At 41.2% G+C, this 71,793-nt stretch overlaps 1 protein-coding gene and 1 non-coding gene across 4 annotated transcripts; both read left to right on the top strand.

The window, feature by feature from the left end:
* Window positions 1-21,126: 21,126 nt before the first annotated feature.
* On the top strand, window positions 21,127-60,180 carry LOC105086860 (kinesin-1 heavy chain). 3 transcript variants are annotated; one of them, XM_064479494.1, is made up of 26 exons: window positions 21,127-21,656; window positions 28,113-28,200; window positions 35,224-35,297; window positions 36,288-36,392; window positions 36,866-36,914; window positions 37,424-37,479; window positions 37,564-37,651; window positions 37,818-37,942; window positions 38,894-38,998; window positions 39,285-39,430; window positions 40,108-40,256; window positions 40,698-40,891; window positions 41,701-41,769; window positions 42,835-43,041; window positions 44,893-45,036; window positions 48,574-48,759; window positions 49,403-49,520; window positions 50,037-50,098; window positions 50,192-50,301; window positions 51,181-51,282; window positions 52,286-52,346; window positions 52,455-52,526; window positions 52,699-52,803; window positions 53,668-53,884; window positions 54,403-54,553; window positions 57,709-60,180. In XM_064479494.1, exons 1-25 carry the CDS (start codon window positions 21,531-21,533, stop codon window positions 54,531-54,533), a joined length of 2,889 nt encoding a protein of 962 aa, XP_064335564.1. In that variant the 5' UTR covers window positions 21,127-21,530; the 3' UTR covers window positions 54,534-54,553; window positions 57,709-60,180. The 3 variants fall into 3 exon arrangements, with proteins under 3 accessions (XP_064335564.1, XP_064335561.1, XP_064335563.1); XM_064479491.1 differs by having other exon boundaries at window positions 48,571-48,759; XM_064479493.1 differs by having other exon boundaries at window positions 48,571-48,759; window positions 54,949-57,790.
* A 7,045-nt stretch (window positions 60,181-67,225) lies between these two features.
* On the top strand, window positions 67,226-67,333 carry LOC116150600 (U6 spliceosomal RNA). The gene has a single exon (XR_004134333.1). It is a non-coding gene; the product is annotated as a U6 spliceosomal RNA (small nuclear RNA).
* The last annotated feature ends 4,460 nt before the right edge of the window (window positions 67,334-71,793 follow it).

Here is a 71,793-nt window from a genome sequence, read left to right as displayed (position 1 = left end):
CTTGCAGGCTGTCACCTTCAGCTATCATTTCACCCCCTGCAGTTTTCTCAGTGAAAATGGATTAACCACACCTTTCCTCTTAGGAACATTGTATTCAGGGCCAGGCTTCAGGTGAGGTGAGTGAGACACCTCAGTTGCCGTAGCCCACAGTCAGATTCTTCTTTTTTTTTTTTATTGAAGCAGTCTTCTTTTTTTATTACTGTTTTGTATATCCTTTTCCTTCATCTTTTAAAAAAACCAGCATGTAATTGACATTCAGTGTTATATTAGTTTCAGGTGTACAGCACAGCGATTTGCTATTCATATACGTTATGAGATGATCACCGCAAATAAATAACCATCTGAAGCTGCTGCAGTGGTGCTGAGCGTGTTCCCGCTGATGTATGTTACACTCCCATGACTCATTTATTCTGTGACTGGGAGTTTGTGCCTCTTAATCCCCTTTACTTATTCCACCCATCCCCTACCCTCTTTCCTCTCTGGCAACCACTGATTTGTCCTCTGTATCTGTGAGCCTCTGTTTTGTTTGTTTATTTTGTTTTGTTTTGTTTATATTCCATGTATAAGTGAAATCATATGATAGTTGTTTTTCTCTGTCTGATATTTCACTTAGCAGAATACCCTCTAGGTCCATCCATATTGTCACAAATGGCAAGATTTTGTTCCCTTTCATGACTGAGAAATGTCCCAGTGTGTGTGTGTGTGTGTGTCTGTGTGTGTGTGTGTGTGTGTGTGTGTGTGTGTACAAACCACATCTTTATCCATTCATCTGTTGATGGGCACCTAGGTTGCTTCTATATCTTGGCTCTTGTAAATAATGCTGCAATGAACACAGGGGTGCTAATATTTTTTCAGATTACTGTTTTCATTTTCTTTGGCTAAATACCCAGAAGTGGATTTGCTGGATCGTATGAGAGTTCTATTCTTAATTTTTTGAGGCACCTCCACACTGTTCTGCACAGTGGCTGCACCGATTTACATTCCCACCAACAGTGCACGAGGGCTCCGTTTTCTCCACATCCTCGCCAACACCTGTTTGTTTTCTTTTTGACGGCAGCCATTCTGACAGGTGTGAAGTGATATCTCATTGTGGTTTTGATTTCTATTTTCCTGATAATTGGTGATCAGTATCTTTTCACATGCCTGTTGGCCATCTGAATGTCTTCTTTGGAAGAATGTCTGTTGAGTTCCCTTGCCCATTTTTAAATCATATATTTTTTTTTGTATTAAGTTGTATGAGTTCTTTATATATTCCGGACGTTAACCTCATCAGATAAATGACTTGCAAATATCTTCTCCCATTCGGTAGGCTGCCTTTTTATTTTATCACTGGTTTCTTTTCCTGTGCTTTTTCATTTGATGTACTCCTACTTGTTTATTTTTGCTTTTGTTGCCTTTGCCTGAGGAGACAGATACAAAAAAAAAGTCACTAAGACTGATGTCCCAGAGCTAACTGCCTGTGCTTTCTTCTAAGAGTTTAATGGTTTCAGGGCTACAGAGTCTTTCTTATAATTTTGATTTTTGGTTCATCTGTGGATTTTATGCACTAATGTTGACTTTTAAAATAGTGCACTTTTAAAATTTGACTTTTAAAATAAATTATTATGTTATTTGTAGATTTCCCCCTTTATGCCTGAGACAAGCACCTCAGTTCCTCACTCGTCCCAGCACCGGCCGCTTTCACTGTCTCCCGTCGCGTTCACTGTCTCCGTGGTCTGCACCGTTATCCAAGGCAGATCCTTGGGAAAAATCCTCAGTTTCTCATTTTTAACCCCTCCCACATCCAAGCAATCTCTGAGCTTTGTAGAATCTACTCTCCCCCTCTCTCTCATTGCTCCTCTGCTCTTGTTTCCACAGACATGTTCTGACTGGTCTCATCACATCCTCTCAGGATGACCGCAAGAGCATCTTAACTAGTCCACCCTCACTAGTCTACCTGTCTTCCCTCCAATGCATCCTCCAAATCACTGCCAGTGGGAGCTTCCTAAAAGGCAAATCCTATTACATCACTCTCCTGCTTCAATGACGTCAAAGATCTCCTGTAGCTTCCAGAATAACCGAAACTCATTCCCAAGGCCTTTCATATCTTGGCCCCTGCCCAGTTCTGTGGCCTCCTTTCCTGCCACAGACTCCATGTGACCCCCTTTCCTGCCACAGCCTCCATGTGGCCCTCAATCCCACATGCATTGTGCCTTTGCGCCTGCCACCGTGCCTTTGCACGTACCGTTTCCTCTGTCTGGAATGCCCTTCCCCACTTGTTTATCCAGCTGACTTCTTAACGTTTCAAAGCTCACTTCATGGATACCTCCTACTGGGAAGAATTGGCTGCCCTGGTCATTGAATTTATCTACCTGGTATCTCTATTTCCAGAGCACTTCAGATGTCTATCTGTCATCACTTCCATCGAACTGTACTGAATTCATTGATATACTTGCTGTAATTAAACTATTGGCTCCTTAAAAGCAAGAAGCATGACTTTTTATCTTTGTATTCCAATCTCCTACCTCAGTGCTTTTTCTCAAATGACTGACTGAAAGAATTATATAAAAGGACATAATAATGGATGGCACACAAAGTGAACTCCAAAGTATTAGTCTTCCTTTTTTAGAAAGTTTAATTTTATTTATTTTAATGAATGTGCTAGGGATTGAACCTAGGACTTCATGCATGCTAAACACACACTCTACCACTGAGCTTTTTTCCTCTCCTCTAGGCTTTCTTTTCTGGCTTTGCACCCAGCTACCCTGAAGATAGATTCATGGTTGTCACCCACAATGCGTACTTTTCTTAAATAAAAAGAGCAGGGTATTTGTTGATTCTATCACAACTGTTTGGAGGTTTTGTTTGAAGTTATTTAATTTGACTAAATAAACTTGGGGGGTGAACTATGCTGGTCCGAGCACCTGAAAGAATGGATTAAAAAAGTGATTCCTCCTCTCAGAAAAATTCCAATCTTGTATCACTGCACATGACAAATAGTAATCCGTCTATGCCAATAAAAGGCATATTGCAATAAGATCCCTTAGGGTTCCTACAGAAAGCTCTGGGCTGACACACCTTGTACTGGAAGAATCAGTGGAGTGAGATGTCGGGAGGGACACTCCCACAGGGAGGACAGAGGGGCACAGAGGTGGTCAGCCACGGAGCACTTGGAAACAGAAAGTGGGTCCCATGGGGCACGTGTTGGGAAGCTGAGGAAGTGAAACTTGTAAATGTGGCTGTGAGTGTGTGGCAGAGGGTCTGAAATACCACACTGAGGGCTTTGTGCTCCACCTAAGGCAACGAGAAACTGGAGATGGTGGTTGAGCAGAAGAGGGTCATCACCAGAGACTGGCTTAGGATGGTAATACTATCGTGGATGTTTACCAGCTAAAAGGACCAAGCCGTTGAGAGTTACTTAAAAACAACAACAAAAACAAAAAAATAAAAATGAAATGAAACCTAACACACACACCAGGAACTGTACTTATTGAAGGAACAAGTTATTGTGAGAGTTCACGCTTTATAAAACAGGAACCATGAAGTAGATTTGAGTAACCTAAAAGCTTTTGAACTCGGGCATATTTGTTCGGCAGAATATAGGTTTTCTCAAGGGAGAAGGAAAGGTTGGTGGAAAATTGTCACTTCATGTTTACTGAGTTGGTGATTTTTCCACTCCTCCCACTCCGGGATGACCCTTGGCCTTGCCTTCTGTCCACCAGGAGCTCACCTGGCTAGAACCCATCCCCTCTGCTCCAGACCCTCCGTGTGGTGATCTCCTTGGAGGAGTGATGCAAGGTGGGCCAGTTTCTAGAACCCAGAGTAACTGTTCCTCTAGAAAGTGACATGTTCCAAGTAAACACCAATGGTGTCCATACACTATTTGAAAACACAAGCGCGAAGGCCTCACCTCAGGAAAATCTGATGTGGAATCTATAAACCTGAAGGTATATTTGAACGAGGATGTGACTCTTTATCTCCACTTATCTTTGCATGTAAGACAATTAGATGTACACGTAACTTCTCGGGAGCAAATAAGTCATGAGAAAACCAAGTTTTTCTGTCCTTCAACCGTCTTCAAAGCGTCACGTTTGCCAATCCCCAACTCCTCACTTATCCCTCCCCACCCTTTCCCCTTTGGTAACCAGAGTCTGTTTTCTATGTCTGTGAGTCTGTATAAAATAAACAAGGATCTCCTGCAGAGCCCAGGGAACTATATGCAATATCTTATAATAGCCAATAACGGAAAAGAATCTGAAAAGAAAAAATATATATATGTGTACATGTATAACTGAATCACTCTGTTATACACCTGAAACTAACATTGTAAACCAACTACACTTCAATTAAAAAAGAAAAAAACCCCTCAGGTCACAAAGAATCAGGTGACACAAATATAAGGAAGGCACAGCTGTAAGAGGAAAGGGGAAAATGAGTCAGAAGCTTTTGAATTATTATTCCTCCCAGGAAAGCAACTCCTGGAGCAGCAGGGCAGTGGTGTGGTGTTCAAGGCTCCTCAAACTTCAGTATAAATCAGAATCATGAAGAAATGTGGAAAAAGTGCATACACCTGGGCCTCACCTCTGGAGATTGTTTCAGAAGGTCTTGGGAGAGTTGGGGAGAGGAACCAGAATTCTGCTTTTTAAAAAAAATACAGGTAATTTTGATAGCAACAAAATTCGGGAACCATTCAAAAAAGGAGTACCCAATCCTAGGTCTCCCACATCCTCAAGCACCCAATTGTCATCTTTTTACATTTGCATTGTATTCTCTAATGGAAATACTTGCTTTGAATCCTTCAGGATCACAGTAGAAGTCTTCCAGATGGCTGACTTCCCCTATCTTCACACTCCTCCCATCTATTCTAATGGCATAACGTAAGCCCATGGGAAACTAAGAGAAAAGTTATGAGACTAGAAGTAGAAAATGGAAGTCCTTGGAAAACGTGTCAACTCAGATGCACCAAGAAGCAGGCGCCAAGATGGGGTTACATGTGAAAGGCTTTTATTAAGGAAAAGGACCCCGCGCGGGAAATTGGGGAGGGGGCCAATGCTATGTGGGAGATCACTCAAATGACATGCACATTTGACCCCAAGTGAAGGAGAAGGAGAGAGAATGTTCGGTGGAGGTATCCTGGGCCACTGCTCAGTGTAAGGAAGGTTCAGCAAAGTTGGCAAGGAGTCTGCAAGCCAAAACACATCTTATTTTTTAAGAGAATTTAGATTTTATTTAGAGGTTCTTCCTACCTGTATGATAATTAGAATCTCCATAGAAAATGACCTTGAGAAGTTACTGGTTTTGAAGTTAATTGTGTCTTCTAAAGAGAGCCTCCCGACTATCACTGGGACCTTGGAGTATTTTTTCCGTAGTTAATAAGGAAAGCCTCACCCCTGGAGAAGAGAGAATGAACATCCTTCCAACAGCGATGCTGTATCCTTCACTCATTACATTAACAAAAGCGAAAAAGTTTCCAGAAATGGTTCCTAAGTGCCAAGTGTTCTGATAGTGAGCATTTCTCACTATTCTGGCTATTTTTAATATCTTGAATATTTCTTTCTTTGCTACATATAGTCATTCATTCTCAGGCAGATCCCGGAAGGACGGGCAGTACCAGTGACCACAGTTACTGGTAACAGTTCCATAGAAGAGGTCATTTTTTGGTCCCAGTTTTATTCTGAGCACCCACAACACATCAGGCTCTGTCTAATCCCTGCCATTTGAGAGCTTCCTTCCCATACGGAGTCTGTTCACCCTCCAATGACTTGGCATTTAAGTTCCAACCTGAAGTTTCCAAAGTGCTCTGTAAAGCAGCTAAACGTAGCTCATCTGAGAGGAAGGCTTTCCAAGCTGTCCCTTTGCACATCTCCTGTGTGCATGAATTACTATGGTTTAGGTCAACACCAGTCCCCTAACTACAGGGTTCCAATTCCAGCTGCCATACCTGACAACACTGAGTGATCGTGTACAGTAACTGCTGCTGGGTTTTCAGTCCGCAAATCGCCCCTGTTATTACAGGTGTGCTCTGTGGTCACGTCTTTCCAAGCCTGGTGGTTATTGGTCTCCGCACATCTGTTTTTCAGCGTGTGCACAGGCAGCGAAATGTAGAGGCATGTGGCCTCTTTGTCTCCCAGTAATAAACTCAAATGACATTTTACAACGAGTAAGAGAAAGGGGGGATGGGCCAAGAAAGATGAAAGTGCCACAAAGAAACAAAAAGTGGTAACGCTGGAAGTGAGATTTAGTATTTATTTATTTTTATTGAAGTACAGTTGATTTACAATGTTGTGTTAGTTTCTGGTGTACAGCAAAGTGATTCAGTTATGTACATATATTCTTTTTCATATTCCTTTTCATTACAGGTTATTACAAGGTATTGAATGAGTTCCCTGTGCTGTACAGTAGGGCCGTGTTGTTTATATATTTTATATACAGTGGTTTGTATCTGCAAATCCCAGACTCCCGATTTATCCCTTCTCACCCTCTTCCCCCACTGGTAACCATAAGTTTGTTTTCTATGTCTGTGAGTCTCTTTCTGTTTTGTAAATAAGTTCATTTGTCTCATTTTTTTAGATTCCACATATAAGTGATAGCATATGGTATTTTTGTTTCTCTGTCTGATTTACTTCACTTAGTATGATGATCTCCAAGTCCATTCATGTTGCTGCAAATGGCATTAGTTTATTCTTTTTTATGGCTGAGCAGTAGTCCATGGTAAAAGTATACCACGGCTTCTTTATCCAGGCATCTGTCGATGGACATTTAGGTTGCTTCCACGTCTTGGCTATTGCAAATAGTGCTGCTGTGAACATTGGGATGCATGTGTCTTTTAGAATTATGGTTTTCTCTGGACATATGCCCAGGAGTGGGGTTACTGGATCATATAGCAACTCTATCTTTAGTTTTTTAAGGAACCTCCATACTGTCCTCCATAGTGTCTGCATCAATTTGCATTCCCACCAACAGTGTAGGAGGGTTCCGGTTTCTCCACACCCTCTCCAGAATTAAATTCTAAAGTTTATTTTTTTAAAGGTAGTGGGGAGCATTTATATAAAATTCTAAGAAACTATAGTGACAGAAAGGCCATCAGTTGCCTAGAGGATGGGGGAGGGAGAAGCACCCAACCACAGGGGCACTTGGTGGGTGTCGGGGGGACTACTGTGGTGAGGGCTCCACGATTGTACACAATTACCAACATTCAACAAACACGTTAAAATGTGTGAATTTTACTGTGTGTAAGAAACACTGTCATAAAAGAAGATGTTGAAAGTCTCTTAGGTTGTTGTGTAATAGGTTGTGGAAAATTATCTCAGCAGCAGTACAGAGAATGGCTTGAGGATGAGATCAGTAAGGAGGTGACCGCAGAGATCCAGGCAAGAATGGGCCAGAATCTGAACAAAGAGCTGTTGGGTTGAAATGGCTACACTGGGGAAAGGGGGTGGCAATTTAAATAGCTATTGCTCACTGAGTGCACACATCCCTATCTCTTTTACACCTCCCAGTCCCTGAGAAGGAGGGATAGCCCTGCTTTATGGAAACACTGGCTCAGAGATGTTAGGAAAATCCTATGAGCCTGGAGAGATGTCCCAAACGTGCTGCTGTCAGGTCTCAGGGACCTTCTTTTCCTGTTAGAACCCATTCCATTGATTTTCAGGTCTCAAGATCTTCCTGGGTCATAGTATTCATTTATATTGTAGAATGAGTTAGTTACACAAAATATGACAGGATTAGCTATCTGGTAGTTCTTCCATTTTAAAGTTCGTAGATCATGAATCTCATAGATTAACAGCAAATTGTTCTGCAGTCGCCAGACCTATACCACACATCTCACATCCATGTTAAGGGAAATGAAACCCCAAACATGCCCAAGCCAGACGTCCATAATGGGCAATTTATAAAAACACCTGATAACTGAAGGTCATAGATTTCATGCTTCTCCGCATCCCCCACAGTGACCCACACTGGCCATTATCCTTATTTGAACTATAATTATTTCTTGGTTGGTTGACCTCGACCACTATCTTTATTTTTTGATTTGGGAAAACATGAAGGCATTTCTCAAATTGGAGCAGACTTTAACAATAACCACAGAGCTGTTTTTTAATAGATGCCACTGTAAGAATGAAACACCTCATGGGAAATGAAACTTCTCATTCTCATTCACGTGTGCTGAGAAATAAAATGTATCAGTGTGCACATATGATTGAGGGGACGCCATCTTCCATGAATGTGGAATGGCTCCAACATTTACTGGATGCCTGTTTATCCAAGTCGTTGTTTTATTTATTTGTTTTAACATACTTTGCATTTATTTTATTTCTATAATAGGGATTTGCCTTTGTATTTGTTCTTTTTTAATTGAAATATAGTTGATTTACAATGTTGTGTTAGTTTCTGGTGTACACCAAAGTGACTCAGTTATACATGTGTATATATATATATATATACACATATATATATATATTCTTTTTCATTATAGGTTATTACAAGCTATTGAGTATAGTTCCCTGTGCTATAAGGTTTTGTTGTTTATCTATTTTACATACAGTAGTTTATATCTGCTAATCCTAAACTCCTAATCTATCCATCCTCCAATTCCTTTCTCCTTTGGTAAGTTTGTTTTCTATGACTGTCAGTCTCTTGTTTTGTAAATAAGTTCATTTGTATCATTTTTATAGATTCCACATACAAGTGATATCATATGATATTTGTCTTTGTCTGACTTACTTCACTTATTATGATGATCTCCAGGTCCATCCATTTTGCTGCAAATGGCATTTTTCATTCTTTTTTATGGCTGAGTAGTATTCCATTGTATATATACTAAGTGTTTTAAAGCATGCACTCCTGACTTGATGGAAAAGTCTCATTTACCATCATTCCTGGCACGTTTAAAAACCAATAACCAGCTGTTGATTGAGTGTGCTTGGTGCTACCTAACAAGGCCAACGTTTTGTGTGTGATCTCACTGAACTCTCTAAATAGCCCAAAGGGTACGAATCATTCTCATTAGACAGATGAGTAAACTAGAGAGTTTCAGTGACTTGAGTAAACTAGAGAGCTTCGCTGACTTACTCAAGATCCTACAGCAAGTAATAAGCTTCATTCAATAGGCTTTTGAAACCAGCGCTAGGAAGACCTGGAGACCCAGGCTCTTTCCTTTGAATAAGAGCAGAAGCCCCCCAGGAAGCACATGTGGACCTGGAGACACCACTAAATGCTCTGCTCTTCCTACTCTCCCCTCTACCCCCCTAAAAAGAAAGACCCACATCCATACCATTTGCAAACACCAACTGGATACTAATTGTAATTTCACATTTAGATTTTCTTTGATGTGTGACTTACAAACCAGTAGGCTAGAAACTGAAACTGGATCAGCGACTTATTTTGTTTAGCATGGTGATTTTTTTTATATGGAGTTTGAGATTTTACCCAGCTTCCACCAGACCCTTTGGTCTTGGACTGGGCTGTTTTTCTCATGTATGTTCCCTGTTAGATAACTAATCTAAATTAAAACTGAATACCAATTAAAATGATAATATCCCTGGAAGAGGCTAACAGCTCAAACTGTTAATAGTATTGTGACCAAGTTTAAAATCCTCTACTGAGCAGAGGTTTTGAAGGAGGAGAGGACAGCTGGGTGAGGAGAGGAGACAGAGGAGCTGGGACGGGGCAATCTCAGTCTTTCCATACCTTTATTCCAGTTTTTCCTGACTCCCTCATTCTCTCCATCTCTCAAAGCTTCTCAAGCAGGAATCTGTAGCCAGTAGTTTCCCACTAGTTAGCATTCATTTCTTTGGAAAATTAACAACAATAACTAGATGATAAGGAAATAATGTTCCACAAGAATCTATAACTCAGATATGCTGAATGCCTCAGCCTCGTAAGAGTTCATTCCTGTTATGCTGAGACACGTGGGGTCTGAGCCTCCATTCTGTGTAATCAGTGGAAGTGCAGCACTCTTATTATTAATAATAATTAACTTTCATTGTGTACCTACTATGAGCTGGATACTTTGATCTTAGTTTAAACTGGAACAAACAGATGCACCAGTACGTCTGCATCAATGATCATTTTCAAGGACAGAAAAGAGTAAAACCACATGCAAGAAAGAAACTGAAATGAATCCAGGCAACCTTATTTTAAATGCAGCAGCACTATGCACAATAGGCAAGACATGGAAGCACCTAAATGTCTATCCAGATGACTGGATAAAGAAGCTGTGGTATATAAATACAAAACAGAAACACACATAGACATAGAATACAAACTTGTGGTTGCCAAGGGGGAGGGGGTGGGAAGGGATAGACTGGGAGTTCAAAAGTTGTAGATACTGACAGGCATATATAGAATAGATAAACAAGATTATACTATATAGCACAGAGAAATAAATACAAGATATATATTGTGGTAGCTCACAGCAAAAAAAAATGTGACAATGAATATACGTATGTTCATGTATAACTGAAAAATTGTGCCCTACACTGGAATTTGACACAACATTGTAAAATGACTATAACTCCATTTAAAAAATGTAAAAAAAAAAAGTTGTGGTATATTTCTACAATGGAATACTACTCAGTCATGAAAAAGAATAAAATAATGCCATTTGCAGCAACGTGGATGGACCTCGAGATTGTCACACTAAGTGAATTAAGCCAGAAAGAGAAAGAAAAATACCATATGATATCACTTTTATGTGGAATCTAAAAAAAAAGAAAAAAAGAGTACACTAATGAACTCACCTACAGAGCAGAAACAGACTCACAGACAGTAAACAATCTTATGGTTACTGGGGAAAGAGGGTGGGAAGGGACAAATTTGGGAGTTTGAGATTTACAAATGTTAGCTACTATATATAAAAACAGATTTTTAAAAAAGTTTCTTCTGTATAGCACAGGGAACTATGTTCAATATCTTGTAATAACCGTTAATGAAAAAGAATATGAAAATGAATATATGTATGTATATGCATGACCGGGACATTTTGCTGTACACCAGAAATTGATGCATTCTAACTGACTGTACTTCAATTTAAAAAGTAAAAATAAAAATAAATGCAGTCAGGAAGCCCTGAAGGGGAGATCTCACTCACTGCAGCTTACAGACCCCAGCCTTCTGACCCAATCACAAGCTGCCCACTGCCCACAGCCAAGGAAGACCCAGCACACCTGCCCCCATCTCCTCCTTTCCTCTCTAAGAACAAGCCCCTCCTGTGTTCTCCCTACTTCACCACTAGTTTACTTGTCCCAAATTGCAATTCTCGGCTGTGCCTGAATAAACTCGTTTTGCTGATTATTTTACCGGCATGGCTCTTCTGGTCAACATTACATTATCCTAGAGAAATCATATTTCTTTATAGAAAAAAATTGAAGGACTCAGATTTACAGGGACATAGCTCCCACAGTGAAGACAAATGTTGGAAATACTACTCAGAACAGTGTATCTCCTCCTTTTCTTGGATATTTCTATTACAAAATAGGCCCTTTCTTTACCAAAAAACCCATTGACATGTTTTTCCAAGAACAGGGAACAAGAGAACAGTCTGCCCTCAGAGATAAGTTCAAGCCACCTCCTCCTCCTACAGCAACAAGAAACTGAATCACTGAAATTATAAGTATCTCACAGTTTAAAAGATCCCAGTGACCCAGATAATCAGGGTAAAGTTATCTGAGCTCCTTGCCCTCTATTTGGTCTGAAGTCTAGAGCCCAGGCTTGAGAGGAGCCCAAGCTCCATTTACCCAGACCAAGCATTCAACTATCCTGTTTGTCATGGTCTTAAGAGATCACTTTAAATACCAACATTTCTGAGACATAGAATTGAAAAATTCAGTTGTGATAACAGAGAAACTAGAAACTTACTATAAAATTATACTAATTATAAAAGCATAGCATTGTATTTACAGAAAAGCTTGTGGATGTCTGAAATTTTGGGGGAAGTGTACCAAAAAGAAGAGGGATCAATGGATGGATGGAGTAATGGACAGCTGGATGGATACGTGACAAAGAAAGGAAAGTGTGAGTGCACGTAGAATCTGCCCAGCAGCTGCTCAGCTGTTTGCGATGAAATTCTTTTGACTTTGCTACAGCAAAGTAAATAAATTTAATTTTTATTTTTTTAAAATGTGCTTTAAATTTGAAAATTAAAAGTGAAGGGTGGGGAAGAGAAATCACTGAGTGGTAGGGCATGTGCTTAGCGTGCACGAGGTTCTGGGTTCAATCCTCGGTACCTCCATTAACCGCAAATTTAAAGGTGAAGAATTGTGCTAATATATTAATAGTATCTTTAATCATAGAGAGCCCAGATACACCAGAAATTCACACAACACTGTAAACTGGCTATACTTCAATAAAAAAATAAATAATTTTTTAAAAGATAGAGAGCCCAGAAAACAAACCTATGCGTATGTCGGATCTCAGTGTACGACAGTGGCGATGTAAATTAGTGGAGAATGATTACTTAACAATTTCACAGAGTCAAATTTGGCAAAAGATACTTCGAACTACTTTCGCGTATTGATTCAAAGATTCTGTAGTCAGGACACACACTGTACTCTGATGCTGATAAGTCATGTGCTTTTTCTCAGCACACCAATGATAAAGCGGAAGTAAATTATAGATACTCTATTACGGTTCCCATTTTGACCTGCTAAATCAATCAAAGTGTGTTTTGTTCCGTTTTACCGTAAACATTAGTAGTTTTATTTTGGTATAGTCTAACATTGTTGTAAGTCTTCTAAATCTTAAAAATCAAAGGAATAACCCGAATAAAAGTGCTTTATAGATCTTTTGGTCTTCCTCAGGTATAACATAAGGGAAGATGGAAACTTGGCAAATATTCTATGTATTACTGTGTGTGACATAGACGGTGTGTGACATAGATAACTAACATGAAAAATGTGTGCTTCCATCAAAAGAATGGAGGCACTTTGTCTTTGCTACATCAATCAAATATGTTAGCATAGTAACTCTTCCCTTTATTTTAATGCCTAAATCCAAATAACCTTTAGAGTAAATCGAAGAAGATGAAGTTTTAAAAAATGTTAAATACCAGAGATTCCTCCTATCAAAAATCTTTGTTTTTATTGTTGATTTCAATGAAATGACACACTTTCCTTCTAGTGGTTTCCTCATTCATCAATAGTAAAGTCAGCTCTTTAGTCCCATGAGCATGAGAACTACCAGCTGCAAACGAGCTGAGTCCAATCACCTTTAAAAACTTCGAAGAATCACATCCATTTCAATGCTGTGAACATAAGATTTGGTGCCCTAAAATAAAAAAAAGATGTTTGGTACCTGATAGGTTCATCTAGCCAACAAGCCATTATGACACTATTTCACAGTCGGCATTATTTAATTACTACCCATACATGATCTATTTACAGTCCCAGGATCTTGAAAAAGACCACATCCCTTATAAAGACTGTTTATACAGCTTTGCTATTTGTAAGTCACTTGATTACTCTGTGTATTTGTACAACTGAAACCCACAGGTGAGGCTGCAATTGTCCTGAATAAGGGAGGGGACTCCTGCAAAAGGCTTAACTAGAATAGACATGTTATAGCATGATTAGGATTAGGGGAAGGGAACCTTCACCTTCTTGACTTAAAGATTCTCCACCTTTAATCCTGCCTCCAACTAAGATGCCTATGAGAAAATATCAGGCTTTTTATTTTTAATTCTTTTTTTTAATAGACTTTATTCTTACAGAGCAGTTTCAGGTTCACAAAGGAATTGAGCAGAAAATACAAAGTTTGCACATAGCCCTCCCCGCCCACACATATATACTCCCCTACCCTCATCATCCCTCATCAGCGTGGCATATTTGGTACAATCAATGAACCAACATGGGCACATTATTATCAACCAAATCCATAGTTTACATGAGGATTCACTCTTGATGTGGTACATTCTATGGGTTTTGACAAATGCATAATGACATGTAGCCACTACTATGGTATCATACAGAATAATTTCATTGCCCTAAAAATCCCTTGTGCTCCATCTGTTCATTCTTCCCTCCCTCCCTCTCCCCAAACCCCTGGAAACCATGATCTTTTTTTGTTTCTGTAGCTGTGTATCAGGCTTTATTCTTGACCGTGATCATAGTTCAGGGCCTCCAGATTAAGAGCGAAAATTTCTATAACTTTCTGAATAGACTTTGTCCTGATTTCTAATCTCGTGGAGTGACAGTAATGAATAGAACTGAAAAGCAGGCAGTAGTGACATATCAAGGTTCCAGTTTCCAAAGCTTCTTCAACACTAAGAAACACACTTGGATGGAGCTCATTGTGCTGAGCAATTAGAAAAGCTGGAGGTACCGGAACTCTGCGAAGGTGTTCACTGAGAATGGATTGCCAGTTGCCTGCCTTGTAATTCAGCTACTTGGACACTTGGTGTTTGTTGTGTTTTTGATAAAGAGCAGTTGATGGAAGGGCATAGACTGATTGTTCTTACTATATTAAAATCAGGTCTTTGCAGAAATAGACACTATAAAGACAATGCCCCGGGGGAGGGTGTAGCTCCGTGGTAGAGCATGGGCTTAGCAGGCGTGAGGTCCTGGGTTCAATCCCCAGTACTGCCATTAAATAAATAAATAAATAAGACAGTGCCCTGTAACACTGGTGTGGTGGACACTGTGGTGTGCCACCAAGCTCCCAAATTCCCCGTTTATGCTGAGGCTGATGGTGCCTCACACATCCCTGGGATTGCCTCCACAGAAGGTAGCTGCCTCACCTAAGACTAGGCCCCTTCCCCAGGGGCAGCCAGCATCCAGTGATTAGTCCCTTGTCTCAATCAGAACAACTCTGCCGGGCCATCTGAGCCCCAGAGCTTTCCCATAAAAGGCCTTGGTTGCAACTGCATCACAGGCCAGCTGTGCTTCAGCCCGCTCCCCTCATTCCCGTGCAGGCAGTGCTGTTGAGAACACTCCCCAGTTAACCTCCTGCAAGCAAACTTCTGCCTCACAGACTTTCCCCCATCAAACCCACCCTAAGACTTACGGCAAATTCTCTGGTAGGATTAAAGATAACCATTTTTATGTCATTGTAGTTTATTGCTTAATTAACTTGGTTTGAGTGAATGGACTGGGTGCAATTAAATTCCTGCTGGTTTTCCTGTGGGTCAGTCTGCCTAAGGCTAGGGGTACAGCGTTGGTTGTTTATATGTTCATTTGAAAAGGCATCTCAGTGGGGAGGGTTTAGCTCAGTGGTAGGGTGTGTGCCTAGCATGCTCAGGGTCTTGGGTTCAACCCCCAGTTCCTCCATTAAAGATAAATAAATAAAAACCCAATTACCTTCCCCACCCAAAAAGCACCAGGAAAAATTTAAAAACTGTAGAATATATACAAGTCTGGTTTTTTTGAAAATAGAATTAACAAGCTTGGCAAATCACAGTAAGTGTATGAATAAATAGGAAGGACTCTTCAGTTTCTACTTTCTCAATTAGGTGCATTTTCCTTATAAGGCAATTAATTGCGAATACTGAGTGACTTGCTGAATAAGAATGAAACCTTGGGCACTGCAGAAAGGATCAAGATGTACCAGGTCAAATCATTTGGCCCAACGTTCTGGTGAATTTTGTGAAAGATCTTGAGTGTCATCACTGATATCAACTTCCAAATACCCCAAAATATGCACTCTTTTGTGGCCTCATGGTGCTGCTTTTACAAAACCTATCCCTGTGACTTATGCTAACCACCCCCACCCCCACCGCTGGACTAGGACTTCGTCTGGGGGAAGGTATTCACATTTGTACCCTCCACCTCCTAGCAGAGCACAATAATTAATAGGCACCTATTGAATTCCAGTTTCAATCAGTACAGGATTTATTAGCACTTATGAGATCCTGGGCACCAAGCTAAACACTGTTTGAGAAAATGAGTCACAGTTACCACCCTCAAGGAATTTATTATATTTCTGGGGTTATAAACACTAACAGCCAGAGACAATTTAATAGTGGCCGATTAAATATTTATATTTATCTTTGATTTCCTCTGATGCTCCACTAAAGTAACAGTACAGAAATACAAAACCCCTGAAGCCACACGTGTAAAGAAAACTTGAAGGAGGATCATCAGCAAAAAGGATATGAACAAAATGCTGTAAGTGTCTACCTGCCTGAAAAAGCCCAGAGAAGGCTAAAACCTCAGCTTGCAGGGCAGAAAGCCAGGAAGTCAATTTTCCACACAGAATACCAGAAAGCCTGAAGGACGGTAGACGCTAGGAGGCAGGGGTGCAGGGTAGAGGTGACAGTAGGGAGATTTAGGTGAGAGTTTATACACAGAGCTGCTGAAGTGCAGTTCCCCCAAGCAAAGTCCCAGAGGTGGCCACTTCCCCAGCACAACAGAGGGAAGGCAGTCACCGGGGAGAAGTCGAACCAGAGAGGCTGTGGATTCAGGGACACCAGACTCAGCTGAAGAGAGGGGTGAGTTGCCTTACTGAAAACAGGGAGATAAAATGAAAGTCTATGAACTGAATGTTGGTATCACCCAAACCTACTCACTTCAAAGAAAACTGGCCACCAGACTTATGTTCGCCTCACAAGAAACTGGGGGATTCCTCTCTTGGGAAACTAACCAGTCCAAAAGAAATGTCCATGTAAAATGACGTTTAGAATTTTTCTGATGAAGTTGCAAGGTCCTGCCCAATCGCACGGTGGTGAAACCCATCAATCTACAAGCCCTATGCATATGTGCACAGTTTCTATGTGTTTAAGTTTCTCACACAATATATTAGAGTGACAAGGGCCACCACATATTTGAGAAAATCATCTAACATGAGCGACAGAGACCAAAACAAACCACAGAGAAAATCAGGAAACTGAAAAACAGAACAGATCCTTAGAATGATAAGATACGCTCTATGAAGCAAGAACCAATTTCACTAAAAACATCCGTCTAGAGAATAAAAATTCAGGAAAGTATATATCTATAATAACCAACAGAAGGGTTGAAAATAAAGTTAGGAGACTCTCCCAAAAACGGCAACAAAAGCCAAGGAAACGGAAAATAGGAAAGAAAAGTATAGATAAAAAGATACTGAAAGCTGCCTGGAAGAAAAGTGCAGATCACATACAAATGATCAGGACTCAGGAGGAATTAGACTTCCCATATGCCTTCAAAATATGAAGAGTAGCTTTATACTGCTGGTGGAGATTTGGACTATGTCAGCAGTAAACAACTGGGGGGAAGTGAGGCAATTATTAACTCCAGAAAAAAACAAAAAGTTGTACAAATGTAATCATAGTACACTATGTGGCTAAGCTGTGAATAACAATTACTTAGAATGTATACTAATTTTATTCAAGTTCTTTTTTTTAATTGAAGTATAGTCAGTTTACAGTATGTATCAATTTCTGGAGTACAGCATAATAGTTCATTCACATGTATACATATGTATATTCATTTTCATATTCTTTTTCATTCTAGGTTATTACAAGATATTGAATATACTTCCCTGTGCTATTCAGTAAGAACTTGTTTATTTTATTGTACACTAATTTTAAAATGGTGATAGAAACACATTGGGAAGATAAAGGGAAGAAAATGTATGTGTTGATTCAGATGAAGGGCAACGTAAGGGAGTTAAAACTTCACTTAATAATAATTAATAATAAGTCAAGAAGCAGCAGTAAAAGAATGTTATTTAGAAATATGGAGGGAAATACCAGAAGAGATTGTTCAAAGAGTTAAAGTGATTGCACTGAGAAATGGGGATTGGACTGAGTGGAGGAAGAACTTCTGGTTTTCATTGTTGTAGGATAATTTTACTTCTAAACTATGAACATGTGCTATTTTGATTAAAATGTTTTTTAAAATATGCCCTAAAGAATTAAACTATGATATTAAATAGAGCGTGGGGGTTTTCTGTCTGATTAACAAAAGAATTCTATGCTGAAAAACCATCTGCAGAAGGTGGGACTTGAAGATAGATGGGTAGGATTTAGATGGGCCTAAGGGATAGACATTCAGGGTTGGATCAACATGAACTTGAAATTAGCAAGTTATAAGGGGGGACAGTGAAAAAGCCAGTTGCCAGGAGCCAAGGAGCTAAGTTTTGAAACAGTGGGAAAATCCTACTTAAGAAGAGGTCAGATGATAGAAGGCCTTGGGATTTAAGCAGAGGAGTTTGAACTTATTTGAGAAAAAAGGGAGTTGTAGATTCTTGAGCAATGAAATGATGTAATAGAAGCAATCTTTTAGGAAATTTAATCTGAACCTTGTATGAGAACGAGTGGATATGGGAGGGAATTGTTTAGTTTCTTTTCATCATTCCAGCCCCTGCACCTCTTGCAGTGCCTGGCTCATAGCCGGAGCTCAACCCATATCTCCTGAATGATCAAACGTGAAAGAAGCTGGGAGCTGGTTGAGGAATCTAGGCATGAAGAAGCAGAGCCACAGACTAGGAATGAGTAGTGGAAATGGAAAGGGACAGGTGTCCCCTGTACACAGTCCAAAGAGAGAAAGACTATAGTTTCCATTTCTAAATGCCCTTTTTTTTAAAAAAAAAAAGTCACTTCACATCAAATATGAAACAAATTTTCTATACTAATAATGATATACACAGTAGCTATATTCTTAGACTCTCTCCAACTATTTATAGTTACTCTCAAATACAGTCCAATCTAAATACATTTATTATACATAAGTAGTATTTTATAGGATGATTACCAGGAGACAAATTTTAAGTTCCAAGTTTTAGGTTATTATTTCAATTATCTACTGCCATGCAACAAATTTTCAAAATGGGATAGCTTAAACCAGTCACCATTTTATTACACCTCATGATTTCACTGGTCAGGAATTTGGGCAGGCCTCAGCTGGGTGATTCTTCTGCTCTAAGGGTGCCAGTTGGGATTACTCACTGGTACTCAACTGGTGGATGTGCTGGTCTGGACAGTTCAAGGTGGCTTCCCTCACAAGTCTGGCCCCTGGGTGGGGACGGCTGGAAGGCGGGGATCAGCTGGGTCTGTAGACGCCAGCACTGTGTTCTCTGGGTAATTGGTTTTCCTATGTGGCATTGCAGAACCCCCTGGAAGAAAAACTGAGATGAACCATTTTTTAAAACCCACCTTTTGTTTCCCTGTGAAAATTTTTCTTAAACCCTATTGCCCGATACTCGTCACTAGTGTGACAGGACCATTTTTAGAAAGATTTTGTTTTCCCCATAGCTTTCTTCTCCATCCTGGTTCTGGGCTCTTTGGGCTCCCTCACCCAGAAGAAGTGTGTATGTCAGATCTGAAAGCAGAAGGCGCTTGCAGACACTTCCTTTTCTGGATTTTGTTTTCATGAAGCCTGAGCTTCCAGGATCTGTTGTGCAGGAAGAGTGAAAAGGCAAGAATTGAAAGGCAGGAGCTTCCCTGCTTATCCCTTCCAAGCACCTCCTTCCCCTCACCACACCCGTGGAGCCTCCTGAGTCACTTTTTTGGAACCTCTACTCCAGAATATGAAAATCAGTGTTCTAGATCCATCATTCCTCAGATCTTCTGAGTTGGGGAATGGTGGGATGAAAGTTGAGGCTACAGTGTTTCTCCTCTGCATGTATAGGGGATGAGGGAAATAGTGGAGTTAGAGGTGATCGAACTTCTTAAGCCTGGGAGTATGGAAAAATGCTGATACTGGTCATCAAACTGGAGAGTTGAGTAGGTGAACTCAGTTTTGGCAGGGAGCAGCGGATAATTCATTTCATCTTTGGAATGCTAAACATGAGGTTAAGGTAGAGCATCCCAAACAAGGTGGCCTAAAGGCAGCTGGGGAGATGGGAATATCACACAGTTGAAAAGGTCAGGGCTATAGATAAGAGATTCCAACAACTGTTGAAGAAGTGGGCTCAGAGAGAAAAGGGCAGAGGGCTGAGGTCAGAGCCCTTACGCGATCCTGCTACAAAGGCTGAAAACTGGTGGTTCACTTGCCACAACAACCTCCTTCTTTGAGTGCCTACTGCTCTCTTACAGAAAACGCTGTTCTCTGAAACCACAGACGGCCAGGAACTGCCATCTGAAATTACATCAGTAAGATCCTGGAGGGATATAAGACATGGATAGGTAACCCTGATTGACTTCAAAGTCAGGTGCAGAGCTTTGGAAAAGGGGTTTCTGAAGACAACATTCCACATCTATCTTAACTTTGTAGTTCCAAGGAAACAAAACCTTGGGTCCATTTGCAGTCCAGACCTGATGTTACACACAGCTCTGCTATCAAAACACAACTTCATTTAAATTTTACCTAAACTCCACACTTCCCTCCAAGCCCTGGAAAAACTCCAGCTTCTTCTTTGTTTGGTGATATGCCCCAAGGTCCCTTAGATGTGAGCTGTCTCCCTTTGCACGGGATCAATAAATCCGAATCTGGGGACTATGCGTTCATTTCCGGAGGTTTTAGGATTCCTGGGCGAGGACGGAGGACACTGAAGGCTTTCACAGTACAACCCTTCATTTTACAAGTGAAGACTGGGGACCAAGAGAAGGGTTCCTCATTGTCTCTGCAGCTGTTCTTCCGCAGCTTGGCAGAGGCTCTGTGGTATCCATCATCTAAAATAAGGAGGCGAAATCAGCTGTGGAGTGGTTTTCCTTAGACATGGAACCCACAGGTTTACCCAGGCCTTTTAAGGCCGTTCTTACAGCCGAGGTCAGTCGTTGCTCTGGTGTGGAGGCTGATGAGTTCCATAACTGGGACCTCCAGCTCCCTGGGGGCCTTCTGCCTCCTCACCGTACTGTTTCCCATTTCTTCAGCACCTTCTATTCCGTAGGCGAAATTTCCCTTTTCTTTCTTAATCTGGTCCCCACTCGCTCAGGAAGGAGCAGCCTCTGGAACCAGAGAGCCATGTCCCACCCGTCATTCAAATCTTTCTTTTTCTGGCGAAGCCCTCGAAAAAGCTGGGCTAGGAATCAACTCATCTTCAGATTAAACAGAAAGCAAACACTTCGTTACGGGAATACAGTATCTGACTTGGACTGCGGCACGAGTAGTTCCGACTAAGCCCTAGCTCCCGGGAGCTCCTGGGACCGCGTCCCGGGCGCGGCGCAGCGCGGCGGTGGGAAGGGCGGCGGGATGGGCGGCGGGATGGGCGGCGGGGCCGCGGATTGGTCGCCGGGGCCGCGGATTGGTCGCCGGGGCGCCGGCTCCGCGCGTGCGCATTGTGCTTTCCGCACAGCCCATCCCGCCGCCCACCACCCGTCCGCGGCCTCAGGAGCTATCGGGCGGCAGCCGGCGAGCCGACGGTGGGCCTGGTCTGCTCTCTGGGAGGAGGAAGGAGGGGCCGCCGTGCCGGTCCCCAGAACCCCGCAGCCCCGCAGCCTGCCCTGCCGGCGAGGAGAAGCTGAGAGCCGCCGCCGCTCCGCCCGGCGCCGCCGCCATGGCTGCCATGATGGGTCGGAAGTGAGCCTGCGGGCGACGGTGCCGGCGCGGGCGCTGCCCCCGGGGTCCCCGCCGCCCCACCCGTCCCCGTCGGGGAGCCTCGGCCCCCGCGACCCCTGCGAGCCCGGCGCGGCCCGCGTCCTCCAAGCCTGAGCGGCGGGGAGTGGCTCCCGGCCTCCGGCCCCGGCGGCCAGGAAGATGGCGGACCCGGCCGAGTGCAACATCAAAGTGATGTGTCGCTTCAGACCTCTCAACGAGTCCGAGGTGACCCGAGGCGACAAGTACGTCGCCAAGTTTCAGGGAGAGGACACGGTGATGATCGCGGTGAGTGCCCGCGCCCCCGGCCGGCTGCGCCCGGAGTTAGGGGAAGTGGGGAGGGGGGCCGGGAAGGAGCAGGGGTCCCCGGCCTCCCAGGGGGTCCGGCGCCCCCCACCCCGGCCTGCAGGCGGGGGACGCAGGCGCGGGCTCGGTCCGGGGCACTCCCGCACCCGGGGCGCCGGGGGCGCCGTCCGGGAGCGCAGCCACTGGTGCGGATGCTGCCGGAGTTTAGGGCTCCCCCCAGGTTTGCCGAGCGTGAGATAGGCAAGATCAGACCCCGGCCCGGGACGTGGAGCTCTGAGGCCAGCCTTTCTGTGCCTTAAACAGTCAAGGTGCTTGGTCTTAGGGAAAGTGAGCCGTGTTGAACCCTATTGTTCCCCCCGCGGGAGGAGGAAAACTACCGAACAGCCGCAGTCGTCCCTGTACCTTCTCCCAGCCTGCCCTTTGACTTTACAATTGCAAATGGCGAATCGAGGACTGTAAAAAAGAAATGGTGAGGTTTCTTTTGAAATAGGGGCGGTCAATTTTGTTTAATCTTCCAACGGATCTAGGCTGTTCGCATCGGGCTGAGTAAGTGCTCAGGGAGACCCATTGTCTCATTCTCATTGGGTTTTAAGGGGTAACCGTCTTGGAAAGACTGTTAACTTTTTGTGTGTACATCAAAGTATTATAAAGCCAAGCTTTAAAAAAAAAAAAAAGATAAAGTTTGACCAGTGGACTAGGTTTCTTGTATTAGGTTCTTACATTTACAGTTAAGATCTACCTTGAAGAAAATTGATTTTGATAATCCCGAGGACGGTGAGAGATTGTCCTTGTAGTATAAAACATAACGTGACTGGAGTTGGCTGATCATTGTCAGGGAGACCAGAAAGTAAAATTGGTGTATAAATTTTTTTTTTTTTTTGAGATCTGATCTCCAGTATTGAAAGGTCTCTGAAAAGGACATGCCCAGTTCAACGAGATTAAAATAGATAGTAAGATACTGCCTGCAGAACAGTGGATTGTGACTAAAAATTAAGTTCTTCTTTCTCGATAATGCCATTTGGCAGAACATGTAAGACAGCACTGAAGTTCTTTAGAGTTTATGTGAAAGTTTCCAAAGTTCAGCTCTAGAAAATGAATGTCACAGCTCCACGTTTGCTCAGTTGGATTTTGGCAAATAAGTCACTAGGTTACTAACAACTGCCAGCTACCACTGTGTGAGGACTGTCAGGCTGGTTCTTAGTTAACAAGCCCACCAAAAAACTCTTGCTGTAAATGATATTATGATGAGGCCAAAAAGTTAAACACAAAAATAGTCATCCTTCTCCTCTAGGAGGGTACATTTTACATGGAATCAGAGGAAGCATGCAAGGCCTGGGTTGTAAGTTGGCAAACAGGAGGCTACTAGTTTCTAACAGTTTTTGTGATCACTCAGCCTCAACAGTGGTGGACACATCAAAGCTGGTTTTCTTATTCAGACTTGAATAAGAGTGTCTTCTTTCTCCAGAATTTGTATGTGTGCATTTACACAAATCTATAAGCATTATCAAGATTTATTTGTTGGAATGGTACAATTTAGGATTCACAATATGTTTTACAAGATTAGGTTAGAAAGTAACCTTCTGATGCAGGCCAAATGTGACATAAAATATGAGGAAAGAGTTGATAGGAAAGAAATAATTACCACAGGAAGCACGGTTATTCTAGGTGGTTTCCTTTGGATGAAGTTATTTTAAGTTTCTTACATAATTTTCCTTAGTAATGTAAGTAAGTTTAAGTGATAATATTAGGAATCATAGAACAGTGATTGAGTCATGCATCAGTAATGAACAGGTAGTTGGCCTTTAGATAAACTGGTAAGCATTTGTCTGGTTTTTTTTTTCTTTTTAAGTGTAAGCAAAAATACATTACAGCTGTGATATAGCTTTAAAAAAATGTAAGGCAGCATGTTTAGTTCATTACCTCCGAAACTGGTCGTTTGCGTTATAGTGTGTCATTACTCTGAGGTCTCTTTTTTTCCCCTCAGTTTTAAAAAATGCATTATTTTAATTTTTTAAAAGCTGTCTGGAAATTTTTACAGGTATCAAGGAGGAGCAGAATTAGAAAATATCTAGGTTAAAGCGTATCTAGGTTTGTTTTGTTCATTTTGCTGGATCCTGATCCTGATTCAAGGTAAATAACTTAAGAAGGAATTGCTGTGAAGCAGCATTTAAAACTGAATTGTTTTAAACAATTTTAAAACATTTTTTGTATGGCCTTCTGGTTAAATCAAAATTTAAAGAATAAATATTTTAGTTTACAGTGTTACTGAACTCTAATTAGTGCTCATGTAGAAAATAATTTTTAAGGATTCTGATTTCATCTAAGTTCAGTTTCCAGTACTTTGTCCAGATATTTTTCCTGTTACTCATTTAATGAGTGATTTTAGTATAATATAACCCCATGGCAGGCAAATCTTGTAATCTTATAATGTTTCTCTGTGTTTTGCGGCCTTTGTGTAGATTTTTTTTTTTTTTTGTAATTTAGTGCTTGGTGAAATGTAAATATTACATATTGAATGAAATAAGTGCTTTATTTTTTGAAGATCTTTAAATGACACAAATAGTATGTTTGCTTTGATAAGCAAACCTGTTATCCACAAAAGAAGGGAAGACCTTTTGAAAGAAGGGAAATGCCTTATGTAGTTCAAATGAGCTTGCTGAAAACACCAGGGAAAAAAACTGAAAACATTACCCCTGTATCTGTTTATGCATCAGAAAAGTGGAACAGGCACATTTGCATCGTTAAGTATCTTTACTAATCGTCGTTCCTTATATGGTGTACACTGCGGCGGCGGCCAGAACCAAAAACAGGTCGTTGTAGTTGATTGAAATTAGACCCAGTTCCCTACCTACAACAGCACAACACAATTGCCCCTTTCAAGCGAGTGGTTTGGTGTTTTATCCTAATTACCTTAAATATAAAAACTGAAAGAGGAGCCACCATCACAGCCCTTTACACCTGTGGAACGTTAGGCCTCAGGCAGTGTCTCCACCCGTGTGGTGTATGATCTGAAAATGACTATTCAGAATTCCAGAGAAAAACATATTCCTGCCAGAAGAGTGTCCTTTGTAACCAGCTTTGGGTTCAGCCTGATGCATGCAGATTCAAGCAGGAATCATTTCACTTATTCCTGTTTGGTTTTGTCCCCTTGAAGCGTAAGTCAGATGTGAATGCATCTTGTGACTTGGAGTGTCTTTGAAGATGTATAAGAGTAAAGGCTGTGTAATGTACATTTCAAAGCCGAGAACCAGGTTTTTAAGACATAGATGTCCAGATCGTGAGTTTTCTTTTGTTTAATTTACTTGAAGGATTATTAGTTAAGGGATGTGTCTTAGTTATAGACCATTAGAAATAGTTTTGTTTCACAAGTCTGATTTTACATCCCAGGAAGCCAGGATCAGTTAGTAACTTTATAGTTAGATCTCTGCTCAAAACATTTGTCTTACCTAAGAAAATTATTTTTAGTCTTAGAATTAAAGTAAAACTAATTTGTCAACTTAACACCAAGCACTTAATTTTTTAACAGTGATATACCTTAAAAATCACTCCATCCCAGTGTAGTTATTTTTATGTTTGCATGATCATCCTCTTATCTGAATAAGGTTAATGGTATTTGCATGTTTGCTGTGAAGCGATGCTTCTGGTAAACAGCTGCAGAATGTGCTTTTGAGGAGGCCTCACTGTTACATTATTTTGGGCGTATCTCTTTCTAAACGGTTTATGAGCACTTTTTTTTAATTGATGTAAAAATGAAGGCAGATCTTCAGTAGTGTTTGTTCTTTTTATTCTTTAAATGTTTACTTTAATGAAATATTATCTGACTGACTTTGGAGGGATGCAGTGGTCATACTATTACCTATTTTTATTGATTAACTTATTTCTTGCAAGCAAAGTTAGAGTTAATGGTGAGGCCTTTAGCGCTAGGGGCTGTCTCCATTCAGTTCAACTGACATCCCTCGATCACGTGCATTAGATCCCAGTGTGCATCTGCTTTGCTTACTGGTCTAGACTCCACCCAGCCTTCTCCTCTGTTATTATTTGAACCCTACACTCTGTACTAATGAAGTATCATTTCTAAAACTACATTATTCATTCCCAGTATCTGATACCTTGTAGATGCTAAGTAAATGTTTGCCGGGTAGATGAAAAGGGAAAATTACTTCTTGCGTAGAAAGAGTATTAGCATGGTTTATCTCCTTTATTTTGATTACGCTTGTGTTTGTCTCCAGAATTGCTTAGCATGAACACATTTTGTACAATCTGTAAAACAAGAGATTGTCTTTTATCAGCCACACCTGTAGATTTGAATGTTAATGTCTCAGAATCTTAGCAGGAGGATCCTTTTCTGTATGTTGTAGCCAGAGAATAATCAGCCTACTTTTAATTGATGCCAAAGTGAGGTCATCTGAGTATGTCCTTCAGGAACGCTTTCAGCTGCAGAGGGAAAACAAACAACTAATAGTGGTCTAAACAAATAAGAGGTTCTTTTCTTGCCCAGAAAGCCCGGGGATGAGCCTTTAGTTCCACTTGCTGACGCTGTCACCCTCTGTCATCCTTAGCTACTGACTTTTCATGATCATATTTGTCACATTTGCAAGATGGATGCTCCCGTTCCAGACATTCATTCCAGAAAGGAGAAAGGGCATCTTCAGCTGAGATGGTCCTTTAATCAGAAGAATAAACCCTTCTCTGAACCTCCCTGCAGACCATCCCTTATGTCACAGTGTCTAGACCTGGGCCACGGGGCCGCTGGTTGCAAGGAGGCTCCGCTGGTGGGCGGTTAGCTTCCAGCCCATCCAGTGGGAGGTGGCAGGGGCATCGGGAACACAGCCCTTTGGGGGGGTTTGCTTCGTTGTTGCTGTTGCTCCAAGCTTTGGGAGGGGAATTGTGGGGTATAGTTTCTGAAAAGTACAGTCTTTTTTCACTAAGACCTAGGAGTATTCTGGAATGTTGAGTTGTTTTGGGGCCATGATTGTATTTTATTTTAAGGGCCAGCTTCCTCCCTTTCCTTTGGAAGAGACTAGAGTGCAGGCATACGTTTGCTTTCAATATCGAGACGCCCCCTCCCCTGCTTCCCTCTCTCATCTTGAGATGTCTACATTCTCTCTTAGATTGCTAGATTGTCCCTGCCAGCACTTAAACCTGCTTGGGTCTTGCCCATCGTAAAAAATACCTTTCTCCCAGCCAGATTTCTGCTCTACTTGGTTACCTCCTATTCTCTTTTCAACTCTTTCCAATCGGACCTTTGTCATTGGGTACTTTTCAGTTTCGTCTTGACGTCTCAGCTGTATGTGACATACTCACTTCCTCCTTGAAAATTCTTCTTTGACTTGTGTGGACATTGTACTCTGATTTCTTTCATTTCATGCCTCTGGCTCCTTCTCAGGCTACATCAGCAGTTCTGTAAATGTGTCCCTAAAATGGAGTCCCCAAGATCTTTTAGGGGCCTGCAAAATCAAAACCTTTCAAAATAATACTGATATTATTTCACTGTGTTGGCATTTGGTCTTCGCTCCTTCATTTCAAACTTAACTCCCTTTGATTTCTTGAGTGCTGCAAGCTCCTTTCAGCCTTAGGACGTTTAAGCATGCTGTTCCCAATTCCTGGATGACTTCTCCCCACTCACCCTCCCTCTTGACTAACACGGAAGAGAGTGACAGTGAGCTGGGCACCTCTTGTTCTTTAGTTCTTTACCGGCCCTTCTCCAGAGTGTTTCTCTGGCACCCTTCCGCTCCCCTACCCCGGCTCTCCTGCTGGGGGCTCTCAGCACTCCCCCCAGCGCAGTGCCCGAGTCGGCGTTCTCATCACTTGGTTGCTTGTCTGACGTCCGTCCGCTATTACTTAACGCTCCACTGACAGGTGGAGTGCGTGGGCCTTGGCCCTCATTCTGGCATGGTGTCCAGCATCATGGGCACTCCGTAAATACTTGGTAAATGGGTGAAATGATTGAAAAGCTGTTGCAGTAGACTGAAAAGCTGAAGGGAATAGTGGAAGGAGCCTTGAACCAAAAGACAGGAGATTTGGCTTTGAATTTTAAATTTGTCATTAACAACTTTTGGACCTTTGGGGATTCGAGTTCCTCATCTGCAAGATGAAATTGGTTTTGAAAATAGACTCTCAATACCTGCCAGAAAAGACACCCAATAAATAAAAATTCACTCAGCAGTGCGAGTGCCTACCACAGCAGTGCTAATTGCTGTGCTTTGCCCTGGAAAGACACCAAGGACGAACACACACATTCTTGGTTTTGTGGAGTTTATTCTCGTGGATTTGTGTTTGGGCCCTAAGGTCCTTTCCGCAGAGATTCTATATGTGAAGTGATGCGTATAGTAAGTATCCTATTTTTAAGGTTCAGTGTATGATGACTTCTTTGAAGGAGCTTAGAAGTGTCTGTTCACGTTGCACTGTGTAGTTGAAACCCTCGTCTCTGTTTTTCAGTCCAAGCCTTATGCATTTGACCGGGTGTTCCAGTCAAACACGTCTCAAGAGCAAGTGTATAATGACTGTGCGAAGAAGATTGTTAAAGGTAAGCATGTTGAACCTGCTGGGTTGTCCCAGCGATAAGTAGTTCGTGGTCTTTCCAACGTCCTTTTTCATTTTACTCTCCCTTTCTTTTTAGTTAATTGTGAAAGTTGTTTAAATAATGAGAAGGTCGAATACAGTTAGTAAGCTTGCTGCTCTCATTGCATGAACTAATTTATGTGCGACACCTAGCGAAGGGTGTTAAGAAAATTGTAGTGTCACACACGTGTACTTGGAAGGTGCCAGATACTAGACGTGCCCAGCAGAGGTTCTCAGGTGGCAGTGCTAGAAATACAGCAGCAGGAGTGTGGAAACAAGATGGCCGGACGAGTTTCTGCGAAGTGGTAGGAGACGGCGGCCTGCCCTCCTCCCGTTCCACTGTGATTCCTTCCCCAGGGACTGGGCTTGTCAGTCAAATGAGAAACCTCTGAGGAATTTAACAAGGGTGAGAAAAGTGTGTACGTTCCAGTTATAAGTACTGGTAACTTATACTAATGTATTTTTCAGGTTTATATTTTCTGAAAGCCCAGAACCCTAGAGCTGAGAGGGTGTTAGTGGTTATCTGGACTTACTTCCAGTTACTCCAGAAATATCTTAAGTCGGAGGGATCTTACGATAAAATAGACATTACTTTGTGAGATGATTTATACCGCTTCTTTTGACAGTTCTAACTGCTAAAAAGTACTTCTTAGATTGAGGCAAAAATCTGTCTTGTAGTGTCCACCAGGATAGAGGGGTTGGGCTTCAGTGTGCAAGTGGAGAGGTTAGGGCTGAGTAGGAGCATGGGCACTGCATCCAGTAAGAGGAGAAAAAGTAGAGTTTATGGATACAAATAGGTCCATGCATGTGACGGAAGGAAAATGTACATGTTCTTTGGCAAGGTTGTCATGTTACAGTCTCAGTGGGGTCAGAGTCTTATTGGAGTTGGGGTACGAGAAGGAATAAACGGACGTGGGTACTTGATGTTAGGCAGGCCGTGCAGTTAGTGATGGGAAGGTCTAGAGAGTGACCGTGGAGCTGGCATCTGAAGGAGTAAAGGACAAGATTGTGGAGAGAATCAGGTCGAGGGTCTGAGGGGCCAGGGTGTCATGTAGCAGTGGGATCATCTACTGCCTGGACGTTGAAACGACCAGCATGACAACTGGAATGGAACTGGCGAGAGCGGACCGGAGGGAGAATTACACGTGATTCTGTACATGATCTCGAGAAAGGGAGGCGGGCAGTGTCGTCCTGTGTTGTGAGCCTGACGGAGCCATCCAGTGGCTCTGTGCATCCTGGAGCGTGATGGTACGACGTTCTTTGATTCATTGTGCTTTTGTCATCACTACAGGCTGAGATTACTTCAGCTTTTTTAGTAATATAAAATTACTGATTCATGAATTCGTGGGCAGTTTAAATGTACAAATCCTTTTCACATCTGCTACAGCCAGGGTTACACCCCAGTCCACACTTGACTACTGAGTGCAAGCCTTTAAAGTGCAGGTTCCATTGTGTTCCTTTTAGCTCGTGCTCATATTTTGAGTTTTGTTTTCACAGTTGTCTTACTAGGGATCTAAGTTGGCTATCAGCATGTTTTGATAAGTCTATTATGGTGTCAAGGATATTTAAGTGTCTTTTTAAGGTTTTTATTTAAGGACATTGAATAAGGTTGTTGGTGATTATTAAATCACACTGAGTATTCAGCTGACATCAGAGTCTCTTACTGTCCAGTCGTCTATACTTCTTAGCTTGTCAACATATGCACAAGAAAATGATGAAAAACTTGAATCCTTTTGTGAAATCATGGTGCATGACTCTCGTATTCCCCAAAGTACCAGTTGAGTGATCCAAGCAGGCAATGGGGTTAGCTTTCCTTAGTGAATTGGTATATTTGTCTGAGGTTCCCAGAATCCGTCATTTTTCACTTTTTGAAAACGAGTATAACATTTACAAGTTAGTCATCTTTTGTTACCTCCATTCTCTGTGGCTTCTGTGAAATTTTTATCCGTGGGATGTAATCCTCTCACAACTAGGAACTTGGGCTCATTTAGAAACGTTCTTTGGCCATCCGGCCCACCTCAACCCCGAAGTCGGCCCAGTGGTGTTTTTCCCGTTGTTCCATTTTGAGGAGAATGGTGTAGATGGTAATACATCATTAGTTAACATTTTTTGGTCTTTTCTAGGCAGTGCAGGTCTTACTCATGATTCTTTTTCTGAATATTTTTAAAGCTCTCTTTAGGGCCTTAGTTTTTGTTTGTTTGTTTTTGTTTTTGTTTTGTTTTGTTTTGTTTTGTTTTTGTAAGACTCGCTGCTCCCAGGCTTTTTCTTTTCTCATGTTGTTCCAGTGGTTTTTTTTGCCTTGTTTGTACGTCCTCAGATGGTTTCTCAGCAACCACCTCACACCTTCCTTCCTCAGAACTCTGAAATCTGTTGTCCTGAAGTCCAGGGTGCTTGTTTCTACTGCCTTTTGTTCTGTTTCAGGTGACATCATTTCTAAGATGACATCATTCTTGTTGTGAAATTTCCCTCCTTTTCTCAGCAGTTTGGTCCCTTTTACTTCACCAGCAGATTCCTGTTTTACTGTTTGGAGCTGGTTCTGAGTCGCGGCTCCCTTCTGTGCAGCACGTAAGCCCAGGCTCTGGGATCAGACAGACCTAGATTGAGGTCTCGGGTCTTCCACTTTCTGGCTTTGTGACTTTTACAGTCACCTGACCTTTCTAGTCTCCATTTCCTCTTCTGCAAAATCAGGGTACTGTGAGTATTTTAAAAGATGATTCATGAAAAGGTGCTTTACCCAGGACCTGGTATGACCTAAGTATGTAACAGGTGTCAACTGCTGCTTGTGGCCTCTGTTTTCTAAGAAAGGAAATGATTTTCTTAGTTTGATCAACCATAATCGTACTTGGGATAGCTCTCAGCCTAATTTTCACTCTGCAAAATTAGACTTCAGGTGCTGTTACAGTAGAAGGTGTCCGTCTGTCTGTCTGCAGGTTCTGTGCCAGCTTTGTCATTCGTAAAAAAGTATCTGGCTGACTTTCTCCTCTTACCTTCACCCAAATGCTCTGCCGCTTTGGAGGGGCCTGGGTATAGTAGCCAGCGGGACTTGCCCCGGGCAGGATGTGAGTGTGGCGGGGTTACCCATAAAGACATAGATTTAAGGAGAGTGATGGGGTGGGGGCTAGGCGATGTGTGAGGACAGAAAAGCAATTAAAACTACGTGGCAGGTTGGACTTGGGCCCCTCGTTCGCACACAGAGCAAATAGGATGTGGTTACAAACTGGTGGGCAAGGATCGGCAAGATGGTGGGTGAGCTGGTATTTCTTCTGAGATGTGGGTTTGATGAGCGAGCTGCCAGGGATGAGCTGAGAGCAGCTCGTGTGCCCGGGGCCTGCCAGGCGCTGAGGCCGCTTTGTTTCAGATTCCCATACAAGTACAGAACTTATATACAGGGCTAAGACTTCCTTTTCATAGACTGATTAGATAGATTTTTTTTCTTTTGAACATGTTTTATCCACCTGTATTCTGTTTTGAATTCTGAACCTGAGCGGTGTCTGTAAGTTGGTTTCCCTGGTATAAAGTAGGTGTCATTTATTCAGTGTTTGCTGGATGCCAGGTGTCATACCAGGCCTCCATAGGGTCCCCAGTTTCACCATAGCTTCCTGCCTGGGACTGTCTGTCACTGTATCCACCTTAGTTTTTCCAGCGGTAGCCTGCCATACTGTGTTGAGGTTAAGAGCTTGTCTTCGGAGCCAAGACTGTCCTGGTTTGCATCCCGACTCTGTCTTCCTAGGTGTGGAGCTATAGGCAATTTATTTAACCTTTTTGTGCCTCAGTGTCCTCACCTGTAGAATGGGACTAAAATAGTACCTTGCATAGGGTCTTGTGAGGATTAGATACATTGATACATGATAAATTATCAGAGCCTGGCACATTGCACATTCTCAAATGTTAACAGTAATAATTTTATATGATGACTTCTCATTCTCACAGCCTTCCCCTTAGCAGGCATTTTCCTGATGAGGAAGCTGAAGTTCAGAGATGAAGGGACTTGTAGAAGGTGATAAGCCACTGTCTCACTTGCTCAGTATGTTTCCTTGTTTACAAAGCATGAAAGAAGTAAGATGGCCGTAGTTCCACCTCTGTTTCTCACAAGAACAGCAAAAGTATGTTGTAAAAGGAGGGGGACACTTTAGAAAGATGCTGTGCGTTAGAGTAATAGTCATTCACCAAGCATTTGAGACCCTACTAAGTGCCTGGCACCACGCTGGGATTTTACAGGCTGGTGAGGAAGGCAGACAAGTAAATTGGTGTCTGCAATACACGGTGGTAAGTATCATGGCTGAATGCAGGGGCTGTAAGACTCTCACCTTGATTCGTTTGGGGGTGGGTTGTGAAACTGGGCTGGAGGAAGAAGTGAAGCCTAAGTTAAAGGATGCACGAGAGTAGGAAGGAGAGTGAGGGGCACCCAGACGGGTACGCATGGGCTGAGGCGTCCACGTGGGAAAGTATTGCGTGTGTGGGGAGAACATACATTACAGGTGACTGAACTTGAACCATATGAGATTGTCAGATTCAACCATTTTTACCAGCAAAGCTAGCAGTGTGAGGGGAAGGATGGTGGGAGATGGAGCTGGGAAGAAGGCAAACGAGAGCCAGGTCCAGAAGTGCCCGGTTTCATCTGATTACAGATGCGTGCTCTCTAGGATTTTAAAAAAGATGAGGAGTATTTTTATGTGTGTGTGTGTGTGTGTGTTTTTAAGATCTGTACTTTTAAGGTATGTGCATTTCATTCTACATAAGTTTTACCTCTGAAGGCTAAAACTGCAGAATATTGAATTGTGGCTCATGGTGTAGGCATGGTGAAGTGTTTAGGTGGAAGCGTGTTGAAGTCTGCAGTTTACTCTGAAATGCATTAAATAAGAGGGATGGATAGATACATGATTAAGGCAAATAGTAAAATGATGGAATTTGTTTAATTGAAATATAGGCAGTTTACAATGTTGTGTCAGTTTCTGGTGCGCAGCGCAGTGCTTCAGTCGTACGTGAATACACGTGTGTTCACTCTCATGCTCTTTCACTGTGAGGGGCTACAAGTTACCGAATACAGTTCCCTGCGCTGTACGGTATAAACTTGTTTATCTGTTTTGTGTGTACCAGCCAGTATCTGCAAATCTCAAGCTCCCAATGATGAAATGTTAATGATAGAACCTGAGTAGTGGTTATGGGGTGTTCACTGTAAGATTCATTCAGTTTTTCTGTAGGCTTAGACTTTCTTATAATAAAGTCACCATGGGAAGCAGGAGTCAGGAATGGTTTTGAAGGTACACAAGGGATTATTTTCCTAATTGACGAAAGTGGTCTTCCTTTCATGACAACATGGCACCTCTAGAAATCACCTAATCATTGTTACCTCCCCTGCACCCAGAACCGAGAGCCTGGGTCCTAGTGCTGAGTAAATACTGGAGTGTTGAATATTCCATAACCTCTGATCGTATACAGTTTTTAAAGTTCTGCTTGAAGTCCCAGATACAAATGTGCTGCATACATTTATTATCCTGTGAGCCGTCACGTGACAGGGCTTCACCTAACACACACACACTGTGATGTCATGTAGATTGTGCATCAGTGTGATCTTGGGAAAGTCGCTTAATCATTCACCTACCGGTATTTATTAAGTGCTTATTGTGGTAGTTGCTAGGTAACCAGATCATATCATGAATGAACATTTTATGTATAGATCTAACGAAAATTTGGAATTCATCCTTCGGTTTTGTGTGGTTGATTAAAAGATCTTAAGCAGGGTATATTACACAGACATACCGAGAACAATTATGTATAAAGAAAGTGAACTGGAGAGGGTGGTGCTTTTTTTCTCCATATAATTTCTTCTTCAGAATTACTGACAGATTATTGCAATTCTGTTTTAAATGTGATTCTTGAAATTATTTTGCTTCCTGTCATAAAACTGAAAAGATTTAGAATGAAAGTTTCAAATTTTTAGATCTCTTAAAATCTTCCCAGGGAAGTTTCTCTTTCCTATTAGTATATGTTTCTGTAGCAGATCTGTTATCTAGTTAGTTGTGCCCAATGTTGGGATCTTTTTTCTTTCTTTCTTAAAATAATCAATTAAAAGAAAAAAGAATTGTCTTGCTTGTTACAAGTTTACTTTCCACTGTTACCATCTATTTCCAGCAGTCTTCTCTTTTTACTTTGGCTTCCTCTAGACTAGAATGTAATTTTATAGTACCTTTTCACCAAAAAAAAAAAAAAAAAAAAAAAAACAGAACCAAAAAAAACCCCCCAAAAAACAGAACAAACTGAATCCTTGAAAACTGGAAATCAAAAGGTCACCTTGTTCACTTGTATTTAGCCCCCTTGAGCCTAAAGGAAGTTACTTTAGATCTTGGGGTATGCAAAGGACTAGAAAAACTGGTTTGTTTTGTTTTTTAATTACAGGAACGTTCTGATAATTGATTCTGAGGTAGGACTGGACTTGCTGTGTAAGGAGGGATGGTGTCTGTATGGGTTTGTGAGGCTTAACCAGCAGTTGACCACCAGTCAGCCCTACTTCTAAAAGCTGATTGATACCTATAGGTAAACTGGCAGATCATTTGTCTCTTTTGGGTCCCCTGAAGCTTTGGAGTACAGGTGTAATGACAGTGGAGATGTACGCTGACTTGAGAAATGATTACAAGCAGTGGAATTTAAAATGTGTTTCTTACAATAGAAAGTAATCTGGGCTGGAGGGGAAGGAATTGCTTAGAGGGAGCATCACAGGAAATTACTGTTAATGTATTCTTACTTCCTTTAATGCCTTTATAAATTTTTCATGTGCTCAACTTTGACTTAGATGGAATCTTTCATATTAGTGTAAAGGGAATCTGAATCTTCCTCACCATTCTTTCCACAAACATGTTAATGTGGGGATTTGATGGTGCACGGATGAGGCACAAGGTTGATGTACGTGTGAATTATTGTAGTGTTTTTGAACATTCTGCTTAAGGAAAAAGAATCCCCTGATGTATAAAATCTCTTTATTTCCTCATAGATGTACTTGAGGGATACAACGGAACCATATTTGCGTATGGACAGACCTCCTCTGGGAAGACGCATACGATGGAGGTAACATTTGATGATCTGTGCTTGGATGTGGCTCGCAGCGCACAAGGGACATTCATCCGTTATTCCTGACAGTGTTTGACCCGCTTAACTAGCTTTACTTACTGTTTATTGCTTTGTCTCATACGAATTGTATACAAGTAACATTGTTGGCAAATGATCAGTTCCTGAGTTTAAACAGTGAAGTGTTGTATATTGAAAGTCATACCTAGCTTTGTTTTATCAGTGTAACCACAAAATTAGGAAGATTTTAGGATTAAATCAGAGTTCTCTGTATGGTAAATTTTGGAATTTTTAATGTTTATGTGTTTTCATTTCTCTTCAGAGCACTTAATTTTTCCTCAGCTCCTTGGTTGTGTCTGTGTGTCCATCCCGTACCCCGGCCCCTGGCCAAATATTTGCCACTCTTTGATAGGAAGATCTCCAGAATGAGCAGAGCTGCTATTAATAATAAATGTGGGCCTGCTCAAGCTTTGCTTCTAGGAAACAGCCTTTAATCTTCTGCCGCTGCTGCAGAGTATCTGCTTTTATCATCTGTCTGAGCATTCTGTATAAAGTAAATGGCTGCTTGTTTTAGTCTCATTCATGTTACTCATTTTCATAAAGTTACAGTCAGAGAGCAAGGACGTTCCTAGCACTTGGATGAATTTGACTTTAAGTAGAAGCTGCCGTGCCGATTTATAGGACAAGAAACTTAACTAAAAACTTTCCCTAGAGTATGTTCATTTATAAATGTGCATAATCTGAATCTAATGATAAAATTAAAGGCCAAGGTCAGTTGGTAACCCCCGTGGTTGGCGTATAGTCTTTATATGTAACTTACCAGAATATATCCTGGTTGAATTCGGTTTTTTTGGGTGTTTGTCAAGCCACTTTTTTTTTTAATCAAAAATGGCAACAATTAGAATTCCTGTCCTCTGTTGACTGTAAATTGTGGATTAAAAGTTTTTAATTTGTGCTTTATAGTTTAGCCTAATTTTGTTTTCTCTTTAGGGTAAACTTCATGATCCAGAAGGCATGGGAATTATTCCAAGAATAGTGCAAGATATTTTTAATTATATTTACTCCATGGATGAAAATTTGGAATTTCATATTAAGGTAAAATCACTGGGGAAAGACTAATTTATTTTATGCCTAGAATAATTCTGTTCCAAAAAATAATAAACTTTTTCTTTTAAAAGGTATTTTTTAATGTTTTAATGGACAGGTATAGTTGAAAGAACATTAGAATTAGTAAAGCGAAGTCCTTCATTTGCTGTTAGTAAACAAGTAGGCTAACCTCTTTGGCCTCCTTCTCCGTAAAATAAAACAGTTTGTTTTGCTGCAGAGCTCAAAGGTTTTAGATGATTCGTTTTGGATGAAGATACGTAATGGAAAGTGCATTTTAGTTGCATGAGGATTTTAGCGCATTTAGGGCCTCCCAATAGAGTGAAAGCCGTGACTGAGTTGTCCCCGTAGTCTAGTCGATGCTTGGCACTAGGACCCCAATAAATATTCAGTGAATAAGTGAATAAACTACTTTATAATGTTAAATGGTTGGTCTTTTTCCTTTTATTTCCTCTGCCCTTTAGGTTTCATATTTTGAAATTTATTTGGATAAGATAAGGGACCTACTAGATGGTGAGTTAAATTCTTGCTGTTTGATCATTTTTGAAAGCCACATGTTACCTTCTTTAGTAGTAAATGTGAGGCCATTTCTCAGTAACCTATGCGAAATTGACTTAAATGATAGGAAACATTTTTAAATGCTTCTTACAAAGCTTTAATTGAATGCCTTTTGACACATGGAATAATCTCTTTAAAGGATATATTTATGGGTGCTTTGTAAGAAGTAATTCGAGCACTGGGCTGGAGTTAGGGAGCCTAGGTCCTGAGCTCTGGTCTTACATCAGCTGTCAGTTGACACATCATCCTTGAGGAAACTACTGAACCACTGCGACTTAATGTTCTTATTTCCAGAATGGGGGTGGCAGAGGGGAGCCTGGACCTGAAAGTTCTATATTGCTGCATTGGTTTCTGTATACATCTATTTCTGCAGGGTCTTGCTTTAATAGTGATAATTAACTGTTTCACAGCTAGAGTTAGAGTTTAGGAAAATGTTGTTAATAGTATTTATTTTTCTTTTTCAGTTTCGAAGACCAATCTTTCAGTTCATGAAGATAAAAACCGAGTTCCCTACGTAAAGGTACTTGTGATACAGAATGTGCAGGAAAGCCCTGCAGTAACAGTTTTGAAGGATATTGACATACTCTAAAACTTCACTTCACAGGGGTGCACGGAGCGTTTTGTATGTAGTCCAGATGAAGTTATGGATACCATAGATGAAGGAAAATCCAACAGACATGTAGCAGTTACAAGTAAGCAGCATGTTTATTAACACTAGTTAAGGTACAGACTGCCTTAAAATATCTTTATCAAGTTGATTAAAATTGTAAGATTTTTCTTAGGTAAAATAATGCTTTAGAAATTGCTAGTAAGGGAAAGCTGTGTTTGTTTATAGTTGTTTCTGTGGTTTCATTGCAGATATGAATGAACATAGCTCTAGGAGTCACAGTATATTTCTTATTAATGTAAAACAAGAGAACACGCAAACAGAACAAAAGCTGAGTGGAAAACTTTATCTGGTTGATTTAGCTGGTAGTGAAAAGGTAAAAATCTTTATATTCTGATGGATATCTAAGCATTTTTATTAAACTTTAGCTCCAATATGCGTTATTCATTGTTACATTTTGAAAATGTTTATAGAATTGGATTTGGTAATATTTTTGAGAATTAACAAGCATTTGTGCCATTGCTTTATTGTTACATAAACTGAATGACTCCTTCCAAATAGTAATTTTTACTGTCATTCGGGCCATAGCCCAGTTCAGCCAACACGTGTTGTCCTTGACTTAAAGTGTATGCTTTTATTGAGAATGTGTTCAACATACGTCATTAAGAATTTTACTAGGTATCCTTTCCCTAATTTTTTGGTATCTGTTTTATCCATTCTGGCATTGGGCTCCCTGTGAAGATGGTCCATTAGTCCTCTCTGATTTGGCTGTGCTTCTTTCTTACTTTTGAATGATTGTTTATTATAGTCCTTTGCAGTCTGATTCTAGTTTATATCCAAATCGGAATAAGTTCAAATGTTTTCATGTTGATCTCTGTGACCATTTTTGCTATTCTGCTGATTTGTTTCTTCTGATGAGAATGACATACCTGTTCCCTTTTATGTAAAAGTCTTACACACATTCTTCAAAGCCAGTCTGACTTTGTGGATACTGAGAAGCCGTTTCAAGTTTCTCTTTTCTGATGCAGCAGGGGGGTTAACAAAAGTAAAGTACAAATGTATGTGTAAATTGGTTAATTTCAAGAGCACACCTACAAATGAATTTGATACCTCCTTAATCTTGTTTTTGTCATGCAGCTGGTTACTTGACCAAGTTCTCAGAAGAGTCAGACTTGAGAAATAATGATAGCTTAGAGTAAATGCTTAGCAAATAAAACCATGATGCTTTCCATTTTCTCTATTGCTGATTCTAACTTTTAAGAAAATTCAAAGAAAAATCATCTTAAACTCATAATCTTGTTTCATTCTTTTGAAATCTTACGTATAGGTTAGTAAAACTGGAGCTGAAGGTGCTGTGCTGGATGAAGCTAAGAACATCAACAAGTCACTTTCTGCTCTTGGAAATGTCATCTCTGCTTTGGCGGAGGGTAGTGTGAGTACACTTGTTTTTGTTTCCCTGTTGTTATCTGCTGGTGAATTACAAATAGATACACACATATGCATGGATGTGTGAGTGAGGGCTTCACTGAACCACTCTGTGAACAAGTTGTCTTTTAGGAATTTATTTTATAGTGTTAGCATGTGTATCTTAGTTCCCATCATTTAAAATAACTGATATTACTTTGTAGTTTATTTTAAAGTAGCATATTTCTGCAACAAAATCTATTATGTAGAAACCCATTGGTCTCCTTCATGTTTTTGCTTGTGTCTGTACGCAGACATATGTTCCATATCGAGACAGTAAAATGACAAGAATCCTTCAAGACTCCCTAGGAGGGAACTGTCGAACCACTATCGTCATTTGCTGCTCCCCGTCATCATACAATGAGTCTGAAACAAAATCCACACTCCTGTTTGGTCAGAGGTTTGTCGTTGAGAAATGTAGCTAATGTGGCTAGGCCTTTGTTTATTGAAGCTGGGAGAGTTTCAGGTGTTCACACAAGTGCATATTATTAGTGTACTGGACACAGCTTTTTAATTGAGAGGCAGATAATTCAAGCAAAGTCCATATCTTAGGCTGTTTGGGTTTTAAGTTTTGGTGCACATTAAAGTCAAACGTTAACTTTAGTCAGACTAATGTGAGAAGCTTTAATTCAGCATTAAAAAAAATAAACATTTGAGTCAGGTAAAGCCTTACAGGTATAATCCTGTATTAAGCCTGTTGACACACATGACCTGCTCAGATAAAGAGGGAACTGAATATGAGATGGTGGGGCTGGGAAGGTCAGTAATGGCGACGTGGTCTTTGTCAGTGATGATTGCTTTTCTTCACTCAGCCTTAGAAATGAATTGGGGAAATGTGGGCCCTTGTTTTTATCCTCATCAGGTTGATTTTTTTTTTTTTAAGCTACACACTGATTTACTTGGCGTTGTGAATAAGCACTAGACTGCAGCTCTCAGTATTTAGTCAAGGACGTAACTAGACAAGAATAGTTACGTTAAGTTACTCAGCCGTGTATACATGTATTACAGAGATGCAGGTACCTCTTGAAAGTCATTAATTTTAGTCACATTCTTTTTTCCCCCAACTACTTCTCTTAGGGCTAAAACAATTAAGAACACTGTTTGTGTCAATGTTGAGTTAACTGCAGAACAGTGGAAAAAGAAGTATGAAAGAGAAAAAGAAAAAAATAAGACCCTGCGAAACACCATTCAGTGGCTTGAAAATGAACTCAACCGATGGCGTAATGGTAATAACTTGTGAATTGGTTATTTTGAGTTTGATGGTACAGATTTAGAGCTTTTTTGTAAACTTGAGACTCTGATATAAATGAAAATAACAAAGTGTATCCATTTTCACTTTTTAAAAGACAATAGGAATCATCAAATAAAAATGAGTAAAATCTTCCACGTTAAATTCTGGGTTTACCTGAAATTATAAATAGATGTGCAGGGCCACCTAGGTTGCTATACAAGTCTCAAGATAGCAAGATGCTTGGATTAGAGTGAAAGCAATTAAAATAAGATTCAGTGACTGGCTTTAGAAGATGGGGAGAGTCAAAGGTAATCCCAGCTTTTTGTTTCTCAGGCACCAAGCAGGTGAAGTTGGTAAAAGCTGCTGAAATGGAGTAAAATTGAAGCTGGTTTTAGGCAGGTGGGTTTGTGTTGACCATCCTGTTGTCTTATTTTAGGAGAGACAGTTCCTGTTGATGAGCAGTTTGACAAAGAGAAAGCCAACCTGGAAGCTTTTGCAGTGGACAAGGATGTCACTATTACCAATGATAAACCAGCAGCCACGATTGGAGTCACTGGAAACTTCACTGATGCTGAAAGAAGAAAGTGTGAAGAAGAAATTGCTAAATTGTACAAACAACTGGATGACAAGGTAGGCTCATGTTCTGTTTTGCTTTAGGCGTAGGTATTTTGTCTTCTAATTTCAATATTATGAATTCTCCTGACCTGTATACATCTTCCTAGATTTCTTTTAATCTTCTGAAGATACTGTATTAACAGAAAATATAAAATCAAAATTTCTACTTCTGTGCAGAAACTGTACGAGGCATATGTTTTTCGCCTTTTAGCTAAAAGAACTTTCAAAAGGAAATTCGGCATTGGGTCATTGAAGAGCTTTAATGAAATGACCTCATAGAATCAGGGGCCTGAGGGTTCTTATCATAAGAAGTGACACGAGATTTGGCAGCGGGAACGGAATCGGCTGACTGTGTCAGTGTGTGAAAATAACAAACTATGAACCACATAGAGAGGACAGGAAAAAACAACAGTAAAGAGACTGGAAGAAAATGGTCCTGGTTTTGTTTTTGTTTTTGTTACTAGGTAGTGTTTTTAATGTATTTTAAACAGAGATGGTAGGTTTGATGTGGCTACATGGCCATTATTTTCAATGATAGCTTTAAACATGTTTATTATTTTTTAGCATTGGAAGTATTTAGTGAATAGCTTTCAAAAACATAAGCCTTTTTCTTGTTGCATGGTAAGTATGTTACAATTGTTGGTAAGTGAAAGAAATTCCATCTGTTCTAACATTTTCTTAAGGGATTAAAATAAGCCATGTTGAATTTGGAGAAAATGACTTTGAAATATTTGAGGGGCGGGGACAGTAATCTTTAATTTGTGTTAGGAAACATTTAGAACCAGGTTGTGAGCTACTTACCAATGTGTTACTAAAAATTCTAGGATGAAGAAATTAATCAGCAAAGCCAATTGGTAGAGAAACTGAAGACACAAATGTTGGATCAAGAAGAGGTAAACTGAATACTTTTCATATTGCTTCCAGAAGAGCTTTATGGTTTGTCATTATCACTTAAACATAAGATGAAGGAATCTGCAGAGCTCAGAATACACTCGAGTACATGTAACATTTTTTAGAAATGCCCACGCTTCACTGTGGCCGTCCTGAGAGAGCAGTGCATCATACAGACTGAAGCGGGGACTGGCTTCCTCTTAAGCATTTTGTTGGTTTTTTTAAATTTGAGTTCTATCTAACTGCAGGATAACTTTTTAGTATTTATTCTTTGATATACATCTACTGAGCTTTTTAACTCTGTCTTCTGTGTTCCTTGTACAGTGCTGTTTTGTCTTATTCTCCCCAAAACATTTATTAATCCTTGGGAAAGACCTTCTTCACTGAGCTGGAGTAGTAACCTTAGATTTCCCCTCCCCTTAAGAAAAGTGTTTCCACTTGGGAATGAGGGAAGGGGTATAACACACACACACAGATACATGTCTAAAGTGATTATTAAGAAAACGCTGATTTGTGAGTTGCACTGACTTTGTCTTTAGTGACTTATAATTTGGGGTGTGGCTTTTGCTGTGGAAATGAGAATGTCAATGAGTAAGATCATTTGCTGCTCCTTCTCCATGTCTGCCCTCATCTAACCGATTGATCATTTCTGTTATCTTTGCTTTTGTTTTATTATCTTTCACTTTGGACCCTCATTTTATCTCACTTGGCAGAATGGAGGATCGTTGAAAAATGGTCCTTTGTTTAAGGTTTGTTCTGGGGGTTCAGAGGAATCCCAGATGAATTTAGAGAATCAGAGGAAGCTCAGGGGGAAGGCTGCAGTCTCAGTAAGAGATAGCCACCCTCAGTCAGATTAGTCCTGGTCGGATCATCTGTGTACTTATTTCAACTCTCTCATTGTTTCTCAAGGGGCACTGGTAACATTTGCATAATTCTTCGTTTATATTGTTCTGCCCTCAGACAGCAGCCCTGGCTCCCAGTGGTGAAGCAAATAGATTTTTTACTTAATATGCTTTTTAAAAACCTATAGTCTCTGTGAAAGTAGTTACTTCTACTTTTTCATATAGCTTCTGGCATCTACCAGAAGAGATCAAGATAATATGCAAGCTGAGCTGAATCGCCTTCAGGCAGAAAATGATGCCTCTAAAGAAGAAGTAAAGGAAGTTCTACAAGCCTTGGAGGAACTTGCTGTCAACTATGATCAGAAGTCTCAGGAAGTTGAAGACAAAACTAAGGAATATGAGTTACTTAGTGATGAACTGAATCAGAAATCGGTAGGATGTCATTCTCTTTTCTGAATACTTTAGTACAGGTGTTCTTACTGAAAAATTACCTAAGTAATTTATCTCTATAAAAGCTCAACCGGGACATTAATTCTTAAGGAACTCAAATCTCAACTCTTATTTCCTCCCACCTGTGAAGCCTTAGAGGTGGAGGAAAAGGTCTATTTTTTTTTTCAATTTCTAAAGGTCTGTTAAAGGTTTATTACTAACATGTAATTAAAACATGTTTGCTATTCCAAGTATTATTCTACTGTTAAGGGAAAAAAAAAGTAAAAGTTGGCTACTAGTTGCTCAGTAAAGTTATTAGTTGATTATTCAAACTACCAATGAAGAAATGTGCACATAAAAATAAAAGTCAGAGAATATGTAACCTGCGTTTTGTTCACTGTTACATTCCCATCACCTGGAACAGCGCCTGCCTGGGAGAGTGCAGTGGGGGTCTGCCCTGTGACCCCGGTGGACAAGGATGTTGCCATCGCTGCTCCGAGGCAGGGATGGCAGGTGTCCCGACAGGGATGGCAGGAGCAGTGCATCGTGGTGACAGCTGCTGCACTGCTTTGAGCATCACTGGGGATGAGCTTTTTTTTTTTTTTTTTTCATTAAAATTTTGTTGTCGTTCATGCCAGCTGCTTGTTTAGAAATCACATTTGGAGTTGGACACAGGATCAGTGCTCAGTCCTTATTTCCCCATCCGTGTTGAGTTGTCTAAAGGAAAGCAGTCAGAACTGTGAAACAGCATTTTTAAAGGGCTTCCTGCCCCTGGAGAGGTTCCTTTTCCCTTTTTAATCCCTAGAGTTACAGTTAGCTGGAAGTTATGGTTCAGTACCAAGGCATCTTTGTAACTCTTGCTGAGTTGCATTAGTAGCAAACCTAATTACTATTTGAAAGAACAATAGGAGTTTCTTGCAGCTCTGTAAACTGCAGGTTGGTCCTCGGTCACTGGTGTCAGTCTTTAAGACAGTTGTGTTTGTGTCCCCGTTGTGATGCTTGCAGTATTGCCATTCAGTTGTTAGAGAAAATGTCTGGTAATGCAGACCTGCTATTATATTGTGGATCAAACTGGGTGAGCACACACTCTGCTGATATTCAGACACTTAAGGAAATGACCAGAAAAAATGAGGGGTTGAAACAACGCCATTGTTACTAAAAGATACTGACTAAAAGTCAATAAATTACATTGCAAATGAAGTATCTGGTCTGTGATATAATAGATAGTCTGAAAGTGGCCAGATTCATTTGGATTTTCAAAATTGTGGTGACTTTATTGCTGGTAAACCAGCTATTATTTTAAATTTATAATTGTAGTGATTAAACTCAGAGTACTGATACTTCATCACTGTCTCCTAGATGACGGCTTGTGTCATAGCACAAAAGTAGCAGACATTACCAGGTGGGTTCTTACCAGAGACTAAGCAGTATATACGAAGCAGATAGAGAAAACCTACCAGCCGTCTGGAAAACTCAGCTCCATTCTAACATTTGTTTTCTCAGACTCGGGTTCTAAATACATACCATACTAGGGCAATAAGTGAAAATCAAATCTGGTTAATTTGAAGGTTCCATTTCTAGGTAGAAAGCATTACCCAATCTCAAAAATTAGTGAAATAATAGAAACTGTCTGCTCTTAATGGGGTACAGTATGATTACAGTCTCCTGGGTCTAAAACATGTTTAAAGTTTGAGCTGGGAGCTGTTCCAGAGCTCAGGAGAGAATTCAAGAAAATGAAAGCGGGAAGTAAATGGCTTTGTGAGCACTAGGTGAAACCTCGAAATAGCTGTCAGTATGTGAATTGATCTCTCACTCACTGGATTTAACTGTACCTTCTGTTTTTGGTTCTGTTAGGCAACTTTAGCAAGTATCGATGCCGAGCTTCAGAAGCTTAAGGAAATGACCAACCACCAGAAGAAGCGGGCGGCCGAGATGATGGCGTCTTTGCTGAAGGACCTGGCGGAGATAGGCATTGCCGTGGGGAACAATGACGTGAAGGTAGGCCGAGCACCGGGTGCGGAGCACAGCTGTCTGTTCACGCTCACGCTTGTCTGTCTTACGTCCTCATCCTGTCCTTGGTCTCGTCCTCACACGGCTGTTTGTAGGGGACGGTCGGGCTTCATTTCAGATGGACCAGGAACGAGGGAGAGTAAGGGGCCCTTGAGGAGACATGCTCAGTAAGTAGCATCATTTGGACCCCGTGTTTGGTTTTTTCCTGTACTATGTAAAGGTTCTGCACCTGGAGATTATGTTAATTACCACACAGGAGTGTGTAACGTGGAGCCGCAGGGAAGGTAGCTCCAGGAGTGAGCTGGGAATGAGTTGGCCTTGGTTGCTCTAAAAGTTTAAAAAGATAAAAGGGAAGCACTGCTGATTAATTCTCTTTTTAATTTTGAGAAATTTCAGACACATAGCAGTAAAGAAAACAATACCGTAACCTTAGAGTTAATTAATTATCAGCATTTTGCCACACTTACTTTTTCTTTTCTAATAATCCTTTGCAGGACACTAGTACTGAGTATGCTATCACTTGCATATGGTTAAAAAAAATAGTGATCTGTAGATTTTAAAACTTAGACCAAAAAAGCAAGTTCAGATTCTTAACTGCAGAAACACACACACAACAAGAAAGATTGTATGTTGCAGTATTTGTTTGGACTTTATTTTATTTTTTATTAAAGTCTAAAAGTAACAAAGCGAAACTCACTTGGGCTTACAGTGAGAGCCTGCTGAGAAGCCGAGTTTAACGAGAGTTGGAAACGAAGGAAGTGTTCTGTGCGGAGCACGCATGCCTTCTGTTGGTTGTTGTTCTGACTGCTGTTAGCTGGGGGAGGCGGGAACGCGTTCCTAGACGTCACTTCGTAGTGCTGGCGCGCCTCACGGAAGCGGGGAGGTGCTGGATCCAGCACTGGCTGGCTTGCCCTGCTCTCTCCTCACCCTCAGTCTGCCATCCGCCTGTCCCCAGGCAGAAGTGACGGGAGACGACAGCCGAGCGGGGTCTGCTGGGGTGAAAACGTAGGCTGACTTCATGTTACTGAACACTAGAGAGGTGGTGTTCAGAATTTGCTTCGTAGATTTGTGACTTGTTTTTAGAAAACTCTTTCCATTTCATGTTTAAATAACCTAAGTGACAAACTGGTGAAGACTGAGGAAATGGGGAGGAGGAACGGCTTGTGTCTGGTAGCAGAGCCGGTGACAGTCACAGGAGTTCCCTGATGTCAGGACAGCTTTTTCCACTAAAACTGCAGTATTTTGAAAACAAGTCAGCCTTGCAAATAGGTTCCTTAAAGCAGCAACAAAAGATGGCTCCTCAGTATATTTGTGTTTTGCGGGTACTTGTTCTCCTGTTAAACGTCACCAGTCCGTGCTGCTGGCGCTCGGCCTGCTCCGGGCTTCCTGCGCAGTGGTCTGCGCTGTGTGTGCGGCTCTGTGGGTTTGGGTGAACACCTGCTGTGGGGCCACCGTGAATGACAGCGTCACAGAATAGCTCCACTGCCCTGGCAGGTTGTGTGCTTTCCCTGTGCACCCCGTCCCCCGAACCGCTAGCAAACCCTGGTCTTCTTACTGGCTCTGGTGATGCTGGTCCCAAAATGTCATATAATTGGAATCACACAGTATTAGCCTTTCACATGGCTTCTTCGGCTTGGCAGCATGCGTTTAAGGTTCTTCCATGTCTTCTCATGGCTTGATAACGTGTTGCTTTTTTGTATGTATGCACCTATTAAGGGTTACCTTGGTCACTTCCAGTTTAAGCTACTATAGACGTCTGTGTGCAGGCTTTTCTGAGGACATGTCTTCAGTTCAATGGGTTAAAAATCCCTAGAAGCACAGTTGCTGGAGCGCATGTTGAGGCTGTGTTCGATTTGTCAGAAACTCCCAAGCTGTCTTCCACAGTGGCTGTGGCATTTGTGTTGTTCCCACCAGCAGTGAGTAAGAATTCTGTTGATTCACATCCTCACCAGTATTTGGTGTCATCAGTTTTTGGTTTGAGCCATTCTAACAGATGTGTAGTAGTATCTCTTTTTAATTTGCATTTGAATGGTTTGTTTCCTTACCTTGAGTTTTAAGAGCTCTCTCCGTATGTTTTGGATAATAGTCCTTTATCAGATGTTTCTCCCAGTCTGGCTTATCTTTTCATTCCTTAAAAAGTGTCTTTTGCAGAGCAGAAGCTTTTAATTTTAATGAAGTCTAGCTTACCAATTTTTTCTTTCAAGGATTGTGGTTTTGGTGCTATATCTAAAAACTCGTCTCCAAACCCAAGGTGACCTAGATTTTCTCCTAAAAGTTTTTTAGTTTTTTATTTACGGTTAGTTCTTTGATAAATTTGGAGTTAATTTTTCTGAAAGGTATTTACACATGGATTACTAGTTTCTCCAGCACAGTTTATTGAAAAGTCTGTCCTTTTTTTCGTTGAATTCCCTTTGCTCCTTTGTCAGAGATTACTTGACTATATTTGTGTATGTCTTTTCCTAGGCTTTCTGTGCTTTCTGTTCTTTTCCGGTGACCTATTTGTTCTTTTGCCAATACCACAGCATCTTGATTACTGTAGCTTTTATAGTAAGTCTTGAAGTTAGATAGTGTCAGCCCTCCAACTTTGTTCTTCAGTATTATGTTGGCTGTTCAAGGAAATAAGTTAAAGGGGTTTTGATTAAGATTACAGATCGAGTTGGGAAGGACTGACATCTTAACATTGAGTCTTCTGTCCATGAATACGGACTGTCATTTATTTAGTTCTTTGATTTCTTTTGTCATCTGGATCTTACACATACTGGGTTACACTTAGACCTGCGTATTTCTTTTTTCATTTTAGTGCTGATGTAAATGACACCAAAAAGAGAGGTTTTTAATTTCAGAGTCCCTTGTTCATTGCTGATATATAAGAAAGTGATTGGCTCTTGTATAAGTTAATCTTGTATCCTGCATTGTTACTGTAATAGCTTATTAGTTCCAGGAGGTTTTCTTTAAACAGCCATGTCATCTGCAAATAAAGACAGTTTTATTTCTTCCTTCTCAAGCTCCTTAATTTTGACACTGAATACTGTACTGGAATTTTGTAATGAAATCCATGACAGTTACTAAGGAATGTACACCGACCACAGTCCTCCTTGGTGACCTTTAAAGCCATCCTTCCCCTGCCACCTAAACATCTTATTTGTTAAATTTTAAACTGGACTTAATACATGATTAACAATGAATTTACTGAAGAAGTAGTTCTCACTGAAGAATTGACTATGAAAAGGAAATCCAAAAATTGGAAGAGGCAGAGTTCATTAGTTTTGTTTTTATGTTTGCATTCTTTTCTTCTTCCTTACAGGTGTGTATCAACATTAAGTTGTAGGAAGTAAGAAAGGCAGAAAATGAAGCCCTGCTTTCCTCACCCTTTACTAAAAACAATATTAAATAAAAGAAAAAATCCTACAAATGTTGAGTAAGATTAAATATACCTAGTTTTGTTTAAGCTTTTAGAGTCCGATGGGGTAAACACAAAGTAGACGTTTCCCTCTTTAATTTTTGTTCCTGCCTTTCCCCCAGCAGCCCGAGGGGACCGGCATGATCGACGAGGAGTTCACTGTAGCAAGGCTGTACATCAGCAAGATGAAGTCCGAGGTGAAGACGATGGTGAAGCGCTGCAGGCAGCTGGAGAGCACGCAGACCGAGAGCAACAAAAAGATGGAAGAAAACGAGAAGGAGTTGGCAGCCTGCCAGCTGCGAATCTCTCAGGTACGTGTTACAGAACACACTTCTTTCGTGTTTTGCACTGTTGTGTCTAAATTTTATTTGTGGTAAAAGTTTTAAGAAAAATGACCTTCCATAGGTTATTTTGAGTAACAAAATTAAAAGGTGGATTCAGTTAATTTTTCCTACTCTATCAGCAGTGTAAGACCATGAATGATTTTACTGGGTTGTATTGGTAATGTGGATAAGAATTTACCAGAAAGCTGTGACTGGTTTGACTGTTGAAGGATCTAGAAGAATTGCAGGGCAGACAGACCGGCAGGGCCGGTGTCCGGTTCTGGGGCCTTGGCAGCCACCTGGGTGAGACCGTTCACCGAGGCAGGGCTTAGAGGAGGGGAGAGGAGGGCAAGGTTAGTCGGAGGTAACAGCACGTTGTCTCATATGTCAGCCTTCAGCGCTTTATTTCATTAAGTGTTAAAACTGCACAGATGACCATTCCGTTGGTTAAATTCTTTATCATTGTGAATCTTGCCCCGGAACATTTTAGGTTTACATACATCTTTTTCTATAAATGTACTATATATTTAGCTGTATCGGTTTAAAGTTGCTTGCTTTCAAATATTCTGAACAACAAAATGTGTGTGTGAGACTTTATTCCCACTTCACATCAGTCTATTTTTCTCAAAAGCATGAAGCCAAGATCAAATCATTGACTGAATACCTTCAGAATGTGGAGCAAAAGAAAAGACAGCTGGAGGAGTCTGTTGATTCCCTGAGTGAAGAGCTGGTCCAGCTTCGCGCACAAGGTGCCTGTTTCCCGTTATTGATGAGTTTTATCTGTGCCATGAAGTTTTACCTTAGCATTGTCGTAGTAAACGTGTTCACGCTGATAGAGAACATAGGAATGCAGGTAACTGGAAACAGTGAACAGATAATACATTTTCATGTGGCTTTGAAACTTTTGATACTGTGTTTGAGTGTGGAAGTGGCCAACCTGGGAATTATCTACAAAGTTATGAAGTTGTGCATGTGTGTGTCCCAACTTAGGAAACTTAGAAACTTCTCTTATTTCCTTACCATGCGGTAACCCGTCTGTTCCAGGATTAGCCAAAGAAAATAAAGGAAACCGTAATATCAACACAAAGGGTGCAACTGAGGTTACTAGTCAGTGTGTCTTGAGCTTAGCAAGATTTGCTGTGGCGTTTGGACAACTTAATCAAGTGCTGTTAGGGAGCCTGCTAGCCTAAAACACATTTGCCTTAGTTTGTCAAGAACTCCGAGGCTTATTTCCTCTCTCCTGTTTTCTCTCCCTGCCCAAACAGAGAAGGTGCACGAAATGGAAAAGGAGCACTTAAATAAAGTTCAGACTGCAAATGAAGTTAAGGCAAGTTTGAAGTAACATTGGATTCTGATGGCTTTAATTCATCATTGGTGATCTTGATTAACTGACAATTTCCTTTTCCCCCAATGATTTTAGCAAGCTGTTGAACAGCAGATCCAAAGCCACAGAGAAACTCATCAAAAACAGATCAGTAGTTTGAGAGATGAAGTTGAGGCAAAAGAAAAACTCATCACTGATCTTCAAGAGTAAGTGTGCTTTTTCTCTGAGGCGGTGGGGGCTGACTTGGAGGGGTTGACTAGTTAGATGGGAGGAGGTAGCCGGTTACTGATGGGCGGGGGTATCCTTGTTAGAAACCTGAATTTTTCTTTGAAACTATAACTTTTTTAAAACTATAATTTTTGACTTGAAAATGCAGAAGCTTTTCATTTATGAGTATAACTTCTAAGTTCCATGGGGAGATTTTTGAAATTTTTCTTAGGTCTTTTGATATAAATATTTGGTAAAAAAGAAAAAAATTCCCAACTTCAGCCATTACTGCAGGTAGACACCACTGTCTCCTCCAAATCATTTCCGTAGCTTCCTTTTAAACAATAGTCCAAACTCAGGAAAACTTCGTTGGAAATTGTGGGTTTTAGAAGTTGGGCTTTTTTTTTTTTTTTTTTTTTTTTAAGAGAACTTGGTTTACTGGTTTTTCTAGGACATATTTACCCTATTTCCACAACCGTATGCACATAGCATATAGCATCGATAGAAATTTGAGGTCTGCTGCCAAATCATGACTTGAGTAGGAACCAGAGGAGAGTAACCAAAAATTTGGGACATGAACTCACTGGTAAACCAAGTGGGTTTAGGGACGAGACTTCAAGGAGATGAAAGACACAGAAGAATAAAGTTATGGTGTGAAAAACAGAGTATGAGGAGGACTGTGTGGCTGAAAGTAGCCAGTTCCTCCTCCTTTCTGCCCCGCAGGGGACAGCCTCACACAGGAGGCCTGTGTGTTTCAGTGGTGAGAGTATAGAATTTAAGAGCTGGAAAATTTTTTATGACAACATTCAGAAAATGATGATGCAGGTATTACGTGGTTTTTTTGTTGATTTTTTTTTTTTTTTTTTTTTTTTTGTCAGCCAAAACCAGAAAATGATGTTAGAGCAGGAGCGTCTGCGAGTAGAGCATGAGAAGTTGAAAGCTACAGATCAGGAAAAGAGCAGAAAGCTGCACGAGCTGACGTGAGTAGATGTTGTAGTTCATGCTTAAAAATAAAAACTAAATTAGAAAATTACCGACGTTGCTCTCGGATATGTCCAGGGGATACATTTTTCACTAGATAAGCTCAAGGATGTTTTTCTTAAACCCTCTAAGTGAGTTTGATTGATACCTAAAGACTTACAGGGCCTTCTTGCACTTTTGTGAAAAGAAGGATTTATATTTCACCAATGACCAAGATTCACATTACTTTAAGATCCATCATAAAAGTAAGCCTGAAATGTGTCATTTAGTAATTTAGAAGACTTCAGGATCTGCTGCAAAAAACTGAATTTTTGTTAGATTTGATCTTGCATAAAAGAACATTATTGTTTTAGCCTTGCGTTTTGCACAGATGTTTTCACCACTTACTTTTTCTAATTTATCAAGAGTTTAGTCAACACACAGTGTTTTAGAATCTGAGCAGGTAGAAAACCCATGACTATAACTTTCACATGTCTTAAATCCATTAGAGAATGTGTGTAAATGAACAATTTGACAGTCACACCATCAGGACTAGCTCAGAATTGGTTTTATAGAGATTCTACTGAATCTCAGCCATAACTTTATTTAGAATAATGTTAACTTAAAAATACATAAAATGTTTCAGCCTTCAATAATTTGTAATCTGTGATTCTCAGTTACTCAGAATTATTTTGGATAAGGATCAGTATGCTGTGTGATAATGCGTGAAAAGAACCACTGCTTGTTCCTTGAATTTTGCCACATTTTACTTCATCTCTTCATTGCTGTGTTAGGGGAGGTCTTTTCTAATAAACTATAGATTTAAAATATGGTAAGGCATATAGAAGTTTCTTAGAAAGACACAACATGGGTAAACTTTTTTAAAAATAAGCATCTTTCATTTATTTGAAGCTAAGAATTGATCCTTTCAGATAAAAATACTTGATTCAGTATCCGTGAGAAATAAACTGGGATTTCTGGAGTCAGAGCTGAAAGCGTGTTTGTGTGTTCGCCCCTGGCCAGGGTCATGCAGGACAGACGCGAGCAAGCAAGACAGGACCTGAAGGGCCTGGAAGAGACCGTGGTGAGAACGCGTGGGGGGAGGTGGGCTGGGGGTGTTTAACGGGCTCTTCCTTTAGGTTGTGCTGCTTTTGAAGACTGAATTCCAAAAATACTGCTTTCTTAATTCAAGGCAAAGGAACTGCAGACTTTACACAACCTGCGGAAGCTGTTTGTTCAGGACCTGGCCACCCGGGTTAAGAAGGTAATGAGGTGACACCGGGGGTGGGGGGTGCTGTGAGCGGTGCCTGCTGTGTCTGGTGGTCATGTTCATGGGTGACGTGACTGCACGTTGTCGTAACAGTTTTTGTGTAGTTAAACTTAGATCCTTTACATGCTCTCACTGCGTTCTCACAGCATTTATCCGTCTTCTCTAGAGCGCCGAGGTCGATGCTGATGACACAGGAGGCAGCGCTGCTCAGAAGCAAAAAATCTCCTTTCTTGAAAATAATCTTGAACAACTCACTAAAGTGCACAAGCAGGTAATGAAGGGCGTGTTCTGTGTTCGCTGCAGCACTGTAAGAATAAAAAGCTGAGAAGCAGCAAGTGTTTCAGTCTTCAGAGTCCTGAGGGTTGTCCTGTCCTGAGCCGTCCTGTTGTTTTGTCCAGAATTATGTGAGTAAACCACTGGCAGTTTTGGGGGAGTTAGTATTTCTAACAGCCCTTTATCAAGAGGCCAATGAAAACATGTATTTCTATATTCTTCGTAGGGTTTTAGGTCCGTCTGTTTTCTTAATTTATTCATGGTAATTTTAAAATTCTGGTCTGCAGACAAGTCTTTGCAGTTAAAATACACTTTCCATCTTCTTACATTTAGTGCCACAGAATGTGAAATAACAAATTAATGAAGCAGTTCATGTTTTTTAAGAAGTGATGCTTACTGTGGTGTTTTTTGCTTATTTTCTATTATAGCTTGATATGATTTAATTACTTATTTTTAAAGCTTCTTAGCGTACTTAATTGTTGTAGATCTTTGTTACTGTAAACCTGATGTCTGCACTAGAGGAAGGGTGAGGGGATTGTAGCCTTTCTTGCTTTCACCACTCATGAAGGGACTCGCTCAGTTTGTGATTACTTGTAGGTCTTAAGAGACACAGCACTGCGTTATAGCCCTGTTGCCCCGCAGGGGGAAAGAACAGTTTCCCCGAGCCCCCAAAATTGAGTGTGTGAGATGTATGGATATATGTATTCTTTGCATGTTGCTGCCTAAACTAAATCAGCTAAATGGGAAATCTTTAATATAAAATCTGGTTTTACTTTTTTTCTCAAAAGAAATTAGAAAACGTTCATGTATTTTTCAAATCGCCTTTAAAGCTGGAATCCTCGTTTTCTCTGTGTACCTTCAGCTGGTACGTGACAATGCAGATCTCCGCTGTGAGCTGCCGAAGCTGGAAAAGCGACTCAGAGCGACGGCCGAGAGGGTGAAAGCTTTGGAGTCGGCGCTGAAAGAAGCCAAAGAAAACGCGTCTCGAGACCGCAAACGCTACCAGCAGGAGGTCGACCGCATCAAGGAAGCGGTCAGGTCAAAGAATATGGCCAGACGAGTGCACTCTGCACAGATCGGTGAGTAGAACACAGCAGCCCTCTAGACCGTGCTTTGTTTTGGCTTGGGCGTTTGTGTTTACTTGAGAACATAATCTGATTGGTTCATTGTGTGTTGTCATGTGGTATTTGTATGTTCTGTTTTCCCAAAGAGTGACGTTGCTGGGAGCGAAGTGCAAATGGCGGACTAGCCACCTTAGCAGGACAAGAAAAGTCAGAACTAGGCAAGCAAACAAGAGTGGTCAGGGAGGGGAGCAACTGCATGCAGCAGTGGCAGAGTGAGGCTTGCAAGGGAAATGTCATCCACAGTGTTTTGTTTCCCTGTGTGCGCTGATACAGGAGCAAGGCTTTAAGAGGCTAAAGATCGTACAGTCCTGGAGGAAGGGATGTAACTGAAAAGAAAGAGGAATTCCCTGAGAAACAGGCAGAGAAAAACAAAACACGTGGGAATTTGTTGTAAATAAAGAGATGCGACCTAAAAAGTCATTGCAGTCACATGTTAAGATTGATTCTAAGTCAGTTTCTGTTTTTCCTGTCAGCTAAACCCATTCGTCCTGGGCAGCATCCAGCAGCTTCCCCAACCCATCCAAGTGCAATTCGAGGAGGAGGCGCGTTTGTTCAGAACAGCCAGCCAGTGGCCGTGCGAGGTGGCGGGGGCAAACAGGTGTGAGCCTCGCTCATCACCCCCAGGTTCGTGGTCTCCCTCTGGCTTTTGGATCAGGGCTGTCCATGGAAACGTTCAGGTTGTTAGACACGTTTTTGGATTCTCATGTTAGTATCATGATTTCTTTTAAATGTATGGGATTATAAAAGTAATTTGGCATGATTTCTTCTAGTTTTTTCATAGTTTAGATCAGACTATATATATTTGCAGATTTGTATTCTTCATGTTTTTAATCTAACATGGGATCATTTTAAAAGCTCTTAGTATTCTGTCTAGTGGATATACCGTGGTTTATAACTCTTCTCTTTTCCTGGACATTTAATTATGTTAATTTTTCTATGCTTGAAATTTTCCAAGATTGAAATTTCCATGTATGAAATTCGAAGTATGAAACATCTTTTTTATACCTCCTCACTTTTAGATTATTTCCAGAAGATTCTCAGAAGTGGAATGACAAAGTGTGAACATTTTTAAGGCTCTTGACACACACTAACACTGCTCTCCAGGAAGACTGCGCCAGATGGTGTCTTAGCTGAGGACACTGTCCGTTTTGTTGCATGTTTGCCAGTCTTGGGTATTAATAGTTGTGAAGATCCTAGTTTAGTAGGCCACAATCAGCATCTCATTGATTTATTAGTGAATCTGAATTTTTTCATATATTTATTGGCCCGTCTCTATATTTTTTACAAGTTATTTCTATGTCCTTTCCCATTTACCTATTGTGAGTATTTTTCTGATTTATGACTTCTTTCTTGTTTGTTTCTAAACACAGGTAATTGATATCTGTTTTCTGTGGGGAGATAAAGCATTAACACAAGGTGGAGGATAAACACCATCCAGCAATACTGCCCAATATGTTGTGTACATCTTTCTGGAGCTTTCTTTACACATTTAAACTTTTAAGTAAAAAGTTTAAACTGTTGATAAATACTCTAATAATATATTACTAGCATACTGGCTGTTCTAATAAATATGCTACTTTGTATCTTGCTTTTTTATTTTGGCAGTATATTCTGAACATTCTCTTCTACAACGTGATTGATTATAGCTGCCTAATATTCCTACTGTTTTATTAGATGGCAGGAACTCAGATTTAATTCTTTAGGAGAGGTACCAGATGTGTAGGGGGTTTGGAAACTAGATAATTGTAGGATAGTTAACTGTTTTTGTTACTGACAAATGCTAAAGTTACTTTATTTTAATCTTGTTTTTATTTTGACATTTTGCATAATGTTGGCTCTCAATTTTAGCAGAAAATTCAGCAATATTCTGGAGGAGTCACATTTCCAAAAATTTAATGTGTTTTTTTTGTTCATACAATAGAGGATTTAGGAGAGAGTGATACAGTGAAGCGAGTATGAACATCAGAGTCCCATCTAAGTTTGGATCCTGATTTTTCTACTTTTATGAACTTGAAAAAGTTACCTTTTAACAGTTAATTTCTTTCTCGTTTTGACTTTTAAAATTCTTAACGGAAAAAATAATTATGGGTTCATGATCTATTTAATATGTCTCTAAAACAAAACATTTTTCTGTGACCACAATAACATCACACCTGACAAAACATTTTTAATACTATAGAATACCAATCCATATTCAGATTTCTCTAGTTGTTTATTTGCTTTTAAATTTTTTAAGCTGGTTTGTCTAAACCAGGGAATAATCCAGGACCACTGTTTACATCAGGTTATTCCCCTTAAGTCTCTTCTAATCTAGAATAACACACGCTGCCCCCCCTTTTTAAATGACACTGACTTGCTGCCTAGACTAGGCCAGTTACCTTGAGCGCAGCCACCTCAGGGCATGTGTGGTTGTCTCTGTGTGTAGTTGCCTTGTTCCTCTATTGCCTGCTTATTGAAAGCATTTATTGGATTCAGTGTAAACATTTTTACAAGACTACATAGTGGATAACGTGTATCATGTCAGCAGACACGACAATAGATAGTGTTCCTGCCAGTTAAGAGAGGGCCTCTGTTTTTCCCCCTTTGGATTAATGACTTGTTGAGCCCATTTATTAATGAAAGGAAAGTCACTCTTGAGAATCATACAAGTTAAGATGTGCGTAGTACAGGGTGGGTGTGGAGTAGATACAGGCCGCCTTTTCTGGAAGTGGAGGTGGGCAAGAGGATTTTCGAAGCGTAAATATAGACAGAGGTAAAAGTTTGTCCTTTTTGGATACTGTCCTCACATTGAAGTGCACACGTGGGCTCGGACTGTCTCATTTGCAGACCATCACTAGGTTTTAGATTGAACGGGGAAGCCGACCCCAGTGCAGTGACGGCAGCTCGGCACACGAGGGAGCCAGCTAGCCTAGCCGAGCTGGGCGCCCAGGCCCAGAAGCAGCTGTGACCGGCTCATTGCGGCCAGCTGTATTTCCCTGCTGGGCCAAAGGGCGGTGGTTGTTCCTTTCTAAAGTCTTCCATCAGTCGTAAGCCATCCTTGTGGGGTGTATGGTCTTTGTGATACGCTGTTGGAAAGGTAAATGCCTTGTAGAGATTATTAAATTATTTTTTAATTATTAAGAAAAACATTTCAAAACGCTGGGTTTATTCTGGGGGAGAGACGGCAGTGTGTTTATAGCACCGGTACTCTTAGTGCCCAGTTCTGCATGGCTGGCTCTCGCGCCTCGCGCAGTGCTTTGGGCAGGCTGGGGTTCTCCACACGCGCAGGTCAGGGGCCACTGAACACGGATGCCTCCAGGTAGCGGCTGCTGGGGTGGTTTATTTTACTGTCACTTTCCCGACCACGTGGGCCTCTTGCTGACCCCTCCCACCCCCTTTTGTCTTTCACAGCTGTCATGTATGTCACATTGCTAGTTAGCGGGCCTTGGCTTAATGTCACAGACTGTCTACTAGGCTTCTGTTTTATTACCTTTTTTTTCTTTTTTAAAGGCACATCATTCATAGCTCACTCAGCTCTTGGGGAGAAAACACAAGTGCAGGGCTGACCTCCTTTCAGTGTCGCACTGTCCTTACACAGCTCTGTTAGGAGGCAAATAAAAGGGAAAGAAATCAAATCATTTAGTGTTGCCGTCTTTTTGATGTGGGGGAAAGCGGTCGAAGCTGTTGGCTAAATGTTTTTAAACTAACGTATATTTTATTTCATTCTTTTCATGATTATCTCAAATACAGGTTTTATATAAATAAAAATATTTTCTCTCTGTGCTCTCTTCTGTCTTCAGGTGTTGAAAGTAATTGAAGTATGAAGACATACGATCGCACAGTCACTCAGTGGCTGTAGCCTCTACCCCTGGGAACTAGAGAATAGAACTTCTCCTTAGTGTGTAAATGGCACCTGGCCTGTGCAGCTGTCTCCTACCCACTCTTCTTGTAAGCTCTGCTGCTTCCCGACACAACTAGAGTGCACTTTTGGCATCTTAGGAGGGAGAACGACAGTTTACAACTGTGGCCCTATTTATTACACAGTTTGTCCTTCATGTCTTAAATTTAGTCCTCACTGTGCCAAGCTGACTGTACCACATAGGACTGTGCTTTTTGTACTTGGTTTTTTGTGTGTTTATTTTTTAATCTCAGTTTAAGTTACCTAGCTGCTACTTACTCCTTGTTTTTCTTTTCTTATTAAAATAATATCTTCCTTATTTGGGGGAAAATGGAACACTTAGATTAAATGTCTTAAATTTTACCACTTAACACTATATCCCAACAAATTGTACCAGGTCAGTACTGTACTTTCAGATCCCTTGAAATGATTTCACAGTTAAAATTATCTGTATCATCTCTGAGTTTGCTTCTGAAAACTACCCTTTGAGCACTGAAAAGTTCAAAACTGCCTAACTAGACATTTAAAAGTGAGCAAGGCTACTTAATTATCTCATGAAATTCCTGTTGCTGAATTATCTTGAATAGAAATATTTTACAGAATCAAAAGCAAATTTCTTGCTTTTGTTTAAGAAAGACTTTGGAAAAGAAATTTATTTCTCTTCTTCCCAGGGCTGTAATCCACATAGTTTGATGGCGTGAGATCACCCTGCTTCGTTCTGATCAGCCTGCTAATTAAGATATGACTGGATGGATATTAATTTGTCACCTTAATATAGTGAAATGAACTAAGATGTTATAGGATTAAACAGTTTTATGTTGTTGGTACTATATTGGTTGGTCTAAATTTATAGCCTATGGAACTTGAGAAAAAATGTTGGAAGGACAGGACAGACACATGGTGAATCTATAAATACATAGGTAAATTTTGTTCTGAAATCCATGAGGTGTTTTTAACCTGCTACACTAAGTCATACACTATAATTTATTTCTTATTTAGTCTAGAAATAGTAAATTGTTTGCAAGTCACTAATAATCCTCAAATTACTTACTTGGCGGTAGCCCATAATTTTGTAATTAAGTGTACCTGTTTTTGCCACTTCTTCCTCAGATGATTAAACTAAGTCAACAGTTTATTTTAGAAGCTATGAAAGTAATAAGGAAAGATTTCAATATTTGTTTCATCAATTAGGGGGCGGGGGTAACTGCAACCATGTCAGAGAAGTTTGCAGAGAATAGGGATTTAAAGTTACTCAGCAGAGAAAGTTGGAAAGTGCTGTGTTAGGATCTGAGTGGCAGAATTAACTTTTTTGAAAAAGTTTTATATACAGATGTTTGTATTAAATTTGGAGCCATAGTCAGAAGACTCGGATCATAATTGGCTTATTTTTCTATTTCCTTATCTATTGTAATTTCCACTTTTATAATAATTTTGATTTAAAAGATAAATTTATTTATTTTTTTAACAGTCAAAAATCCTTGCTGTTAGTCTGTAACCTTTAAAATGATCATATTGTTTTTAGGATTGATCAAAAGAAACACTCCAGAAATTGAGCTGAAACTGTGTTGTGCGGGAAGATTGGAATAACGCAGTTAACTAAAAAGTGCTACCGCCTGTTTCTGATGATAGTTTTCTAAATGGAGAAGTATTTGGCTGCATTCACACAGATATTTATATTTTGTTTTCAAATGAAAGCTTGCTTCTTTGGCAATACCCTTAAGTGAATCAGGAATGTTTTCTCGTCTGAATGTGACAGTTTCATTCTTCTGAGATTTACCACGGGTATCGGTGCTGTGTAACTGCAGATTGTAACAAGCATGTGGCCCAGAATACACAGTGTTAGGGTTTTTTAAATATCTCAATGGTTCTTTTCTATCTTTAATTTCAAACTTTCACAAAATGTACAAAGAATTCCATAAATTTGTTTTCCTTAAACTGCTTTTGCTATGGTAGGTCATTAAACACAGCATTTACTCTTATAAATGAAAATTTCTGATCATCTGGAACGTTGACACTTATTTCAGTTTGCAGTGTCCTTTTTTTTTTTTTTTTTTGACTGAATATATTAATGTTCCTCTAAATGGTATGGATAAATGGTTCAGAAGAGAAACTCAGTGAAATAAAAGTAATATTTATTCATGGTGATCAATTAAATTATTTGCCTAATTTAAGAGAACTACTGCGCATAACTCTCAATTTGACATGAGGTGATGGGAAAGGGTCTGAGTCTGCCTGTGGAATATGTTGGTTTCTTTTCAGTGCTTGAAGATACATTCACAGACAACTGGTTTGGGAAGACACCATATAATTTTAAGTTAACCTGCATGCTGTAAATGTGTTTTATGTTTAAATAAAGAGGAAATGTTTTTTGAAATGTAATGACTTTCTTAAAACGTACTCAGCAAAGTGTTGGGTTGAGTCTGACTCGGTGGCCTTCTGTCTTGACAGAAGGGTAACTAGTCTGCCATGCTCATGTGTGCTTTGTCTCCTCGTGTACTGCGTGCTCTTTGCATGTCAAGTATGACGTGCGCAGGGTGAAGAGTTAAGAGTCAGATATGAGTTGCCAGTCTCACTCACGTAATTTCACTTTAGTCTAATGGTTCTGTTCATCTGAGTCTGATTGTTTTATTAATCTGTACAAGAAGTGTTCAGGCTTGTTTTTCGATTCTTCCTCAGTGGTCATGCAGGTCTAGCTGGAGAAAACTAAAAATCTCTTCTAAATTCTAGCAATGATTGGCTTTTTAATCATACGTAAAAGCATTTTTTTAATTATGTGTATATATACATATTTTTAATTGAAGTATACTCAGTTTACAACATTGTGTCAATTTCTGGTGTACAGCACAATGCTTCAGTCATACACGAACATAGATATATTCATTTTCATATTCTTTTTCACCATAAGGTACTACAGAATATTAAATACAGTTCCCTGTACTGCACAATATAAATTTGTTTATCTGTTTTATATACAGTAGTTAGTATCTGCAAATCTCAAACTCCCAATTTATTGCTCCCCCACCTTATAACCATAAGTTTGTTTTCTATGTCTGTGAGTCTGTTTTATAAATAAGTTTGTCTTTTTTTTTTTTTATAGATTCCACATATGAGTGATATATGGTATTTGTCTTTCTCTTTCTGACTTACTTCACTTAACATGATCATCTCCAGGTCCATCCATGTTGCTGCAAATGGCTTTATTTTATTCTTTTTTATGGCTGAGCAGTATTCCATTGTATAAATATACCACAACTCCTTTATCAAGTCATCTGTCGATGGACATTTAGGCTGTCTCCATGTCTTGGCTATTGTAAATAGGGCTGCTATGAACATTGGGGTGCATGTATCTTTTTGAATTAAGCTTCCCTCTGGATATATGCCTAGGAGTGGGATTAGTGGGTCATATGGTAAGTCTATTTTTAGTTTTTTAAGGAATCTCTATACTGTCCTTTGTAGTGACTGCACCAAACTGCATTCCCACCAACAGTGTACGAGGGTTCCCTGTTCTCCACACCCTCTCCAGCATTTATCATTTGCAGACTTTTGAATGATGGCCATTCTGACTGGTGTGAGGTGATACCTCATTGTAGTTTTGATTTGTGTTTCTCTGATAATTAGCTATATTGAGCATCCAAAAGAGTGAAGAGGAGGGAATATATAAATGCATTAAAATTTTTTTATTGAAGTACGGTCAGTTTACAATGTTGTGAAAGCATTTTTAATCATATATACAAGCAGATGGAGTAAACAGTGAAGATCTGAGAAACTGCCCCTTGGTTTCCTCGGTCACCGCCTCGAGGCTCACTAACCTCCCCTCACCCTGAGTTCGGCCTCTGCCCGCCCTGCTCCTTCTGCAGCAGTCCCAGATAGCAGATGCTTCTGTTCCTATTTCAGTGTGTATTTTTAAATACATACTTCTTAAAACACATATCAAATACCATTATTACACCCCCCAAAATTTTGTACACAACATTTCCATTTTATTAAATAATTTGAATCAAAACTTGACTAAAAACCATATGTTGCAATAGAACCTCCTTTGTCTTTCTCAGTCAGTTTTTCCCTGTAATTAATTTATGAAGAAGGTGGGTTGTTGTACCTACAGAGTTTCCCATGTTTTGCTGATTGTATCCCTTTGGTGACATTTAACATGATCCTTTGTAAGTTTGTTTGGGGTCCACAGACTTGATCAGATGCAGGTTTTTGTTCTGTTTTGGCAGAGGGGGCAATTTGCCTCAGGATGGTGGTGAATTTCCCCCATCACGAGGCACCAGTGTCTGGTCGTCTCACCAGGTAATAAAAGCCACCGCTGACGATCAGTGCTTAGGTCCATCAATTTATTAGGGGTTACAGACAGGCAGGCAGTGTTCTAATTCGATTATTCTGTTTGTCAGAGAAACACGCCTTCGTCTGTGTGGTCACTCGGTGGTGTTTACTCTGTATGGGAAGGACAGGATAAGTGACTGTTTCTTCCTTTTATTTGCAGGTTTCAAAATGAGTTTGCCTGCCTTCTATCTTCCCGTGATGACCAGTTACTTGTTTTTTTTTATTATTATTATCGGATTATCTTCTAATTGTGTTCTATAAGCCTCCAAACCATTTTTTCCTGGAGAAGTTTAATGGAAATGAAGAAAGTTTTTGTAATTGAGGTGTCGTTGATTTACAGTGCTGTGTTAGCAGAGTGATTCAGTTACATACTCTTTTTCATTATTGGTTATTATAGGCTATTGAATATAGTGTGCTGTGCTAGGGTGGGACCTAACTGTTGGAAACAAAATCCTAAGGATTATCTCCCGCAGCGCGGGGAAGTGTGTCCTACCGGGGCCCCCTGCGTGCTGGCCGCTTCCAGCTTCCGGCGCGCCCAGCTCATTAGCTTAGCAGCGGCCGCGGGGCGTCCTGAGGGAGGGCCGGACATGCAGGTGTCTTCAGGCTATTGGGACAGGTCAGGAGAGCTAACATGGCCCCAGGGCAGAATTGTGGAGGGGTGTTGTTTGCTGCGCGTGATTGCGAGCCTCTTTGGTCCTCTTATAATCCAGGAAGAGCACGTTGTTACCATTTCAGCTGGTGGACGTGGGAAGGGGGCACGGCAGCTTCAGAGGCTCCCGTCTGGCCTCTGGGACGGCCCGGGTCCCACGAGGCAGACATGGCAGCTACTGAGGATGCCGGGTTTTACACAGAGACAGAAGAATGCCCACCGCGTGGGCACAGAGCACGTGGAGTTGTACTGTGAGCACTTACATACACGTGTACACGTGGCCGGCACCCGGTCTGGAACCGCGCCCCTGTGTGCTCCCCACCTGGTGATGCTCCCGGTCTCCTGGAGTCAGTGCCAGATCCCTGTCCGGCAGCCCTCTCTCAGGATACTTGGGTCTTCCCTTACCCCAGGCACCTGAGTAAATGGGGGACTTGTACCGTCTGACTTGCCGTGTTGTCCCAGGGTGCCCCCTCCTGGAGACCCAGCCTCCCCACTCAGTGTGTTTGGGGTTGGCAAACTGACTCAGTACCTGGGCAAGGGCTCGTGACCTCACTGGAGCAGCTGCCCTCAGCTTCCTTCTTCCATCGGTGATGCTCCGATGGGAAGGGCAGAATGGTGTTCTTGTTGGCTACCCACCTGTGTCACCCCTCCTAGACGTGCTGTGTTCTGTTGGCCGTGTCTGTAACCCCTGGGTCCAGTCCCCCGGCTGCCATCCCAGCCCTGCTGCACATTATGTCGTTGCGCCCTGTCTCCTGGTAGCTGGGCCTCACCACCTGCCTGTACTGTTGGTGGGTGGGATTTTGTTATTTCTGTTGCTGTCAACTACTGGGTTCTGGAACAGCCTCATCTGCCATCAGCCCTGCCTTACAGAGGAGGGCCACCCGCTGAACTTCGTGCCCTGACCCAGTGATCAGTGACATGGTGGTTGTCATGCCCCCAGTGTGTGATGAAGATGCTTCACTGTTTTCTTCCCCCAGAACCGTGACCCCAGTCTGGTCATGAGAAAAACATGAGACCAGGTGAACAGTCTGCAGCATGACTGACAGCACTCGTCCCAAGTGTAAGGTCGTGGGAAACCGGGAAAGACCAACCTGCGAACACTCAGAGACTTGGGGGACTTGACAGCTAAATGCAGCGTGTCCTGGGTTGGACCCTGGAGCAGTCAAAGCCAATCGGTGGGAAAGCTGGTGAAGCCTTAACAGGAGGGGCCGGTTAGCTTCTTAGTTGTGATGAAGTTACGGTGGTGATGTGAGGTGGTACCGTTGGGGGAGACTGGGTAGAGGGTCTAAGGTGATTCTCTTATCTTTGCCACTTTCCCATAAGTTAAAATTATTCCAAAATAGAAGGTTTATGTACTCATTTGACAGAGGACACACCAGCAGTAACATTTTGGGAACTGGAGAGCAAAGCTCAGCAGACCCCAGACTCCTCAGCCAGCAGTGGGGAACGCTGAGGAGCGGCCCGGAGGCCCCCCACGTGGTCATGAGTGTGACCTCCGGTTCCTCTGGACGTAGGAGTGGGAGTGGGTGGAAGCAGGATTAGCTGAAAGTCCATCTTGGCCTTTCGGTTTGAGCCACAGTTACCCTCTCCAGCATCCAGCATGAGCCTGTTTATTGTCTAGAAAGCGTGAAATGGGGTCAGCTGAGGGTGGGGTGACAAACTAGAAGTGTGCCAAGTACCAATTTGTTGCCTCTCCAGATCTGCCCTTCATTGCTGTTAGGGTTGAATTGTGTACCCCGCAAAAGTCGTGTTGAAGTCCTAACCCCCAATACGCAGAGAGTGACCTTACTTGGAAATGGTCTTTTCAGAGATGGTCAAGTGAAAGGTCATCAGGGTGGCTCCTGCCAGTGGGACTGGGGTCCTTATGAAGGAGACACTTGACAGAGGGAAGGTGGTGGGAGCAGACACAGGGAGGAGACGGACCTGCCTGCAAGCCAAGGAGAGGGGCTGCGGCAGATCCTTCCCTCTCAGTCCTCTGAAGGAGCCGGCCCTGACAACAGCCTGGTTTTGGACTTGCAGCCTCCAGAGCTGTGAGACCATCCATTTCTGTCACGTCACCTAGTCTGTGGCGCTGGGTTCAGCAGCCCCAGCAGACTAATAGGACTGCTGACGCGCAATGAGCTGGACCCCCTAAGCATTTCTCCTTTTTTCTGAGCTCTGGCGTGCTTCAGTTTGCCTCTTCTTGATAATACCATCCAGTTGTCAGCGGCAGGGTGGTGGCCAGCATACACAGTCCCTTAGTGGGTGTGCAGCCCTGGCCACGTGACCGCCTCTCACAGGAGGTGGGCTCCCAAACTCCTGACTCCTGCTGTGAGGTGCCCTCCATCCTGGGAGAGGCATTTCCTGCCCACCTGTCCTGTGGTGGGGGGCAGAGGACAGCCTTTGCCCACTTGGATCCTGATGAGGCATTTCCTTCTTCCCAGCCGCAGCCATGGCCTTGACTTGGCCTGACTGCAGCCCCGAGGGATGCTTCCCGCTTGCCTGGAGACCAGTCCAGCTCTAGCCTGGGAGCCCCAGCAGGCCTCCCCACCATCCAGTGGGCTGCAGCCACACCCTCTGCAGCGAGATGTGAGTCCCAGACTCAGGAGGCCCCTCCGAGTCTGCTCCTGCCCGGGCGCTCGCCCTCAGCCCTGCAGTGTGCTGTGAAGGGCTCTGTGCTCATTTATAGCTGATCTCCTTGGACCTTGATGATACAGAGGCTATGTGAACGTTTATAATTTATTATAATATTAGAATATTTAGAACCTCAAAACTTTTTATTTGGTTACCTGAATGCTGGCAACCAGGCTTATGCCTTCCAGCCAGGAGATTAGAAGATTCTTCTGTGAAAAGTTTGACAGCTGATACAGGCAGTACCCAAGGAAGCGCAGTTTCAGGAATGCCACAGTCAACAGTCCTACTTGTAGGAACCAGCTGCCTCCAGTCAGCCTCATCATGTCCCCATCTTAAACATGTGCAGACAGGCAGAGATCTAACAATTTATATCCTCAATATAATCAATAATAATATATCCTCAATATAAGAAACTATCACATATTCTCAAAGTTTTGAAATAGTAAAAAAAAAAAAAAAAAGTTTGTCTCCACTAAAAAATAAAACAACCCAAAGGAGACATGAGAAAGAAATATTCAAAAAACCAAGTCTTGAAAATAGAAATGAAAAACTTGATAGAAAGGTTAGAAGATGAAGTTCAGAAAATTGCCCACAAAGTCATGTACATAAAAGTTGGAAAATAGGAAAGAAGAAATTAGAAGACCAGAACACCAGGCCTCAGATCTGAATAATAAGCATCTCATAAAGAGAGACAGAGAAAGTCATCAATGAAATAATTCAAGAAAATGTAACTGAAGTTCATCAGTTTCCAATGCCCAGAACAGTGGATAAAAGCAAACTGATGCTAAGGTACATAATTGTGAAATTTCGGTACAAAGAAGACCCAAAAAACCCAACAGGAGTCCTATAATCCGAAGGTATCAAACAACACTGCAAATTAGAAGAGATGGATCAGTACCTTCAAAATTCGGAAAGAAAATGGTCTCAAACCTCAACTGGTATAAACGTAGGTAAAATTAAAAGGTTTCCAGACATGCAAGTTCTCAAAAAATCTGCCTATGTTTCCTTTATTGGGAAGCTCTTGCTTAACCAAATGAGGAATTTACCTCAGAGAGAGGAAGGTGGGGGAATCACCAAGGTGACTGCGTTGGGAACCACTGGGCCAGATGGAGGCGACCAGAGGTGTGTTTCCAAGACGAAGCAGAGTGACTGATGTGTTTGAAGACTTTGAGGGAAAAGTTACATAACTGAAGCGGAGTTCAGCATTGACTAAATGATTGTACAGGGGAAAAGGGCATACTGATTCGAAAAAGAATCCTAAGATGAGCAAGAAAGGAAAAGTCCCTATGTGGCTCAGCTGTGATTGGCACGTTTCATCATCCTAGTCATGGAAATGTGGATTAGTCACTAAATACACTGTGTGACCATATGAGAGGCAGAGGAGTTGGGGTGGGGGGTATTGATGGTAGTGAAAGAGGGTTCAGTCAGCGTCTTCCACAGTGATAAGACAACAGGTAACACTTCACCATGACTGATGAACAAGTAGCAGAGATTTGGAGATGGGGGCAAAAATCAAGGTCACTGCTTCTTGCAAGTGGGAAGGAGATAAAGTGGGGCTGGAGACCACTGTGTGGTTTTCTTCTGGGTGGGGAGGACCACTGTTTTTGAAACAAGTTTCCCAGAGCGTGTTCGTTTTCAGGGCTCAGTTTGTTTTCTATCATCAGTGGCTCTGAGGAAGGCTTCGGAAGCTAGTCCCAGTTTCCTGACCTAACCTAGGATTCAGCCTGCTCACTTGTAGAACAAACATTTGAAAACCTCGAAGTGACTCTTAGATCTCTTGTTCTGTGATTCTGTGATGTCAAGTAATCTTGAGTTATAAATGTAACATCTGGTGCTCACTTCAGCAACACACATGCTAAAAATTGGAGCAGTACAGAAAAGGTGAACATGGCCCCTGCACAAGAGTGACGTGCAGATTCACAAAGTGTTTAATACTTTTTAGTAAAATGTTCCTCTGAGTTGATGTATCATCTGAACGGTTTGTTTATTTTAAATTAAGCCTTCATGAACCCTAATTCAAAAAGACACCAGCACCCCAGTGTTCATAGCAGCACTATTTACAATAGCCAAGTCATGGAAACAGCCTAAATGTCCATTGACAGATGACTGGATAAAGAAGCTGTGGTATATTTATACAATGGAATACTATTCAGCCATAAAAACGACAACATAACGCCATTTGCAGCAACATGGATGTCCCTGGAGAATGTCATTCTAAGTGAAGTAAGCCAAAAAGAGAAAGAAAAATACCATATGAGATTGCTCATATGTAGAATCTAAAAAAAAAAAGACAAATGAACATAAATATAAAACAGAAACAGACTCACAGACATAGAATACTAATTTGTGGTTGCCAAGGGGGTGGCAGGTGGGAAGGCACAGACTGAGAGTTCAAAATTTGTAGATACTGACAGGTATATACAGAATAGATAAACAAGATTATACTGTACAGCACAGGGAAATATATACAAGATCTTGTAATAGCTTGTGGTGAAAAAGAATGTGAAAATGAGTATGTGTATATTCATGTATGGCTGGAAATTGATGCAACATTGTAAACTGACTGTAACTCAATAAAATACAAAAAATAATTAATAAATTAAGCCTTCATGATCACTGACTACATGAAAACAAATTGAGTTCTCTCAAACTGAAATAAGGAGTTATTAAAAGTACTTCTTCATTAAATGAATGCTTCTGAATTTTGAAGATTTAGAAGTGGGTTTTTTCATTGTGGTAAAATACACATAAAATTTTCCACCTTAACCATTTTTAAATGTACAGTTCAGTAGTGCTGGAAGAAAAGGTTTTTGGTTTTTTGTTTTTTGTTTTTGAAGTAAAGTCAGTTACATTGTGTCGGTCCTGGTGTACAACGTACTGTTTCAGTCATACATCCCTATATTCGTTTTCATATGTTTTGGGGTTTTTTCAAATGTACACAGAAATTAGCTGAGGACTGGAAGTATTTGTGCCATGATCTACACTGAAACATTTCATGTTCTTCAGTTCCTATTAGCTTAATGGAATGATGTTATAAACTTGGAACTGTTTCCACTCCAGGTAAAATCAGAACCGATGACAACTATTTAAGATATTTAAGAAATTCACTCATTTTTTTCACCCGCTTTACAGCTGAGAGCATTGGAAATGAAAAATGAAAAGTACTGCAACTAAATCCGAGAGATCCCTAATAAGTGCCCACTGTTTCCTGAGAGATGGACAAGACATCACCAGTACGAGCTGCAGAAAACACCCACGTTAACATCTTGGATATATTATTTTCTTGCTGAATAAAAGTGAGGCGCATGGCTTTTCTGTACAATAACTGGAATTGTGCACGGCCCCCTCCATGCTGCTCTGAAAATGAACTTTTGTTTTATGCAGATGTAGGCGAATTAGAATGAACAAAAGGCGCACATTTTTTTAAGGCTGAGAACATTCAACTGGGAATGAAAAACGGATTTTTCTCCCAGTGGACCGGAGACCAGATGTAAAGGTTTCGCAGTGGGCCGACTGGAAGCCGACCTGAGGCCTTTCTGCTGCCCCCTCTTTGGAAGCAACTGCCCACCGGCAGGAACTTTCTAAATGCCCCTGACGGGGTCCCGACACTGGCCCTCTGGAGGAGTAAATGGGAGAAGCCAGCTCGGCTCTCTAGTCCCTCCGGCCCCGTCTGGGTGGTGAGGGCCAGCCTCTCCCACCCCAAGGTCGGAGCCCCTGCTGGAGGAGGAGACCCAGGCTCAGGACGGCCGATGAGAAGATGCTTGGGGATTCAGGAATGCTGAGGTCCAGATTCCTGAGCCTGGACACAGGCTACCATCAGAGTCTTCCTACCCCCACCCCAAACACACCCCAGAGCCTGAATTCACTCCGAGGTCCGACAAGGGCTCCACTGAGAACTCCAGCCAGCACCCCGACTATGCCTTCAGTGGCCACGGGTGTTGGTCACAGCGCAGAAGTGTCGCACCTCTGCCCTGTCCAGTTCCCACTTTGTTCTCCACTCTGACCTGCGTCACTTCCCTACCCCGGCCCCCCGCCCCGGACTCCTTTCTCCGTCCCTTAAACTTGGATGTCCCCGCGGCTCTTCCTGCAGTGCCTGCCTTCTGACGTGCACTCCTATGGTTTTAATTGAACTCCAAAATCTGCTTCTCATCCTCATCTCTCCCATAAACTTCTAACTCATGTATCCAGCTGCTCACAACCACGTACACTTGAAGGCCTACAGACACCTGCAGTTCAACACGTCCAGAAGTGAACTGAAAAAAACCCAGACGTGTGTGTGAATAAAGTCCACAGTTTCTGACTTGAAATCCTTGGGGACAAATGTTTTATGGAATTTGGAGTTTTTCAGAATTTAGAAAAGGTAATACACAGTAAATAAATAACAGTGCCAGGGAGGTCTAGCCAGTACCTTGTAACCAAACATGGTTTTTCTCTTCAAAATGCACCATTATTCACATTGTGAGCACACAAAGGCTAAAAAAAGTCTCATGTCAGTCAGAGTCATGTTTTGTTACCCAAAGAGTTGCCCCATACTTAGAAAAAACTTAGTTTCCAGAGCTTTTTAGATCTTGGGATTGCGAATAAGTGATTATTGAACTTCATCACAATGACATTAAAGGGCTAATACCCCAATATACGTGGAGCTCTTTGAAATTAGTAAGAAAAAGAAAGATGAAAACCTAGAAGGAAAATGGACCCAGGACACTAATAGACCTTCAAAGAGCATTTTCAGTGTCCAGCCACATTAACTGCGAGTTGCAAAGAAATGCATCTTGAAATAGTAAGGTATTTTCTGCTTATCAGACAAGCAGGGATGAAAATGAAGTTTGCAAAGGTGTAAGGAAATTGGCACTCACGTGAAATTAGTGAGTTGCTATTTGTGAAAACCTTAGGACACTTGCCCGGTAAGAACACAATAAGCTTTATATCAGCGTCTGTTAAATAAATATTAGTGGAAGTTTTCATGGATATAAACTTTTTCAAGACGACTTAGCAATAATCTGGGCCCAACCTTTATTAAGATTTTAAATGTGTATATCCTGTTAGGCGGCATTTTCAGTTCCAAGAACGTATTCTATCAAAATACAACCAACGTGCAAACGTATATTGTGTAGAAAGATGTTCACAGAATCCCTGCGGTGATGAAATCTGGAAACAACACTGCCGTCTTTGATGGTGTGTTTCTGCTCAGGCCAGGCTGGTAGGAAGACAGCTCCTACAATTTTAGCATCACTTTCAGACACGTCAGTACCCAGAGGAGGAAGAGTGTCTTCCTGCAGCTGTCTTTTAGGAGCAGAGAAGCTTTTCCCAGAAGCCTCCCTGCAGACTTTCTCCTGTCCGTTAGGCAGACCCAGGGTCCATGAACATTCCCAAACCAGTTCCCGGCAAAGGGAATGGCGTTACTCTATCTTGGGACCATTAAGATGCTTAAAAATTACTGAGGATCCCAAAGAGCTTTTGTTAATGGGTTTTTTTAATCGATCAGGAGAATGTCTAAATCATTATAATTTTAAAATGGCAACAATAAACCCATGACATGTTAGCCTAAGCTAACATAGCAGTATTTTCTAAAGCAAAAACACTTTTTAAATAAAAATGGATATATTTAAAGTGCACAACGTGAAGACTGGATGACCGTATACCCAGTGAAGTACGACTGCAGCCAAGCTAACTTGCATGTCTGCTCACACAGTCCCTTTGACGGAGTCATGAGGGCACCTGGCATCTATGCTCCTGGCTTCAGTGCAGGGTTATTACCTGCAGTCACCACGCCATGCGCTGATCCCCAGACTCACTCACCCTGCACAGCTGCGACTCTGTACCCTCCCCACTGCCGCCACCTCCCGTCCCTGGGAACCGCCACTCTACTCTCTGCTTCTGTGTGTTTGACTTTTTTAGATTCCACACAGAAGTGAGATCACATGGTTCTTTTCTCTCTGTGTCTGGCTTATTTCACTCAGCATAACGTCCTCCAGGATCATCCGTGTTGTCGCAAATGGCAGGATCCCTTCTCTCTCGCTCTTTTTTTTGTTTTTTAATTTATTGAAGTTCAGTCAGTTTACACATGTCAATTTCTGGTGCACAACATAATGCTTCAGTCATCCATATATGTACATATATTTCTTTTCATTATAGGTCACTACAAAGTACTGAATATAGTTCCCTGTGCTATACAGTAGAAACTTGGTTTATTTTATATATAGTAGTTTGTATCTGCAAATCTCGAACTCCCAGTTTAGCCCTTCCCACTCCCTTCCCTCCTGGTAGCCATAAGTCTGTTTTCTATGTCTGTGAATCTGTCTGTTTTGTAAATAAGTTCATGTGTGCCATTTTTTTTGGATTCCACATATGAGTGATATCATGGTATTTTTCTTTCTCTGTCTGGCTTACTTCACTTAG

The sequence above is a fragment of the Camelus dromedarius genome, chromosome 26 (assembly GCF_036321535.1).
Source record: "Camelus dromedarius isolate mCamDro1 chromosome 26, mCamDro1.pat, whole genome shotgun sequence".
Classification (NCBI taxonomy): domain Eukaryota; kingdom Metazoa; phylum Chordata; class Mammalia; order Artiodactyla; family Camelidae; genus Camelus; species Camelus dromedarius.
The sequence above is the reverse complement of the archived record's forward strand: the minus strand, read 5'-3'. Positions and strand labels throughout refer to the sequence as shown.

Coding starts and splice junctions, on each gene's coding strand:
- LOC105086860 (XM_064479491.1), top strand. CDS start 21,531: ATGGCGGACCCGGCCGAGTGCAACATCAAAGTGATGTGTCGCTTCAGA. Junction 48,760..49,402: donor GCCAGCTGCGAATCTCTCAG/GTACGTGTTACA, acceptor TTTTCTCAAAAG/CATGAAGCCAAGATCAAATC. Junction 49,521..50,036: donor GGTCCAGCTTCGCGCACAAG/GTGCCTGTTTCC, acceptor CTGCCCAAACAG/AGAAGGTGCACGAAATGGAA.